Here is a 71213-nt window from a genome sequence, read left to right as displayed (position 1 = left end):
TGTATTTTGAAAAAAGTTTTTCAAATTTATCATTGAGGCATTCATATTCATCCTGTAAATCATCATAAGAATTAATGCAGGGGGATAAGGGTACCTCTGTTTCATCATCTTGTGCCATTAGACAGATGTTTACTTTTTCTTCTAATTTTTCATCATCAGTTTCAGAGCTTGATTTGTCACTGTCCGACCATGCAGCAGCCACCATTGCTTTCTTGGATCTCTTATTTTTCTTGGGGGTTTCATCTTTCAGCAATGGACACTCGGACTTGAAGTGACCAAGTTTCTTACATTCGCAGCAGATCATCTCTTCCTTTTTATTGGAGTCATTTTTGTCCCTAATTTTCCATGAAGCACCCTAGTCTTTCTTGAAACCTCTTCTAGTTAGCCTTCGATTTCTTCTACTCATTAGTTTTCTGAATTTTCTTGCAACTAAAGCTAAATCTTCATCATCATCACAGGAAAGCTCTTCCAGCTATTCTTCAAGAATGCTAGCTTTAAGTGCAATTCTCTTTTTTTTTTCCTTCGCTTCCCTTCGGTCTTCTTTTTCTTCTTCCTTGAGCTCCAACTCCTGAGTGAGAAAAGAACCATATATCTCATCGAGAGTGATGATGTTCAAGTCTTTAGCTTCTCTAATGGTAGTGACTTTTGGTTTCCAGGATTTTGGTAGGCATCTAAGTAGTCTCTTAACTAATTCATGTTCAGGGATATGCTTGCCTAGCTGACTTAACTTATTTGCAATATTTGTAAACCTATCAAACATGCTGGTGATGTCTTCACCAGGCTCCATTTTGAACATTTCATAGCTATGTGTTAAGAGAACAATTTTGGACTCCTTTACTTGAGAAGTCATTTCATGGATTATTCTAAGTTTTTTCCACACTTGTTTAGCTGTTGTACAGCTTGAGACTTTGCTAAATTCAGTGGGGGTCAAGGCACAATGTAATGTGTTGATGGCCTTAAAGTTTACTTGAACCTTCTTAGTTTTTGCCTTAGTCCATTCTGACCTTGGCTTAGGCATCAACTCATTTGTAACTACATTTATGGTTGAGGGCATAAAGGGTCCATCAGTTATGACGTCCCACAATTCATAATCAATAGCCCTAATATAGATTGACATTCTAGTGCTCCAATAGGGATAATTAAAGCCATCAAATAGAGGTGGTCTGTTTGTTAATTGCCCCTCAGCAACTACGATTTTTTGTTGAGCCATTTGGATCCTCCCAAAGGATGTTAAGCCTTAAAAACAGGGAACTAACTCTGATACTAATTGTTGGTCCCGTTAATATGTGCTAGAGGGGGGTGAATAGCATAATTTGGCTCTTGACAATATGAGGAATTAATTTCCAAAACAAGAAAAGTAAAAACAAAGTAGACAATGGATAGCAATTTATAGTGGTTCGGTCTAAGACTTACATCCATTACCTTAATTATCCAACTAAGGATTTTCTCAACAATTCACTAAGAATCTGGTGAAATTCACAAGCTTCCACCAAGCTTTTACAATGGCTTTTCGCAGGCTCAGCCACAACCTTTACATTAGCTTCTCTCGGGCTCAACTAAAACCCAACGTGGTTTTTCAAGGCTCAACCACAACCTATAACATTCAAGCTTTCCCAAGCTTGAACAACCCCTTAGAGTGACTCCCTCACTCTAAGTATACAAGAAGAAATGGTAAAAGAAAGTACCTATGATCACTAGATGATCTGATTGGTACAGGATTGAGTGCTAATCACAAATGCAAAGAGTAGGCATTGAGGTGCAGACAAGTGCAGCGAAACTTTTCTGGTTTTTCAACTTTCTATAGCTCAAATCTCATTTAAAGCTTCAAAAAACTACTTTCTCATTGTTAAAATACCCTTTTATACTTGGAGATGCAACTCTGATGGCAGTTGGGCAGTTTATGCCCGTTCGAAATAGTTGAAGATGAGTTCTAGTCATTAATCTATCTTATAGTGCTCTGGTTCAAGTTGCAGACAGAAAGCTCTTAGTTGACTAACTTGGTTGACTAAGTTGATTATGTTTCTAGTTTACAGATTCTGGCAGAGGGTACTTAATCAACTGACTTGGTTGACTAAGTTGGTTCTATTTCTTAAACTCTTCAGCCCGTCATTTCTCTAATTTGAAATTTGGTCAACTAATGTTCTTCGTTGTTTAACCAACAAGCTTCCTCCTTGTTATTCAGTTACATCTTGTTGATTTTATCCCTCTTTTTCTTTCAAAAATACTCTTTAAAGATTTAAGAAATTAATTTCATATATTAATTTTATGCACACTTAAGTAAAGGAATTAGACACTAATAAATGGGAATGTTTTATTATCATCAAAAACTAATGGAGCCAACAAATCATTCTAAGTAATTTGACATTTGAACTCAATAATTGATGAGTTGTATAGATAGTACAATGATAAAATATCCCATCAGAAGTTGAGCTATGTTGATATAAGAAATTTTGAAGAAATAGTCAAAGAAATGATACTAAGGAAATGTAATCTATAATGTGGTTAAGCCATACAAGATGGATTAATACGATTAAGAAGATTGTAGTTCCAGAAATTGAAAGTAAACATGAGTATGTGGGAATAAATGAAGGCATTAACCTTCCTCAACGTTGAGACTATGTACAGAAATAAATATGGCATGTTTATAATGTTGTAGGCTACATAATAGCGTATGGGGATAAGATGAATGAATCAATGTTGAGAAGTTTGGCAAAGAGCGAAATAATAAAATGGTGATTAAGTAGATATAAGTAAGTATAATATGTGATCGAAATCGGTATGATTGAGATGGAGTTATGGTTCAAATTTAATGATAGTGATAGAGGTATGCTTAGAGTCTCAGTATAAGAGATCATGATTGTGAAAGGTACTACTAATCTAATTCTAAAGGATAATAATAGACATAAGTGAAGTATTCAAGTTGAACTGAAGGTGAACGAGGTGAATAAATTGAAATTCCCTACAAAAGGAGAAATGGAATAAGATCGTAATGTGAGATTGATAACTTAACATCGATGTGAATTCGAGGACGAATTCTGTTTAAGTGGGAGAAATTGTAATATTCTGTACTTTGATGTAGTGACAAATAAAGCTTATCGTGTGCCAATTAAGGCATAATAAGGTATTTTGGGTACCAAGTAGATGAGGAAATTTTTAGAATAAAATAATATTTTTATTAATAAAATAATATTAAAATATTAATATTTTATTCAGTGTCGAAATTTTCCATGAAGAAGGAGTATATGGTCAATATAAGTGGGAGAGAGGAAGAACAAGGAAATTTCGGAGAAAAGTGACGTTAATGGGGTCGCTTGTCTTTGTTAAATAAAGATAGCACGGGGTAAATAATATTTTAAATATTATGGGAACACCGCGTTGGGGTACAAACTTTATATTTCATTTGTATATATGAAAAAAAAGATAATAGAAGGAAATTGGAGATTTAAAGATTTTGGGAGAACTTAATTAAAAGGATGAGAACCTTAAAGGGTAAAATAGTCATTTTGTTATAAAGTTTGGTCAAAGCTTTCAAAGGAAGCTTTGACTTTTCTTTTTGTTCCTCATGGCTGGCCATCCATGTAAGACTTGTTGGAAATGTAAGGCTTATGTACAAAGAAAGGAAAAGACAAAGAAAATGATGAGAAAAGATGAGACAATAGTGAAATGGGGAGGAAAAGTCAAGTAAAGCAGTGGTAAAGGTTCCAAGCAATTGTTGACTTGCATTCTAACCACATGGCCGATCAAAGAAGACAATAAAGAAGAAGAAATGAACGGCAAAATGAGGATAAATGGGCATGTGATCGATACTTGAAGGAAAGTGCAAGAAAAGTCAACAAAGAAAAAAAATGGATGGATAAAGGATTAAGCCGCCAAAGTGGACAAAGAGAAGAAAAAGAAATGATGGTAGGGGCTAGCTTAATACAATCAATAAAGGTAGAAAAGAAACTAAAACATTTCACAAGTAGATTGACTTGTCAAAATGGGGATAAGGTCGGCTAAGTGAAGAAGAAAGAAAAAAGGAAAGAAAGAAGTCGATGTAAGAGATAGAGCAAAGGGGAAGCCGTCGGCCAAGGGAGATATAGAGGGCTGGAAGAGAGCAGAGAAAAAAATGGCAGCTGCCACCGCTTAGAGGAGTAAAAAGAGAAGCTTTGAGCTGCAAAATTTTGAGAGGAAAAAGACAAAGTTTTGCTACAAATTTTGAGAGGGAAATAGAGAGAGTTTTGCTGCAAAATTTTTGGAAAGAAATAGAAAGAGTTGTGCTGTAAATTTTGAGAGGGAAATAGAGAGAGTTTTGCTATAAATTTTAAGAGGGAAAAAAATAGAGTTTTGCTACAAATTTTGAGAGGAAAAAGAAAGAGTTTTGCTACAAATTTGAGATAGAAAACAAGAGCTGGTGCTCTTGGGTTTGTGAGGGAGAAAACAAAAGCTTAAGCTGCCAGTTTGTGAGTGAAAAGAGAGAGAAGAAAGTTGTTGTCGACTGGTGGGGAAGAGGAGCAAAAGAGAGAGAGAGAAAGAGATGGGGAAGAAAGAAAAAATATATATATAAATAATTATTTCTTTGGGCCTCCAACAATGCATTTGGCAAAGTTGGCCCGGTGGGCTGCAATGTTTTACTTGGGGTAGCATCTGAGCCCAATTGAGGTAAAAAGAATTAAAACCAAGCTTTTTTTTTTTTTATGGATCCATTATGAAGTATGTTGTTGGGTAGTCCAATTCATTGGATTGAATGTGTGATATAATGACATAAAATAAGTTGAATTATTTGGTATAAATGTCCTAGAATTGTTAGACAATATTTAAAACATGAAAATTTGTGTAAGTACAATATATAAAGGTAAATGTCCATAGTAAGAAAATCAATAATATATTTAGCTAGTTTTAAAATAATAATGATAATAGTAATAATAAGTGAATGGTGAATTAGAGTAAGGATTAATTGTTTGAAGTGCTACCCATATCCATATGTAATTAAATATATTGAGTTTGTATTATTACTAGGAAATGCAAAGATAGGGTTAGAGTATTGTGGTGGCATGTCGAAGTAAATAACGAGCGACCGGTCAGTGAAAATAATCATAGACACCTCCGATCAAATAGCAATGTACTATCTCGCTATCGTAAGGTGAGTGAACTTGCATTTCAAATTGCTTTGGGATTGTGAATGTGTTTGCACAAAACCTTTGAATGATTTTATCTAATATTTTCTTAAAATGGGTGCTTTGGGAACAAGACTTTCATAAATTGTTTCTATGTTGTGACATGTGGCTGTTATGGATTCTTGTACTACTACATTATGTTGATATATATATGTTGTGCATTGGTGGTGGATATTGTGTGATAATGATAACCGAGCATGTGCACAATGTAGGGGGATGCACATGCTGGTGATGACGGTGGTGAGGGAGTTGGATGATGAGAGTGCCCGTGTACAAGATGTGGGGGGATGCACACGATGACTCCGGCTATGTGCACGATGTGGGGGGATGCACATGAGTTGGATGAGACTATGGTGGTATTGGTGTTTATCTATAGATATATATGTGTGTGTCTATGTTATGAAATAAAAGTTCATGAATATGGTATATGATTGAAATGCATGTGAAATCTGAATGTTAAAACTTGAGAAACGGTTTCCACTTGATTTTCACCGCAGTAAAGACAGATTTCCATTGTGACAAGAAATTGAGTTAAATTGCATTGTCTTTAACATAAATGCATCATGATTTCTAAAACTTCCTGTATTGATGCTTGTTCCCTTCCTATGTTTACTCACTGAGTTTATACTCACGTTTTCAACTTCATGTTTTCAGATTCAGTAGCGGTTTATACGTAGATTGAGGAGTCCGCGTACCCTCATCCCTTGGGTAGGTGTCTTGACACTCAATAGTCATATCTCCCCATTCAGAATCACTCCGCTGACGTCAAAGTCTTTGTATATGTTTAATGCGAATTGCAAAGATATATTGACAAACTATCTATGTATGATTTGAATTATGATGTTAATGTGAGCATTCACTTGGGTTTTATAAGTTGCGTTGGAGAAGTCGACATTTGAACACTATTAAGCTTATTCTTAAAGAAATATGCTAGATAGATGGGTTAATATACAAGTGCATATTGAGAGGCTTGCTTGGGCCTAGTGGATTATGCCATTGGGTCCTTGTGCCAGTCATGGCCTAGGAACTGGGCTGTGACAGTAATATCCCATCCTCCAAATTTAGAAACAGAGCCCATGAAGATAGATACAGGAAATTAGAGAATGCCCCTATCACTTGTAGTAAATTCATTGACTATGACAATTTTAATGAAATTCCAAAAATTGAAACAAGCTTATCAGATTATTTTGAGGAATTAAAACTGAAGAAGTTCAGTACATTTAAGAATCGATCCTATAGTGCTAGTTTTGTTAAAGAATTTTATGCAAGTATAGCACTAGACAAGGATGAACTAAAGGAGTCTGATAAATTTTTTTAGGATAGTCTGAATGTCTTTTTGAATGGAAAGGAATTTACTATTACTATTGCTGATTTATTGAGTTTACTTAAAATCGAATGTGAGGAGGGTGAGTTTGAATTCCCTGAAAATTATGACCCCTCATCTCTGTGGGAAATAATCATAGGAAAAAAGGAAAAATACTCCTCCAAAAGTAATGTTGGTCTAATTACAAGTCCTCAAATCAGAATTTTACATTACTTTATAGCAGCAAACATTCATAGCAAAAGTGGTAGTTTTAGCTACATTAGCCTTCAAGACTTATGGTTAATGGAGCATGCATTTAATGGTACTCCCCTGAACCTAGGTCGATTTATGGTTAAAAGGATGAGAAGAGCCTGTATAAAAGACAAGATAAATCTGCCATATGGAAATATCATTGCTTCACTGGTACAGAAAAAAGGTATTTGGTGCTTTAAGTATGAAACAGACAAGGTAAAGAATAGAGACCAAGCCATTTATCTTGGGAGTTTGCCCAAAATGAGGTATAAACTGTATTGAGAAACCTATGTTAAAACCCCCAAGGCCACTTCTGGAAAAGAGTCTTCACTCCCAGCACAATCTGAACCAACCTCCTTTCAATTCTCAAATGAGATGTTCCTGAATTTGCTTATGAGGATAGATGGGAAGCTAACTGACCAAGCCGTGAGGATAGAGAAAATTGAAGGAAGATTAGTAGAGCTGGAAAAAGAGCTAAAGGCAAAAAAAAAAAATGCCTTCTAAACCTGCTACTGCAGACACCTCTACAACTCCAAGTCTTGCAAGAGGGCAAGGTGTTGAAGGTTCTGCTTTCCAAGGGGAGGGTCATGAACCTGAAGTGGATCAACCAAGAAAAACCCCCTCACTTGAGCCTTAAAAGGAAGTTGAGTCAAAACAAGAGATTGAGGTCATTGGTTCACTTGATAAAAATCCCCCATCCCTTCCAGAACCTGAGAAAGAGTAGCCTTGTCCTCCCAATTTAGAGGAAGTATCGATTGTGGATGTCTTCTATCAGATGGTCAGGGAAGAACAGGCAAAAAAGGAAGCAGCCAAAGCACAAGTTCAGAAGTTAGCATTTACTAAACCATCACACACAGCAGAGAAGTAGTTTGGCAAATAAAAAGAGAAAGCTACTGCAGCTCCACAGGCCAAATCAAAACCACCTAAAAAAGGTATCAAGAGAATCATAACCAAGACCAAATTCCTCAAAAGAAGAAAATCCTCCAGAATTGCTGAAAAGGCTAGACCAGTAACTATTTCCTCTCCTCAAGACCCCTTGGAAATTTTAGACAAATCATCCCCTGAACAATCACCACCAGAACCCTCTCCCGAGCCTCTAAATATTTTTTATGGCACTGATGAATCTACTCCTTCGTCTTCTTTAGAGGATTGAAGCCCCCTTTAGATTTGATGATGACAAAAAAAAGGGAGAATTAGGAGATAGAAAGAGGGTAGAAACGAACTAGGGGTAATTTAAGAATATTGACTGATTTTCTTTATCTTTCTGTTGTTTTTGTGTTGTTTTTGCTTTGACAATTGAACAATTAAATTTAACTTTGCTATTAAATGCTTTTGAATGCTGAAAGACATAGTATTGTGGTTTATTGTTGTTTATGTTTACAAGTTGATGGTTGAATATTTAAATATCTTATTGAAGAATCTGCCATTGAGTTTCTGCTGCTGCTTTCGTGATGATATTGAGTTGTTATGCTGACAATTAATTACTAAGATAATATTATGAGTAAAATTTGGATGAAAATAAATATGAATGCTGATATTTTTGACTGGATCATTTATGGCATTTAGCTTTAGAATGAATTAAGTCTAGAAACAATATGACAGACAGCAAACTAAAACAGTAATAATGTTCTGTCATCTTGTCACTTACTGCTCATTATTCCATAAGCCTGTATAAATATATTCTGTCAAAAATTTGAACCTTTACTTGTCATTTTCTGTATGACAAGAATAGAAACATGCAGAGATGAATAATAAAACTATGCACACACTAAAGGGGAGTAACACTTAGGGGGAGGAAAACCTCCATTTTTGTGCAAAACTAAAAAGAATAAAAGGACACTGTGCTGTTAACTAAGGAATGTTTTGTCATCATCAAAAAAGGGGAGATTGTTGGCTTCATTAGTTTTTCATGATAATAAAACATTCCCATTCATTTGTATCTAATATCTTTACTTGAGTGCGCAGGATAAAAATTGTATGCAAATAATTAATCAATCATTCAAATGCACATATCAAAGAACATAAGAATAAGGAAGTCACAATTGATCAACAAGACAGAAGCCCCTTAGTCGATTAATGAAAAGTTAGTCATCTAAAATTTAAACCAAAAGTTGACGGGCTGAAGAGTATTGAAGGACAGAAAAGACTTAGTCGACCAAGGAATGGATTAGTCGACTAAGAAGCTACTGTCAGAAATCTAGACTTCAAGACAGAACCAACTTAGTCGACCAAGAAATAAGTTAGTCGACTAAGTGCACACTACCAGAAACTGGGATCAGAAGACAAAGACGACTTAATTGACTAAGATATCGGTTAGTCGACTAAAAGCATTCTGCTAGAAAATTTGAATTGTGCACTAAAAGACAGATTAATGGCCAGAACTGCAACAAAATTGTTTCCAACGGTCAAATATTGTCTAACACATTTCAGAGCTGATTTTCCAAGTATAAAAGGGACTTCCAACGACTAAAAATGTAATCAAGCCTTTCAAGAACACAAAAGAGCTGAAAAACCTACAAATACTCTCTACTCATTTACTGCACTCAACTCCTATCTTTGTAATTGTGATCTGCACTTCACTTTATACCACTTAAATCAACCTTGTGATCATAGGTACACTCTTATCACTTCTCTCTTTGTATTCTTAAAGTGAGCGAGTCACTCTAAGAGATTGATTCAAGCTATGATTGCTTGATTGGGTATGGGTTCTAACTTAGCCTTGAAAAGTTAGTTGTTGGGTTTTAGTTGGTCTCGGTAAAAACTATTGTGAAAAGTTTTGGCTAAGCCTGGTAAAACCCATTGCAAAGCTTGGTAAAAGCTTGCAAATTTCACTGTTCATAGTAGATTAGTTTGAAAAATCATTGGTTGAATAATCAAGGTAGTGGATGTAGGTCTTAGACCGAACCACTCTAAATTCCTGCACATTGTTTACTCTATTTTTATTTTCATTACTTTTCAAATTAGTTCCTCATCTTACTAAGAGGCAAAAAGTGTTATTCACCCCACTCTAGCACATTTACTTGGGACCAACAATACTTAAAAGTAACTCTAACTCAATATTGTCGATTCATTTGTCTTAATCCACCTAATAAACTTCTCTAAAATAATAAATAAATAATTTAAAAATAAAAAATTGGTAGATTGGAGTGTAATGTTGGTGATGAACGTGTTTTTAATAATCATGTTGTTTGTGTTTGGTGAAAAAAATCACTTAATTAGCATTAAATTATAATTTTTTTCATTTTCTCTATGTCCAATTATTATATCTCTACTTTAATTTTAAGCATAATGTCGAAAAAAATTCTAGAATTATTTAAGAAAATTTAATATATCTTTATTTTTCTATTACGTTCAATTAATTTTTATATTTTTATTTTAGACCAAATACACTTTTATAACTAGTGGTTAATTAATTTTCATAACTCAAATGTCACTTGTTACTTTATGTCCACATAAAGTTAATGTAAAGGGTAAAAATACCACACATCCATGTCATCATATTACGTCATCATCTATTATGACGTGTCAGTATATGACGTCAATGTGCCACTACGAAGCAATACAAGAAGGACATTGCTCAAGAGCTCGTGAAAAAGAGGAGACGTGCCACTCAGAAACCTTACTCTAGATCCATTGTGGGTGCCACCCTAGAGGTGATCCAAAAGAGAAGTGAGAAGCCAAAAGTTCGTGATGTTGCTAGGGAAGCTACTCTCCCAAGGAAAGGATCAAGAAAACTAAGGATGAAAAGAAGGCTAAGAAAGCAGAAGTAGCATCAAAGCAACAAAAGAAAAATAACAAGGGTAACACTCTAAAGCGTTTTGCACCAAAGGTATAATTCATTTCATTAAGTATCCAGCAAAAGCTATATTGGACAAATCAGAAATAGCCGAAACCAGACTTCAAATCAAAACCCATAGTTGGATCTTAAATAGAAAAAGTGCTTAGCTTCTAATGAATTACTAGGTAGAACAAGCGATCTACTAATACCATATATCAAGTATCAATAGATGTTGCCGCATGGTATTACAATGATAACATTACGACATCACCACTAAAACAAAAACAATGCCAATAGTGATACAATGATAGACGTATCTACATGATAACTAACATAGAGCAACATCATAAACAAAGCGAAGTAGAATAAGAACAATCAACCATACTGTTAACAGGTATAGTAACGATGCCAAAACAACACTGTTAACAGTTATCAGTTGCTTGCATTAATACCAAGCACAATCAACTATATACTCGATTACTATATGAAGGTGGAACTAGAATAAGAATGCGAAAGAACATTGCAAGCAAACATCAAAATCACTAGTAAATCCCAATCAGTTGTAAACATTACATAAGAGGATTGCTACATGCCATTGCAAATATGTGACAATTTCAAGTGACAAATGACATTTTGACTAACAATAATTAATTAACCATTAGTTATTATAAAGACTTATTTGACTCAAAGTGACTTAAGTAAATCAATAAAAAATAAGAATTTATTTTAATTTATTTGAACAATTTAGAGATTTTTTAGGTATTTTAATTTTATTTTTACTAAATAGTAGAAAAAAATATAGAAACAATAAAAAAAAGAAAAGACAATATTTCTCACTGCTTTACATATTTATAACTATATATAGCACATCAAGTGAAGCTATTAAGAAAACAAAAATCTCAATAGATACTAGAGTAATGAATTAAGAAATACAAGCAATTCTGATTTATGCCAACCAATAAACTAAGATTTAAGTGTACTTAATGATATTGAAGCTAAAATGCAATTGATGTCTTTTAAGAGCCCTAAATGTATGTCACCTTTTTTTTCCTGTAACCTGTAAAGTATAAATGATCAATTTTGTTGTAAGTGAAATTTGTAGCAATATCAAAGTTTTCTACCCATCAAAATAAGAGAAACCATTGTTCATTTATTAAGGTTGCAATGGCAAGTTTAAATGGCTACATTATTTTAGGAATTTTTGTCATTTTGGCAAGTGGAACCATCATGGCTCTAGATATTGATCCAATCAAGGGGAAAATAATTGCGAAAGCAAGATCAAGATGAACTGACATTGTGTTACTGAATTTTCGCAAGCACGTTCAGAAAGAACTATCACCGATAATTGTTATAATGAACTTGTCAAGTTCAGTCAAGTAGCCATCAAGCACTAGTGAAAAATTCAAAATCCTTTACTTAAAGATAATGATATATTGGCACAAGTATGAGACAAGTGCTTTTTCATTGTTGATGTTTCATCAAGTCCTCTTTGCAAAGTTTCAATAATGTATGACAATAAAATTTATAATTTTTTTGTTAAGTCAATAAAATTTATAACGAAAAATGATAATATCTTATATCAGTCTAAAAAAATACTGCTTTTTCACTTTTTGATGGAAACTCTACACTTATAATCAGTTAAGTACGTGAAACATATTGTTCTCAAATTTCTTCATAATTACATTATTTTCAAAATGAAAGATCTATTGAATATTTCATGATTTCAATAACCTTGAGCATGTATCTCGACCTAGAAAATAATATTGGTGGCTACTGCATTCTTTGTTTTCTATAGAAATGAGAACTAACCAGAGTAAAATATTAAAAAATTCTCATCAAGTATTAGAAAAATTATCCTATATACAAATATATAGGGTATCTATAATTAATAAATTATAAAATTAAATTGCTATAATTTATAATATATATATATATATATAAAATCATAGATGTGAGTAAAACTTTTGATTGATGAAAATGGACATATTTATTGAGTATATTTCAAAATTACCATTTTAATTTTTTTTTTTTTTTGCTTTTATAATTTGAAAGTGTTGTTATTAAGGAATCATTGAAATTATCTTAAAAATTGAATCAATTCTAACAAGATTTATTTCATGTTCAACTCTTTTATCCATTGCATAAAAAAAATGAAGAGTAATCGACCTTTGAAATATTCTTTTCGCCAAACTTTGATATGTAAAAACATTAATTCATATCAAATACCTTTAATTTTGCTTCATTATAAAGGAGAAATAAGATATAGAATTCTAGTCAAATAAGATCTAGAATTTTGGTTAACCTAAAGGTATTTGATATGAATTCTAGTCAAATAAGTTTAAAACCATACAACTACTTAATGTTGATATGTAAAAACATTAAATCATCTCAAAAACCTAGTCAAATAAGATTTAGAATTCTAGTCAATCTAAAACTCAACACCTTGTTTAGCCAATCGACCGGTTGTGGACATAACAACTCTAATACAAACTATTAGAAGACTAAACACAAGTTTCTTACTATCAAAAGTAAATCAACTGCCAGCCCCTCCTCATCATAACATAACATTACAAGTATTACTATCTACTGAAAAATGGTATATTGGGTTGCTGCCAATTACTATTAGTGGAGCTGCTTAATGGTTTTTGAGTTCAAGTTCGAGCCTAGACTTGCATTGATGCTCGGTTACAAGATAAAGTAGTGAAAACAAAATAAAAAATAAAGATTCGTTATGCTTATTCATTCACCATGATGATTTGTAAATTGAATAATTTGAAGCAAAAATTTATCGATAAAATGAATTACATGTAAGTAATCTAAACCCAATTACAACTTTAAAAAAATTAAAAAACATTGATAAGAAAAAAACCTTCAGCCATTCTACAATTTAGAATTTTGTATACATTGGTATTTTTGACTCATTACCTAACTAATTTCAGAAATCATCTTCCCATCTTTAACCTTGATTATGGCAAAACCAAGCTGACTCGAAATGACCAAATTTGTACAACCGCATCTAGCTTAAGAGTATCAGCATTGTTCCTGATAACTTGATTTCATTGAGTCTTGAAAACATGGGCAAAGCACCCTTCAATGAGCCACTTGGTCAAGTGCACTTTAGATACATCAAGACATGGTTCTACCAATATAATATCCATCCCCCAATTATTCTTGAATTTTTCCTCCTCAGCTTCACCCACATACCTATTCCTAACTTGTTTCAATGCCATTAACAAACAATTGTGCCCCGGATTCAAATCAGTAAGCTTTATGAACTTCTATATAACCAGCTTTATGCCAGTCCCACCTAAGTTTTCAATGCGATTCTTGAACACTTTACACATATCTGGAGGCCGTTTTAAACCTAAGGCAGTAAGCTCGGTGAGTGGGTCGGAACTCTTTCTCTAGTTTTGCTTCTGCTCACTACCTATCTTCTGCTTCTTCTCACTACTTCGCTTTTGCTTTTTACTATTACTTGTCTTCTGTTTTTTTTTGCTTCTAAATCAAGAAGTCTTCTTTTTCTTCTTTAGTGGGACTTTTGCTTTCGGTTTCAAAGCAACGCTTTATACCTTTCTTCTCAAAGATCATCTTCTTCTTCATTGCAAAGCTGTTTGTAAATGAAGAAAAATTTACTGAAATTTCTCTGAAAAAAATTAAAATATGAAAATAGAGGAGTAGAGGAAGAAGTAGAGCGCAACTAAAGCCGTAGAGATTTTTCTTTTGATGGCAAAAAGCACCTCTTTATATTCAACTTTTAGTATTTAAACTTCTATACTTAACAATATTTCTTAACAAATCAAATCAAGCACTCAATTTCACATTTACCAAAGCACAGCTCAACGGTAAAGTGAACCAGACCAACCATGTTCGTTAGGCCTTGAAACAAAAAATGAAAAACAGATTAAAACAACACCATAAGGCACGTATAAGACTCAGCTGAATTTAAACTTAACTAAACGACATTACAAAGATGCGTATAAGACTAAGTAAAATAACAGCAAACTCAAACGACAAACATCACATTGTTTTGAGGACAACAATTTTAAACAAATATTAAAACGATACGTTTTGAAGCCTCTAGCCTATTTAGTTGAGAAACGCCATCCTTTATGCTCCAAGTGTATTCTTCAACCTTCAAAGTTGTTGCTTCTCGCCTAATCTTCAATCAGCCCTGCTTCCAGATTGAGAATTACTTTTCAAAATAACCCCATAATTCTCAATTTGAAGAACTTCAAGACACAATCTCAAATACTCAAATATCTCATTTCCCAAACTTTTGGTGAAAATATCAGCAACCTGATCAGCAGTTGCACAATGAACCAATTCAATTTCTCCTTCCTTCACGACATTTCTTAGGGCATGACACTTGACTCTAATATGCTTTGTTCTTCCCTGTTGAATTGGATTCTTTGTGATAACAATTGTTGACATGTTGTCAACATTGCTCAGAGTTCCCTTCACTTGCTTGAATCCTAGCTCAACTAGTAACTTCCTTAACCATAGAGCATGGTTAGTAGTAGTTGCACAAACAATGTACTCAGCATCAGTTGTTGACTGAGCAACCACTTGTTACTCCTTTGAATTCCAAGTAAACATTGCACTGCCAAAAGAGAAACAAAACCCTCTTATGCTTTTAGAATCATCTAAAGAACCAGCTTAATCACTATTTGAAAAACCTGTTAGTATAAGCCCTACAAGCCAATCTGTGGTTGTATGAAAATTACAATTTTGAGATATTCATGTATGACATTTGTTATTCATAATAACATTGAGGTAGTTCTTTATCCATAAGTTTGTGATTTAATTACTTTTTGTACTTATGTAAATAAAGCCCGTGGAACTATATATGCCTTGCAAAGGAATTGTATTGGGATACAATTATGAGATCCTTATGCATTAAAGCATTGTTCCTAAAAGTTCCTGATTATTGTATTATTGAGACAGGGCATCAATAATGCTCAAAGATTGGCACATGTTATGTTCCTTACTTGTGAAGTAAGCAATCATTCTCATAGGTTGAAGTATAGAGATACTTGGAACTAGCATGTGGGTGCTTGCCATGGGAGAGAGAGTTCACTGAACATGACCCGCCATGAGAAGTGCATTTGGTATTTCACTCAAGTGTCTAGGTAATACTTCTCATGTGTCAGTTGTGTAAATACTCCCTAGACTTGAGATACCAAGTTGTCTTATGTGTGGAGTGCTATGCTTTGATTTCATCCCTATGGGTGCCTAACCAAAGATGCCAAAACAAGATGCTTTTGAGTATAGCATGAACATGTGAAGGTAAATGAGTGGTCAAGATAGGAATCATCACCCCAAGTGATTCAAGGGGAAATATCTCATTTGTTCTTGGTTGATATTAGCTTAATTAAATCCTTAGCCAAGGTGATTAGGAGATTATGAAATGAGTTTCATAAATCTCCATAAAGCTAATGATCTAACTGCAAGAACAAATATAGAGATCAATAAGAGTAGGCACTGCAGCAAGCTCTTATCATCTTCGGGATATATAATGAGGGAATGAATTACATTGAAAAACTGTACACTGAAAGGTTGTCAAAATATCCTTTGACTCTCCTAACAATTGGGTGCCCATGATGCATTGCTAGATGCCAATCATGGTCTATGGAATTGAATTAATTAATTTAAAATTGAATATGATTCATTTAAATTAATTAATTAATAATATTATAATTCAATTCCATTGCCAACATGTTAAGAACCTAATGGATCACACACAAAGGTTGTAATTTGGATTAAATTGAGAGTGTGATGATTTAAGTTAGACTTAAATCAAATTCTAAGTTTTAACTACTAAGGACCTAATTAAAAGAGTTTAATTAGGTATTGGTTAAATATTATATTTGTTATAATATTAATAACTTATTTTGCAAATTTTAATAAGTTAAACCTAGATATAAATATTACGTTATAGCCACTCTTTTTTTCTAAGAAATGAGAAGGAAACAAAGAAAAAAAAGGGATTTTCTCTTGAGTGCTGCCACTCTTGAGAAGTTTATTTTCTTTTGAAAACTTCTCCTTTGATTCTTTGCTAGAAATCAAAGAAGAAAAGAGGACAAATCATTGTCCACTTGCTAGCACAAGCCTGTGGCATAAAGCTCTCTCCTTGAGAAGGATCCGTTGCAATCATGTGTGCATCATTAGAAGCCAAGCGATTGAGTGGCTGGGATTCTTTCACACCAAAGGTGTTCTTGTTTTGTCACCAAAAGGAATCCATTTGATTACGATATCACTTGAAAAGGTACATTCTTTTTCTGATTTTATGTGGTACATAACTTTGCATTAAACAACCAAGGTGATCCAAAGGTAGGAGGCATGGTTTTTTTTTATTTCAATTTTTTTTATTCCGCTGCGTTGACGCTCTAATCATGCCGTTCCTAGCAAAACCTACCAGCTGACTGCTCTCTTGCTTCATGTACACTAATCCATAATCCACAGTTCCCTTCACATACCTCAAGATCCTCTTAGTTGCTGTAAAGTGAGTCTCTATAGGATCTTGCATGAACCTTGACGGTAAACATGTAGCAAACATTATATCAAGCCTTGTAGCTACTAAATATAGTAAAGAACCAATGATGCTTCTATATAACTGCCCATTTGCCTTAGCAATACCATCATCCCTGCAAAACTTTGCACCAGTACTTAAAGGAGTACTTACAGCCTTGCACATACTCTTTTTGAACCTGATAAGTAAGTCCTTTGCATATTTCCCTTGATGTAAAACAACCTTACCAGTAGATTGTATAACCTCCATCCCAAGAAAATAAATCATTTCGCCCAAGTCTGTCATTTCGAACACCTTCTTTATTGGAGTTTTAAACTTAGCCAGATATTGACCTTCAAGTCCAGTAATCTAAACATGATCAACATAGAGTGCTACAATGAGTAAGATAGTGCCATTTTCACTTTTCAGATATAATGTTGACTCATTTATGCCCCTCTGAAACCCTGAATCTTTGAAATGATCATCAATTCTTATATACCAGGCTCTTGGAGCCTACTTCAGGCCATAGAGTGCCCTGATAAGCTTGCATACCTTCTTCTAATACAGTATACACCCCTTAAAAAACCAAAAAGCCCAGATTCATCTCCTGATACATACTTCATTGTCTGAACCAAAAACATATTCTTAGCACAGCCTTTATGGGATGCACATGAGCAGTAATCTGCCCCATCTTTCAAAATTCACTGTTCCACAAACCAATAACCATATTACCAACAGACAAAAAGGCATGCAACATACCGAGACATTCCCTTTCAGGTTCTGTAAAGAAAGACGCACCTACTCAAGCTGGATACTTCCTCTATTGATTGCTCCATGACTGGTCGACATCACCCCTAATTGTTACAACACCTGTTTTAGCTATTTTCAATGGGATTGCCAACATGGAATCAGATTTCCATTTCGGATGCCTTGTTAACCAATGAGATTTTGGTTATAAGAGATTGTGGAAAATGTTTCACCCAAACCAAATGTGATTGATCTCTATGATATCTATGAGGACGAAAGTGGGGTGTACTTAATTTTGTGATTGATCTCTCCGGGTATGCCCCCATTCAAGTTTTTATTTTCTTACTTATATTTATGCACATGACAACAGGATACGTAGTTGGAACTAGAGTGTTTGACAGTCAAAAATTAAATGTTTAGTAATTAGTATTACTAAGAAGTCAAACTATTCAATTGTCATATAAAATTAGCAATATCTGGACTAGTATTTGAGGAGGATGGGAGAGCAGGATTTTGAATGGAATAATCAATGCTCATGAATACTTTAAGAAGATGTCTTCTGTATGAGGGTGTAACTTTTGCTGACACCATATCTCCACAGTTCTTTTGGTCGGTAATTAGGAACTATGTTTTTGATATTCTTATACCCTTATTTACCTTAGGCAGTTTATCTAGTAGGTTTTCTCACTAATAGGAAAAATGTTAACATAAGAGTCCTTGTAAGTGATTATTCAGATCAAATTAGTTCTACACATTCAAATCTCTTGTGTGTATCTTATTTTGGTTCTAAGTTGTTATCAGCATTTGGAAATTCTAATCATTGATGTTTGAAAGCAAATGTTTCTTAGTTTGATTTGTTACAGTTAATTTCTAAATTCATGTTATTCTCTTTCTTACCATGTCACACTCATTTTTATGTGTTCTGAGTCAAACCCGTTGAAGGTTGACAGCATTCCTCTTTGAATATGGCCTTGTCCTGGATTTGAAGTTCTGAACCATTCCCCTTTTAACCTTGTTGGGAAGACATCGATGGCTAACATGCTGCAAAAAAAGAGGTAGCTAGCAAGGCAAAAACCTTGCTCCAATAATTGAAATTTCGTCACTCTTTTCCCATGAATGTAGCTTATTTGTTCTGTTCCATTATTTGTTTGCATGTGGATGTTGTTGAGGATATGGACTGAACGCTTTCATTCATTTTCCTTCAACTCAAGTTAGTACTAATATATGGTGATGAAAGTTTAAGTTTTTTCTTTCTTTCTTTCTTTCTTTCTTTGCTTTTCTAAGCTTTTCTGGGCAATGTTGCATCTTATAGCATGGCAGTTTCTGTTTGAATGTTGAAGAGCAGTTAATATATGGTGTCTGGTTTTGATTCAACAGATGGAAGGAATGCAGGGTTTGGACATTGAATGCCCAGATATTGCTTTAAGAGGGTGTGCTTCAGCCTGAGTTATCTATCCCACATGCTTGGCCATGGCTTGTCTGTGGATCTGTAAAACAATATAAGAGCATACTCTCCCGTAAAATAATATGATTAATCAAATTAAAATGCTTGCAGTTGTTGCAAATTGATAGGTTTTGTATGTTGTTAATTTAATTACTTATTCTCTTTATATATAATATATATATATATATATATTTACATATGAATACCATTTATTGATCAATTTCTTTAAAGTTATATACTTAATTATTTGTATCTCAAAGATAATAACTACATATATTTATGCATACTTTTGCTTACTTGATTATGGATATAGGTGCTCACTTCGAAACAAATTACCTTTTTTTTTAGGAAACAAATTACAAAATTTTAAAATTATTTTAATTCATTCTAAACGTTGTAGCATGTACTATTTATGTTTTTTATTTTTAAAAGGGAAACTTTGTATACTTTAATTTGGTAAATATAGAATATAAACACGCATGTGTCTGCGACAAGATAGTACTACTAGGCCTTGATATCGATTGAGGGTCCTTAAACCTCGTATTTCCCCCTTGAAATAGCCTCATCAAACCTGTATCTATGTAAACAGCATACATACATACATACATACACATATATGTATAATCATCGTATTAGCATTGCAGATAAGATGCTTCCTTGAATTATCATTCCTGTTTTCCTCGCTATTCATGCCACTAATATCTTGCACTACATCAAAGAGGCATCTGTTAAGCCTGGACAGGAGGCAGCAATCTTCTTCTTTTATGCCCAGTGAATGTATAATAACCTGTTAAGCAACAGCTAGCGCTGCTGTGTGATTTGGATGAAGCCCGTGGACTGATGTTCAACTGTTACATGTTGCTTACATAAAAATCATCCTGTCATCCTTTCTGTAATCATTGCCGGCCGCATGCTGTAACGCAAGCTATTCTAAGAGGAATGTATATCTATTATCTGGTATTTGCTAAACTTATTCATTCACTGTAACAATCATAACAATTAATTCATCATCATTAAATTGAATATCACTTGTAAGTAATCTAAACATATTTACAATTTGAAACATTAACTGTGAAAGAAAAAAATTAAAATAAGATTGGTAAGAAAAAAGCCTTGGGCTGTTCTACAATTTAGAATCTTGTATTCATGGAAATCTCCAACTCATTATCTAATGAATTTCAGAGACCATCTTCCCTTCTTTAACCTTGATAATGGCAAAACCAAGCTGTGATTCAGGTCCCACTCGAAACGACCAAATTTGAACGACCGCGTCTGGCTTGAGAGTATCAGCATTGTTCTTGACAATTTGATTCCACTGAGTCTTGAAAACATATGCAAAGCTCCCTCCGATGAGCCACTTGGTCAAGTGTACTTTAGATACCTCAAGACATGGTTCTATCAGTATAACATCCATCCCCCGATTATTCTTGAATTTTTCCTCCTCAGCTTCACTTAAAAACTTATTCCTAACTTGTTTCAATGTCATTGACAAACGGTTGTGTCCTCGGTTCAGATCAGTGGGCTTTATGAACTTCTGTATAACCAGCTTTATGTCAGTCCCACCCAAGTTCTCAATGCGATTCTTGAATACTTGAGGCATATCGGGAGGTGGTTCTAAGCCTAATGCACTCAGCTCTACGACTGGATTGAAACCCTTTCTCTGGTTCTGCTTCTTCTCAATGCCTGTCTTCTGCTTCTTGGCATCACTTGTCTTCTGCTTCTTTTGCTTCTTGATCAAGTAGTCTTCTTTTTCTTCTTCAACGGAAGGACTTTTGCTTCCAGTTCCAGTTCCAAAGTCATGCTTGATAGCTTTTTTCTCCATGATCATCATCTTCTTCGTATTCATTACAAAGCCATTTGTAAACCCTTCCAACGCCAAGACAGTTAGTTTGTTTAACCGCTGGCTTTCATTATTAGTCCCTACTTCACTCTCCTTCTTCAGTTCCTCCCACGAACCACCATCGTCAACACTGTCTAAATATTTTAACATCTTTGATTTTCTGAACGTCTCCAAGAACCCAAGATCAATGGTAGATTTGTTGATAAAAAAACCAACGAAAGAAATAGTTGCTGTTAATATATACAAGTCTTAATTCCTTATTCTAACTGGAATCAAAAGAAGGTTTTGATTCCTAATTCTAACTAGAATCAAAAGAAGGTTTTGATTCCTAATTCTAACTAGAATCAATAGCTTCGTAACCAAGCATCATAATCCTGACTGTTTGACGGTACAGATTTTTTGAAGTTAAGGGGGCTGAGACATGAAGTACAAGTACACCAATGCTCTACTCTTCGTTAAGTACACTTACTCAGTGCTTACTTCTGTTTCACTTCCAATTAACTGAGACTTTTCCCATAAAATACAAACTGTGAGATAGATAAGAATTAATGACAGCCGTCGATCAATAGGCGAATGTAAAATGGGTAAACCAATTATCTGAGAGTCTTGGAAGCTTAGCTGGCTTTCTTTCTTTCTTTCCAGATTTTACTGCCTTGGTTTCCATTTTTTATTTTTTGGTTTATTTAATTACTTATTCTTTTTATTTATATAAATACTATTTTCTTTAAAGTTATATAGTTAATTATTTATTCTCTCTTTCTCCACTGTACCTCCTCTCCTTCTCTTCCTTTCCCCCCTCGGCGGCGCATGCGGTGTCAGAATACCGGACAGAACGCCCCCTCCATCCCCCGTTTTCCGTCCTCTGTTCCTTCCTCCCCGTTTTCTTCAAGTTTTAAATTACTCTGTTCACAGATTCCCTTTTTTTCTTTCATTTTCGGGTTACGACTTACTACCGAAGTCCCCAAATTTGAGCGAGCATTAAAACCCATACTGCCGATGCCCTGATTGATTCCCATGGCGGCCGTTGACAAATACAACGTCGAGTCGGCTGAAATTCTCGCCAACAGTGCCTTGGTACGCAATTTTTTTTGGATTTTTTTGTTGAATTTTTTTTCCTGTTTAGCTTACTTTTTCGTTTTTTTGTTCTAGCATTTGCCAATTACACAGGCTGCCCCAATTTATGAGCAACTCTTGTCAATTTTTCCCACCGCTGTAAATTTCTTCTTCTTCTTCTTCTTTTTATTAATTTTAATGTCAAGTTTAATGTACTTATATTATTATATAATTATGATGTTAAACAAAATAAAAATATATATATTTTCAGGCAAAATATTGGAGGCAATATGTGGAGGCTCAGATGGCGGTGAGCAACGATGATGCTACCAAACAAATATTTAGTCGCTGTTTATTGAATTGTCTTCAAATTCCTCTTTGGTAAATACTTTCTTACTCAATTTTTCTTGATTATTTCTTCAGAAAAAGAGAATAATGTAAGGCTTTGTGTATTTTTTTTTTTTTGCTATTTGTTACTATTGGAATTTTAGAAATAACTAAAATGTAACACAAATTCAGATGTAATCGCTCCATTTAGAAGTAAAATCATGCCTTTTGTTATTCATAAAAAAATATATTGTTGATTTTTTATTATTCTGGAATATTATTTGCTTTTTTATTTTTTAAATTCAGATGCAGGTTTTGCATTGCTGCCGGAACTAAAAAGCAAGTAGTAAAAAATTAAATCCAAACGTTTGAATTGAGCTAAGATAAGTAGTTCTGGTAAAAAATATTCTGTATACCTTTTGCTTGTGCAAGTAGTTCCTTGTACCCTAATGTTTGTCTCTGTTTGTTTCACGGAAATGGGCTTCTGGAAAATGAGTTGTCCTGAAAGGCTCATATATTTTGTTGTTTGCATGGCACTATAGAAAATATTCTCTATTGTTTTGTCTGTCAACGGAAAATTTGCAAATTTTTAAAATTTTTAATCTTTACATAAGTATAAAAAAGATTTTAAAAAGACATAGAAGTTCTTTCATGGCGCTAACTCAACTATTAGTTTTGAGAAAGAAAAGATTAGTTTATGGCTAACAGACATCCAAATATACAGAAGCTATCAGAAGAATGGAACCCTGAAATTTCAATAAGCAATTTAATATTTATTCTTGCATTCAAAGCACAATTTATTGTAACAATGTTCTATGCATAAAGCAAACAGGCCGCCTCCACCTCCATCAAAAAAAGAAAAAACAAAAGCTAACAGCCAAATGTAGATAGTAAGTCCTCTTATGGTAACAAATAGGATGCTTCCTTCCACCATCAGCAAAGCATCAAGTAGGATTTACTGGCTTCCTTAACATGGTTATAGAATAGTGATTTGAAGGAACATCGAAGGGGAAGAGGGTGCTGGAGAAGGTCCTTGAAGAAGGAAAGAGAGATCGACAAGCAGTGCCACAGAGCTTGGGTTTTGAAGCCGTAATAAAAAGGTTGCAAGGTTGTCGGAGTTACTACTGCTGGTTGCCATTCATGGGTTTACTGGAGTTCTGTAGTGGGAAATTGAAGGCTTAGAAGGGGTGAGGGTTTGTTGTGTCGCTTGGAGGCAGGGTAGAGTTTGTGGAAATTGTCTTCCATTTTTCAAAAGTAGAAGACAATTTCCCTTTTGAGCTCCTTTTTCCTGTTGGCTTTCTCCTTATTTTCCTTTGATCACACAATTTTTTGGCTTCCAAACATTAGAAAATATGGAAATGGATTTCTGGAAGCTCATTTTTGTGAAACAAACAGAGCCATAGAGAGCAACAGTCTTTCAATGAGGTGTTCTGAAAATTATCATTTTAGAGGGTTGATAACATGCTTTAAAGTTGTTGAAAGTTAAACTGCTTCTTTACCACCTTCTATTTATGAATCTTATTTTTTAACTCCATTATCTTTGCTGCTAAAGGATATCATAATGTGTGCGTGTCTTTTTTTTTTTTTTAACCTTAGAAGACTCTGACTTCTGGGAAATAAAAGAATTTTGGGCCATAACATGGAATGAAAAATAACTGAACCGAAACAGTATTACTTTGTTAAGCTTAACAAAGCTCTTTGGTGAACAAGCGAATGTCATACTTGCTGCATTTTTGCTTTGATTGTTCACTGATTTTAATGTACTTTTTTCTGGTTAGTTTCTTTTCATGACACTATCATAAGCAAACACTTACTTTTGTAGGCTGCTGGCTTCTCTCTCTCTCTCATTGTTTTGACCTCCACATGGCAAATCTTGAATCACAATTAGCAAAATGAGTGGAATGAATGAGGGCATAGTTGTATGATTTGTTAGAGGATGTTCCATATCTAATTCCAATAAAAAGATTTCAATTATTTATGTTGTGTTTCAACATTAATGTGCCTTCTTTGGTGTTTGGTGCAGTGGAGTTGTTTAGAAAGAATGGCAACTTGACTTGATAACTTACGACTCATGCTTCTATTTGTTTTATAGGCGCTGTTATATTCGATTCATCCGGAAGGTCAACGACAAGAAAGGTGTAGAGGGTCAGGAAGAGACTAGAAAGGCATTTGATTTTATGCTTGGCTATGTTGGTTTGTTTTCTCTTGAACCTTAAGGCTCTGTGGTCTTTTGGAGTACTTATTACTTATCTTATTAGTTTAGAAATGACATGTAGTGCACACACTCAATCATATTTGAAAACAAAAGTTGAGGATTACAGGATTGTTAAGTAATCTTAGCAACAGAGCTACAATGCATGTAAGGTTTTTGTGGTCATTATTTTGTGATTGGGACATCATGATCACTTGAATAGACTTACTATAAATTATATTTAATGAAATATGAAGAACAAAGGAAGTTTTGTTTGTTTTAATAGAGACTGTGACTTGAAATGACTGTTTTAAAGACTTAATGTTCCTCTTGCCCCTTGTTGACTGTTCTGAAAGACTTAATGTTCCTCTTACAATGTAACTAATTGTAAGCAACACCTCAACCTCATTGCATCATATTCCATCTCTTCCATATATCTCCCTTTTCACTTTTAAGTCTCCTGCATGGATCAGAGCCACTTGAGGTCAACTCAAACGGCCAATTGACCCTTCCATTTACAGTGATAATCCATCTCTCTTCTATTGTAATTAATGTTTGTGGTAAATGGTAGTACTATTTGTCTCTTCATTTGCTGTATTCGCTTGTGTTTGTCTCATCCATCCCATGTATGAATTTATGAAATCATTTTTTTTTTGTTGAATCTGTTGGTATTCAAGATGTTTCAGGTCGTGTTTAATGCCTATACAATCTGTGCGAGATGTCTATCAGTATCTGATGCAGATACACATTGGATATGCGAAGGCCAGAGTGGTATTACTTCATGGTTAAAAAATGTCATAGGCAAGGGTCTAGTTTGGCATTGTGATAGGATTGGAAAAATGTTGTTAGAAAACTATGATTACTCAAATACTAGTTTGGGTTGAAAACTTTGAACCTATTTGGCAATAATTTTGTGAGCCAAAACAATCTTTTGGGAGTTAAACATAATGGCAAACTAAAATGAGAACAAACAGCCGAACTTTCAACAAAATTTGAATTAACTTGGCCACCCTTGACTCAAGTAACTTTAAGTTTAGAACTAACTCAGCTGCATGATAAATGGAGTAAGATTTAACTCTCAATTTCATTTAAACCAGCTGCACCAGTTTCCATGTGAACGGAATCATCATGCCCAAGCCACCCCTGGTGTGTAAAACCAGCTTCACCTTGCTTCTAGTAGACCATAGAAGGGCGCTGGATGTGACATGTACTTTATTTCCTGATGGCCTATAGTGAAAAAATCATTTTGTGTCTTGTAGAGATCCTTGTTTAGATGTTTGAACTTTTTTCTGAAATCCAAGTAGTATCTACAGAGGCTGATTCTACAAAGTTTTAGTATCTACCACCATGTTTAGATACTGTTTGATCATCAAGTACTTGTTCAATTTCTTATATCAATCTGCTAAACTAAAAATCCAGTATTAATCAGAGCAATAGATGAAATGGTTAAAGTCGGATCCTATAATTATTCCTGGATTGCTTTGAAATTTAAGGGAAGGCAACTACGATGGCATGTATATTATTTGCTTTATATCGTTAATAAACATGTAAACTATTAGAATGGATTAATCTAGTTAATTAAACTGTTTAACATGCATTTGAAAAAACATATATTACTGGAAATAGGACTTTCTGTTCAATAGACTAGATGGGATTACCTGTTTAGAAAATTAATTTTCCAAATTTCTGATGCTTATGTTATCAGGTGCTGACATAGGATCTGGACCTGTGTGGATGGAGTACATTGCATTTTTGAAATCACTGCCGGTTGGTTAAATTCTTCTAGATTTTCCATTATCATTAAATTGCTATTCACCTTTTATACCCACACGTGTGTATATGTATGTGTATGTGTGTGTATGTTACTATTCTCCTTAGCACAAGATGGTTTTGCAGGCTGCAAACACTCAGGAAGAGTCACAACGGATGACTGCAGTGCGGAAAGCTTACCAGAAAGCTATTGTTACTCCAACTCATCACGTTGAACAGCTATGGAAGGATTATGAAAATTTTGAAAATTCTGTCAGCCGCCAACTGGTAAAATTTTGCATGATCTGAATTTTTTTATTTTAGTTTCATATTTGCTAGTTTGGTGCAGTTGCATGCATTCTGTGTAAATATATACGATTGCTGAGCTAATGATCTTATTGAGCAGGCTAAAGGACTTCTCTCTGAATATCAACCAAAATATAACAGTGCAAGGGCTGTGTATAGGGAACGGAAGAAATATGTGGATGAAATTGATTGGAATATGCTTGCTGTACCACCAACCGACTCTTGCAAGGTAATTTCCTGCAAATTGTTTTTGTTTTTTGTTTTTTTTGCTTTATTGGCTCATTGAAGTTCATTCTTTAGTATACACACACATATTTGGGTTGAATATATAGGGACAATACTTAGCACTATAGACCTGCTGTAAAACTAGTGTTTGTGATGCCTACATCAAGAGTTGCAAAAGGATAGAGATGGCTTGAGAAGTGGTATTGTACTGGGTTAAGATAAAGTAAACCGGGATTTGTTGGAAGTATGATGCTTAAGTGGGATTTTGATTATTAGTCTGTGTGATTTAGGTTAGAGTTTGCTAGAAGTCTCGTACTAAGGAGTTTAGGATCGAGTACTAATTTTAAATCCAACACAATACTCTCTCAGTCTCTCTTCTATGGATCTTAAAAGGCAACGAATGTCAATAAAAAGTTAATTATTTCTAGAGTTCTTGAGTAGTAACTAAAGCTGATTGTTGATCTGAATTTATGTTTTTACAGTACTGACTGAAATTGAAGAAGAGATGAAAAAAAAGATAAATTCTAGGCTTAATAGATAACACCTGGGGTTGATTGCTTCATGCAATCTTTAGCATAACTTGCTATAAGGTCTCTGATTTGTAGACTCCTAGTCTGATAATGGACTCTATGTAAGGGATGAACGATTAAGTATATGAAACCTCTTGGAATAAATTTAGTCCAGACAACATCGAATATAAAAAAATAAGGCCTTAACGCTAGTGCTCTATGCTCCAGCTAACACTCAGCAAACTTCTAAATTGAACTAAATCTTGGTAGAATGAGATCTTTTACTTTCTATCATAAACAAACATAAGATTGTTACTCAAATTAAAATAGTAGAAAGTATGCAAGCTCCAGAAAATTTCTCATCAGTGTCCATCTGCAAAATTAAGGCTCGGGCATTATAGCTGGCCTTTGCACCTGTTTTTAAGACTTTGGGAGGCAGTTTCCTGCATAAAACGAGGCACCTAGCAACTGAAGCCGTTGTTCACACAGTTAGACAAAGCAAGCGCTAAACTAGGCTTTGAAAAGTTCTAAATTATAATGCAAATATGAGCAAATATAACAACATATAGCAAAACATCAAAGTCTGCGTTGCAATGTCCATCTTGCTTTCTTTGTGGTGTGATTTATGATAGAGCAGAGGCCCATATAACTTACAAAGCTGCTTATATTAAAATGTCTGAATAGTTCTCTTTCATTGAAAGCATTACATTCTTAGTTTCTGCATTTCTAACATGTCATTGTGATCTTACAGGAAGAAATGCAATGGATGACATGGAAGAGGCTTTTAGCCTTTGAGAAGTAAGAAGCAAAGCATTCCTTCCACCTTCTTTTCATGCTTTTCTATGGTTGAATTTCAGCTGTGGTAAAGATATATTGACTTGAGCATTCCCACTATAGATATTTATTATTTTTTCCTTAAAAAAAATTATCTTTACGATTTATGATATGAGATATGGGTTGTTATTTTAATACATTGTTTTTGGGGATTGACTTTATTTAGTTCTACTGAGCATAAATATCATGTAAACTGGAAACAAGTCAGCAGTTACATGGACTGCCATCAATTTCCATGTTTTGAATTTGGAACACCTATAAGAGCGAAGCAAATATTGTGCTGACTATAGCTAGAACACCTATAGCTGTATCATTGTTGTGTTTCAAATTATCTTATCCTGAAGGTTTAGTTTCCCTTATTCTCTGGTGCCTGAATAATTAAATAAATTTAGAAAGGACAAATTCTGAATCAGATTAAACATCCTTAACCTTTGATTTAACTGTGTTTCAGAGGAAATCCTCAAAGGATAGATAGTGCCTCCTCCAACAAGCGAATTATATTCACTTATGAACAGGTAGCTGAATATTCAGTACTTCATTAAATAATTGATATATTTTCTTTCTGCTTTGACTTATGCGGTCCTCATTTCCATGCTCTTTTGTCTAAACTCGCCAACTTTTTCTGGATAGTGTCTTCTGCATTAATCGGTTTCAGCCTTATTTGGGAATTTAATGGAGCTCAACTCAGACCTCTAGTATCCGTTTGCTCTAGTTTTGGTACTTAATTTTTGCTAATTGCTTTTTACTTTCATGGACGTTACTATAAAGCAAAAGCAACTAGTAAAGAGCAAAATCATGTCAGATTCAAAAAAAAAAAAAAGGCAAATGACTAAAATATTAAACCACATTAAGTATAATTGATTTATGTAGAATTAAAAATTTGCCTCACCTTAAGCGGTGCTAGGTGATCTTGTTGAATAGCATTGTGCCTTAGTGTCTAGGCACTTGCTTTGACTGCCTTAAAATGGTAAGTTAAAAGAGTGGGCCATCAACCAAACCAGCAGAGTGGTAATTGGGGGTATAATTATAAGCTTTTCCATTTTTTTTACGAAGTCTTCCTGATGTATTCTATGCTGAAAGTTGACAAAGTAGTGTTTTTGACAAGACATTTGTTGTCATTTCATGGTTTGCTCCCTTGAGATAGTGTTACTGAAAATATTCTCTTGAAAAGCAATTCTGCGACTGCAATGAGTAAGGGGTGCCAATTACATGAAGCAATAGTTAGAGGTGTGGAAATATTTTCAAATGTTTCTAACTTTTAATCTACATTGTAATAAAAAGGTTTTTTTAGTTTCCCTTTCTTAATTTTGTTAGTACTTATATCCCCCAGGGAGCCATTGACTTTGGTTAGTATGTTCCAATATCTATAGATGCATGGATTTATTAGTCCTCTTTTGTCTAAATTCTTTTCTTGCTAAATGTTTTGCATTTCTTCATCCTTTGCATTTATTAATGTACTGTTGTTTGCTGCATTCTTCATGTCCCCAGTGTCTAATGTATTTATACCATTATCCTGATATATGGTATGATTATGCTACATGGCACGCAAAAAGTGGCTCCATGGATGCTGCGACCAAGGTGTTTCAGCGAGCCTTGAAGGCTCTTCCTGGTAATTGGTTCTTCTTCTTTCTTTAACTGGAGAAACTTGTTTAGAATATTTCTGTTGACTTATTCCCATCTTGCCATTTTTATCTTTGTATGTTGCTTTGCCTGGAGTAAGCCTCGTGCCCCTTTTCTTCTGTCACCTTTCTAACTTTCCATCTGCTTTCTGGTTACTTGATCTTCAGATTCAGAAATGCTAAATTATGCATATGCAGAGCTAGAGGAATCCCGTGGAGCAATCCAAGTATGAAAACTGTTAATATTTCCACTTAAAGTTTTGAATTTTTGACTCTTTGCCTTCTGATTTTGCTTACCTGTTGATGCAGTCTGCAAAGAAATTATATGAAAGCCTTTTGGGGAATGGTGCTGACACTACAGCACTAGCACATATACAAGTAAGGAAGTTGTAGGTTGTTAAATATAATGCTTTTATCAATACAGTAATGCTTGGAATAATATTCGACATTCAGTGCAAGCGTTAAAACAAATAGTGCTTAATTGCCTCCTTGTGATTAAACATGCATATGGTGTATTACATGGTTAAAACTAGAGGACCGAGCCTTCCCCAATAGCAAACTTCCTAAAGATCATGTACTTGGGTTATTCTCTCTAAACTAAGTTTACATTTTTCCCAAATTGTATGTCTGAAGTGTTTGTCTGTAATGGCCTGTAAAAGCGACTTGTGAAAATTATGTTACCTGGAATTCTAATTATTTTTAAGTCTAATGATTGATTCCATATGTTTCCTGGCTGCAGTTTATCCGCTTTATAAGAAGGACTGAAGGTGTTGAAGCAGCTCGCAAGTATTTCTTAGATGCTCGTAAAACCCCTACTTGCACGTATCATGTTTATGTTGCTTATGCTTTGATGGCTTTTTGTCTTGACAAGGACCCAAAGGTGCTATTCCTTTCATTTTCTGTAAAATATAACTAGCTTCACTTTTAATGTGGCAGCTTATATGTGTTGGAAGTGAATGGCATAAAGGAACACTGCCAGTTAAGATGATGATTATTAGAACCATTCATTTTCTTGTACCTTATGTCTCCTCTCCCTCCACAACCATTGTGGAGGTTTAATGTTATTAACAATAATTCAACATAGAATTGGCTATTTGCCAACCAAAAAATGCCATGTTACTAATTTTATTTATGAAAATACTCGCTGATTAACTTTTACTGTTGCCATTCTTCATGCAGGTTGCTCACAATGTTTTTGAAGCAGGATTGAAACATTTTATGCATGAGCCTGCATACATCCTAGAGTAAGTTTATTGTTCTGTTAACTATACTCATGTAATAGTGCTTGGATATTATTGTAGGTATTTGTTTCTCTTTGATGTTTTCTTCTTGAAAATTCCCATTGTTACTTAGTAATAAGCATACTATACATTAGGTTTCAGATGAAATCAGAAGTTCAAGATTTCATGGCAGTAAATTTTAAGCTGAGTCAAGTATTAACTCCTTTCCCTTGATCATAATTACTTTTGTTGTTTCAATGGCTAACCAAAGAAGAATTTTTACTTTCAATCTAGATCATTTCAAATTCATGGTTAGTCTAACACTGTTTAGTTTCTTTTAATTGGGGTTGGTTGGAGAGAACTTGACATGTTCAGTCATCAAACTTTTTTGAAAAGGTTTAGACAATAGTTGGTCCTTGAATCTTATGAAGATATGACAATACCATGCGAATCGTCTAAATAGAAAGACTAAAATACATGACCCTGTCTTCTAGAAATTCTCAATTTTAAGTTTTTTAGTCCTAGAGATAGTGAAATGAAGTTTTTAGTTTTACAAGAGAAGATTGTTGAGAGGAACAAGAGTTCAATCATAAATTCTGTTCTCTAGCTTGTGGTATAATTTTTAAAATTAAAATATATCTGTCTTCTGTTAAAGAAAGTCATCTGCTGCATCACCAATTTTTCTGCGTTCCTATGTACATTAATGCATTTTGTAGTGATGCTGATTGGTGTGCCTAAGTTGGTTTGAGGTGTTGTTAACTTATGTCCAAAGTGTTCTTTGATGTGTCAACTGTTGTTCCAAAGTGTGCTAAATGCCTTAATATTTTTGGATAATGAATTAAATTTGCGATATGATTCGTTGTTTTCATTGCAATTAATGCTGTACAATGTGGATAAAGACAGTGTTATATTCTGATATGTGCAGATATGCAGATTTTTTGTCTTGTTTGAATGATGACAGAAACATCCGGGCATTATTTGAGCGAGCATTAAGCTCACTACCACAAGAAGAATCTATTGAGGTACTATATTTAACTTAATATTGAATGTAAAACTGATGAAGAGTTAAAATTTTTCCTCCTACATAGAAATTATGGTGGAATTATGCTGGAAAGTGATTAAATCTTTGCCTTCTTCTCTTTTTTTTTTTTTTAGTTTTGAATGATTAGGAGCATCCAAGTACAAGGAAACTCTCTTTTTTCTTGGACAAGTTGAATTAAGTTTGTATATAGATAGTGTTACTGAAAATCTTCTCTTTAAAAGCAACTTTGCTAATTGTTTGTTAACAATGTAGTAAATGCACATGACACTGCCCTACTTTGCAGGTCTGGAAACAATTCACCCAGTTTGAGCAAACTTATGGTGATCTAGCTAGCATGTTGAAGGTAGCAATTTTCTAGTGGATCATACTTGGTACTTTTTGTTTTCGAGCTTAATTTTGAAGCTGCTCTAGATTTCTTAGAACCCTTGTTTCTGTTATAAATGGAAGTGTTCTGGATATTATTTTGAAGCTGCTGTAGATTTCCAGTTTGATTTTGAAACTGGAACTATGGTGGCTCTTAAATTCACAGGAAAACATAGAGTCAGAGCATTTTATTCTAAATGCTACTGACATTGTTTGGCAAAGACTTGGTAGATCAGCTTTATTGAACATTATCTTGAATTTGTGATTTAAACATTAACCCTGAAATCTTTATCTTTGGTAATTGTGTTTCTTTGCCCGTTATAAGAGCTACTATATTTGTCTTCATATAGGTTGAGCAAAGACGGAAGGAAGCTCTTTCTGGCAAAAGTGAAGAGGCTGCTTCTGTGTTGGAGAGTTCTCTACAAGATGTTGTAGCACGCTACAGTTTCAAGGATCTCTGGCCCTGTACTTCCAAGGATCTTGACCATTTGTCCCGACAAGAGGTTACTCCTATCTGAATATACCATTTTGTGTCTGAGACGGTTTATTCTATATTGCATCCTTCATTCATTTGTTTGATCTGTGTGTAAATAATCATGTCTTGTTGCCAAAATAATAAATTACTGATGTTCTCAGTGATGCCTTGACTTCATGCGCTTTTGGCTTTTGCATTTAGTTTTTGTATTTAGAGTTGGTAGTTTCTGATAGTCATGACTGTAAATTGTTGGATGGAAGTGACACTTCAGAAACAAACTTTTCAATCAGAAAATTAGGAAAAAAGAAATATTTGCATGAGAAAGACAGTTTTAAAGGTTATTAATTTGTATACTTGGTTAATGCTACAAATCTTGAGAGAGAAAAAAAAGTGATGGTATGATGCATTACTGTTAGAACAGAAATTATGTTTGGCGAGACATAAAAAAAAGTGATTTCTGGTGATTATAATGGAAAGGATGGTTAAGCAGAAGGACAAGTTATGAGAATGAATGCGGGAGATGTGACTAGGATGTTTAGTGAACAGTGGCTTAGGGGCTAATATCTATTTTTACTTGTATATGAGAAGGTCGAGAAATTTGTGAGATTAAGTCTTCCAAAGAGTTTGGATATAGGATTAATACTGGTAACAAAACTTTGGTTGTTGGATTTTTAGTGCTGCCTTGATTTGTGAATAGTAATTTACTCTTTAGGTGGAAATTTGATGAGTACCTGATTCTCGTTTAGGTTAGTGTTTCGCGAGCACAGGGGTTTTGGCATCTAAATGGAACTAGCCAAAATAAGGGAAGATTTTATGCTTGGTTGCATTTCTGAGTGTTGAAGGCCTATAAGGGAAAAAGATAAAATGCACACAGATTGCTCAGGTGTCATGTCTAAGAAGATTCACATTGCCCTTATATGTATGGCCTGGATCACACACTTTTAAAAATTTACCTGTTGTTGGATGCTGTCATATACTTGTCCTCCCACAGTAATTCAAGAAGAACTGACGCATATACATAGGTTACTTAAGTTTGAAATGTTGCACTAGCAAATATTACTTCCAGTCACTCTTGAACCACAGATAAAGGCCCAGTAATACTGGAAGACACAAAAACGACTTAAGCAGTTCTCCTATCCTTTCCCCAGCAACTGAAAAATGCTCGTAAACACTGTCAAAGCATATGCATTAAAATTTTGAGGGTGGGAGGAGAGTGTTTAAAAAGTGATGAGTGTTTAGATTGTTGTGATGGATTTGAGAAGTAGGTCATAAATACGCCTAAATTTTAACTCAGAGATATATGCTAATGAATGATGGGCAATTTGGAAGTTCATTGATGTAATGAGGTTGGAAATTTCCATATAAGAAAAATGTGTATTTGATAATAGAAATGGCGGTATGCAAGTTCATAGATGTTTTACATATTGTAAGTAGCATTATCTTTATTTTAATCATAACCTTTGTACTTTATATGGTTAACGTAATGGCATTGTAAAGGTAGAACCATACTTGGGCTCCTTTTAAACTTCTCACTAAGCCAAATGCAATCCAACCATTGGACACCTCTAGTCAAATGCAAATACTCTGATTTGTTCTTGCCCCAGATTATTGAAGTCTGTCTCAATAACATCTACCTGCTAGGTGCCTGGATCTTGAACAGCATTTATCTAGTATGGTTTAGGGTGTTGAGACAGCGGAAGTGTAGACATACAGTGAATTACTGATTTTTCATTTTTTATTTTATAAGTATCACATAAAGATGCTACCATTCTTAAATTGATAAAAAATCAAACAATCTTCAGGTAGGTGTTGAAAGTCTAACTCTTGGGCTTTCTTGTGTAGAAGCTCAATCTTGGTGCCTGTGTCTCTGCAATAAATATGATGAAATTTGGAACTTCTTTATGTGTGATTTTTTTTTTGTTTGACAACTGTATTTGTGATGGTATTTGTAAGATGTAAGAATTATAGAAACAAAATACTAAAAGAGACAGGAAAGGGCAGCACTGATGACCTTCTTCTTTTGGTGTCATTATGTTGAAATTATTGACTTCGTATTGCTAATTTTTGAACTCCACTGATATTCTCTTCAGTGGCTCGCTAAAAACATTGGTAAGAAAGTGGAAAAGTCAGCTTTCTCTAATGGATCTGCGACAATAGGTAAATCTTTGCTATTTGTTCTTGTTCCAGGTAAATCTTCTTTAGCTACCATTAGTACCCATTGGACTAATTTTGGTTTTCATTTGTGCAGATAAGAATCCATCCGCACCAACAAGCAATTCAACTGCTTCTGTTAAAGTCCTTTATCCAGATATATCTCAGATGGTGGTTTATGATCCAAGGCAACATTCTGGTATTAATTCTGGAATCATTATTTTTCAGTAACATGCTTTAATTTTGGTAAAAAATATAGGCCTCAATAATCATGTGATTGCTTTCAATAGTATATATTTTCCTTATCAACTTTGGGGATTGTGGATGGATGGAGGATCTTTCTTGTTGTCTTTAGGTTTATATTATAGTCTTGACATATGTTATGCATTGGTCCTTAGTGGGATTGAAATAGAAACTTATAAGAAGTCCTTTATAAAGACTCATGTAATCATCCATGCATGAATAGTTATTGTTTAATGTAATAAATTTTTTTTTTGGATAATTATGATAAACAATTTTATGTATAGACCTCAACAATCTTGTGATTCTTTCCTGTGGGATTCTGTTTCCCTTGGCAACTTTAAGGGAACTGCCATAAACATTTTTTATTGATTCAAGTGCCATGGAAAATGAGAGCAATGGAAATTAGTAGTAGGTTTTATTTATTTATATATTTTTGGCCTGGAAATTAGACTAGGTAGGAACTCCAATATTTTGTATGTTTTCCATAGTACAAACTTAATTATGAAAATCTTGACAGCAAATAATAAACTAATTTTGACCATGATGTGTAGAATAGTTACAATAGAATAACCTCCATAACTCTGCTCAGGACTGAAAAGAAATTGGTCGTACATATCAGTTTAACTCAAGAGGAAAGCAAGAAGAAAGCTATAAAAAAAATATAGTTAATGCTACTACTGAGCTATATAATTTTTTTGGTTCTTTTTTATAGAAGAGCTATGTAATCCTTTAGTAATAAGGGTTTTATGTCTCTTAGGGAAATTTTTATTTTTATTTTTTAAAATTTTGGATTGCTTGGAGTGAATTTGTTTTAAGCTGTAGGTTTAACTTTCATTTAGGGTTAATATGGAAGCATGCTTATGATAAGAGGAGCAATTTGTCATTTATTGATACATACATAAGTTGAGAATAAAAGCTGTCCCCCCATACTTATGACTTACAAATATAAAACTTTGGATGCTTGAGTTGATTGCTAACTGATCATTACTGTTATAATTGGTGCAAAACCTTGGTCCATGTCTTGGTATGTGGCACACTGGTCTGTCACAGATGGCACATCAAATGGAGAAGCACATGCTCGACCCTCATAGTTAACAAGTCTTGAATTATTTCACCATTAAATATAAGAATAAAGTGCAGTTTTTCAATGTTCGACACAGATGTCCACAACAACAGTTATAGATGTGCCATTTAAAGTAATGTATTTATAGTCGGCTGTCAGGTGATCAAGGAATATAAAACTAAAGAGACCTTTTGCAACTCTAAGGAGTCTATCACCTGTAGTAGTAATAATCAAATGCTATAAACCAGGACAAAAACAAAGAAAAGAATATTGGCTTGCAACAGAAGAATAAATATGCAAAAGGGAAAATACATTAAATAAAGGGAATGCTGAAGGACAAGAGTTTACAACTTTCAATGTTTGGTTTGTTACTTTAGTCTAAATTCCTTCTCTGCAGATCATTGCAAATTTCTTTCTGGAGTTTACATTTTTATTATTGACACTGCACTCTCCCTTATTTACTCTCTCTCTCTCTCTCTTTTGGTTGGGATGAGGGAAAGGGGATACCACTCTATGCAGTAGTACTTTAGGGTTGTTTCTAAGTTGATATAGAGTTCCTTCAAAGAGAACTAGAATCTGAGTCAGGGTTTACTCATTTTTCCTTTGCCTTAGTGTCAAGTTCTGTTCAGACTAGAATCTGAACAAAAAGTGCTCATTGCCACTACTTGCTGGTTGAGGTGAGGTTTGTCACAATCGTTTAGGTATGGCCATAAAATTATTGTCAATCTCTTGAGAACATAAAGCAAGTGTAGATCACTAAATTGCTATAGTTGAGGGTAAGAAGCTGCTTGTATCTTATGCAAGATTATGCCATAGTTTTGTCCCTGGTGTAGTTTCTTCTCTGTGTAAATCATCAAGTTCAGTTTTTGTTAGGATTTTGGTTTGGTAATCTTTAGAATGTAAAGATAGAAGTTGTGTTATTTGTCTGGTTGAGTTGCTGAAGATTGAGGTTATATCAGGCACATTTACAGGCTAAAGAGGCATCATTAATGCAGTTAATAAAGTGTTGACAACTCACTCACTCTAAAATAAAGAGGGGTAAGGACTGTCATGTGGTGACAAAACGATTTCATTTGACCTTGTCACTGATGGTGCTGGATTGTTCCATGTGCCAATAATGACCTTTGGAATTATTTATGGCTATCTCAATATTGTAGCTAACCAAGCTAGAACTTTTCTACAAACTTCTCAGTTTTGTGAGTTTAATCTAAGATCCTTTTACCAAATCTGGTATGTATCCTGTCACATGATCAATCTTTGACATACTCTGATGATTTGAACAATTAATGATGTAAAACTGGCAAGTAACAGTTACAAGACATGCATGGGTAACTAATAAATCAAGCCAAAATCATTTGTCTATAGATAGCAAAACAGTTTTATTAAAAGTGTCCTAGTTCTCGTAGAATTTGGAATGTTATACCTAGGATTATGGCTATCCATCTTTCTATAAATACTATGACGTGAATCCTGGCAAAGCAAATCTGAGAATAAAAGAGAAAAAAATAAAAAAGATTTGAGAATGCTAAATGATAAGAGAACAATAAAATACTGCCAAAGGACCTAGTGTTCTGGTGTTTTAGTCACAGGAAAAGAAAGTATAGAAAATGTTCTTTTTTCAGTAATTGTCAAAAGATGTCAGAGCCAAGTTTGGCTCCAGGTATCGGTTCTTTTGATTATTGTAAAATTGTAAATAATACAGTAATAACTAAGCCCTGATTTGGTAATTGTTAGAAGATGTATTAATCAAGTTTGGCTCTAGGTATTGGAATCCTTTTGATGGTCCTCAAACTCTAACATAATAGAAAGCCATAAGAGACCTTTCCTTAAGTTCAATTTTGGCCAACTGAATAGGCAGAAGGAAAATAATCAAGGAAGATCTGAGATTCTAAATTTTTGAAGTTGCTGGAATAATGAGTTAAATAGGTTAAATAAAATCATGTAACTTTTTACTATTATTATTCTTTTTGAAGTCTTTCCCTCTAAACAGGTATAACTCTGTGCTCTTTTCAATTGTTGAAAACAGTTTTTAGAGTAACTGCAATGGTAATGAAGCTGGTTGATCATGTGATGAAGTTATACTCCTAGGTGTAATTCGTAGGAATTATAGTCATTAAGATTTTGGGTGTTTCCATTTTCGTTCCCTTTTTTATGTCATCACCCCCTTTTGAGCAATAGAAGAGGGAAGGTTTTGAGAGAGGGTGGGGGTTGGATGTTTAAAATCTAACAAGGTTAAGATGTATACCGCACATGATATTTGTTTTCCAATCATTCTTTAGGCTTGAAAAGGTTAACAGCTTCTTTTTTAGCATTTCTGCTTATTTACCTCAGGAAACTGACATGACCAGAATGTTAAAATATCGTGTTTTTAACTTTGACATCATTGAATTATATGCTTGTTGAATCATATTGAATTAGTACATACTTATTAAACTGAACTTGTTCATACGCAGGAACTGCAGCTCCTCCAAACACAACAGCTCCTGCAATTCTTGCTGCTTCCAACCCCTTGTCAAATCCCACAATTTCTGCAGTAGACAGTGGATCTGCCAATGCATTTGATGAAGTACTGAAAGCAACACCACCTGCTTTGGTGGCATTTCTGACAAACTTGCCTGCTCTTGAAGGTAACTTTTCAAACTTTTACTGCAGTTCTGCATCCTGTAATACCAATTGTCTATCATATAAAGTTATAATCTGAATGCAACATATTGAGGATGAAATAGGAGCAATGCGTCTGCTTGAATTTGTCCGTTTGATTTGGTGTTTTTCATTGTCCCTGCAAATAGAATGATATCTTTGGAAAGTTGTGTGTGTTTGACTGATATTCTCATTTTCTTGTTTAGTCAAATGAGACATCAGGCTCAGTAGAAAGCAACAGAAACTGTACTTCACAACTCAAATTGAAATTACTACTAGAAAAACTAGAGTTTAGATTTAGGAAACCTTTTATATCTGAATGATATCAACCTATGATTTAAATGGTGTTTCTAAGACATGCCTCATGGCATGCTTCAAAGCATAGAATGCCTTGGTGGCTTTGATGCGTTAAATTTATCAGTACAGAGCAAGAGAATAGCATCCAATTCATGCTTTTTGTGCTTTTCCATCATAAATGTGTGCTAAAACGAATCAACAATTGCATTTAAAAATAAAGAAAGAAAGGAAAGAAAAAAGGCAACAAAATCACAATAAATTAAGGCCTGTTGTTAGGATTTAGCTGTTCAGATTTTCAAGAGAAAAAGGAGATGATGGAAAGATGCAAATTATTTCGCCAAAAGATAGTTGTTGAAGCAGATGTTTAGTTGGTTTGATAGATCTTTAGAACAAAAAATAACAGTTGATACAAAGCTTTGCAAATTGGATAAATCTTTTGAAATCATTTGATGTGGTGCTTAAGTTGTTATCAGAGGCATATAGAGACACCAGATACAATAGATGGCAAAGTGGATTTAAGACTTAAGAGCGAGAAACAGATAAATAGATGGGAAAGAGAGGGAGAGTTAAAGCTCCTATTCTGCTTTTCAGTAATATCAATTTGATTTAGATTTTTATCACTGTCAATAGTACTCTGCTAAATCAAGATCACAAGTTTCTTTTGTTTATTTGAAATTCAAGGGGGCAAAACACTTCATTTTGGCCCTTTAACTCCCTGGTAATCTGGTATCCTTGCAAAAAATTATTTGTTTTGCCCTCTTTTGTCTTTTTTAATTGTCCTCAGAAAAGGACTAGCGCATTTTTTTTTTTTTTGGAAAGGTACAATTCATTGATTGAAGGAAAATCAGTCCTTCATCTGATTCAAAAAGAGTTTTGAGATCATTATACAATCACCAAAAGTATATTGATCTCAAAACTCCATCCCCTGTACAAATGTCCAAGCCAAAAGCCCCTGGATCCCATGATCAAACCCCGTACACCTATTCCCTATACAAAAAATAACTCAGCTTTGTATAGCTCAACCTGACATCAAAACCAAATCCTACCCCCAGCCTATAAACAATTGTAACCCAATCAGACAAAGCACCAGAATAACATACACCCAGCATGACAACACATTAGGGTTCGGATTAAAACAAAAAACAGGGCCATAACAAAAATAAATGATGCAGCTGCACATTAACAGAGCATTAAGGGAGAAGAGGAAGTACTTGCTATTATCCCCACAAAGCACCACTGTGAGCCTCATGTCCCTTCACCAATGGCCGTCAGTAACAATCCTCTTACCAGCACATACCTCCTTTCATTCCTCAATCCAACCATACGATTGCATAAAACCCCAATTTCCAAACTTTTTGGTCCCCCTGTTTCACTAAAGTGTTATTCCATAATCTCAAAAACATTCCCACATCATTAGGAGTGATCCATTTAACCCCCCATATATCACACCATCTTATCCACACTCTCCATGTTTCTTTGCAATGGAAAAATAAGTGTCTCAACAATTTAAATCTCATCATGACATAAAGTGCATCCAGCAAGATCCTCCGTAATCATACGTCTTTTGATCAGCTCATGCTTAACCGCAACCCGTTCATGCATCAACTGCCAAGGGAAGACCTCAACTCTAAACGGAGCAAGGCCGGCTCAAATTTCTTTCCACACTCCCTTGTCGGGGCTGTTGACCCATATTGCATCTTTGCAGAAAGATTTAATAGAGAACTTCCCCGCTGCCGAGCTTTTCCATACCAAGGTGTGCTCAAGGTCCTTACATAAATGATACTCCACTATGGTTTGAATTGTTCCCATTGGTTTTCCTCCCATCCAAAAGGATATCGTCTTAGATTGATATGCCACACCCAATTTTCATTGTTCGATTTGCCATACTCATTGACCAGCCCACCTTTGTCGGTTGCTAGTGCAAAAATCTTGGGGTAGCTTTCCTTGAGGATGCCCTTGGTCCACCTGTCTGTCCAAAACTGGATACGCCTTTCATTACCTATAACCATGTGAAAAATAAAACCTGGATGAAAATTTGGTTAATAGGTGAAAGAGGCTTAATAATGTTTTTCCAAGCAGAGGAACACTCCCTGTTTGTGTTTGTTTTGAGCAGAAGATTGGTGGGACCCCCTCTGGTCTTCTCCACTATCACCTCCCTCCATAAGCTATCCCTCTCTCTCCCATACCTCCATATCCATTTATTAAGAAGCGTTCTATTTTTAATTTCCAGATCAATGATACCCAACCCACCATCCTCGTATCTACAGACCTTATCGCATCCTATGTCATGAATTTTCCGTTTTTCCTGAACTCCACTCCATAGAAACCTTCTTTTTATTTTTTCCAGCTCATTTTTCACTTCTCTTAGAATTGGGAACAAAGACATGAAGAAGATTGGGAGGCTCACAAGCACCAGTTGAAGAAGGGTAACTCTACCCCTATTGAGAGAACCATTGTTTTCCATCCCGCATGGCATGTCTCAAACTATTCTACGATAGGTTTCCAAATTATTTTAGAGTTCAGCCTCGCCCCAAGTACACCGATGGAAGTTCCCCTATCCTACATGCAATCGTTCCTGCTCTTCTTCTAACCAGTTGATCATCCACACCAATACCTATTAGGCTGCTCTTGTGGAAATTGTTCTTAAGGCTGCACACAAGTTGAAAGCATCTCAAAACTCTCTTAGCATTGATAAGATTTTGATGCTGAGGTTTGTAGAAAATCATAGTGTCGTCGATAAACTGTAGATGAGAGATCACAAGCCCATTCCGACCAATAGGAACTCCTTGGTACAATTGTAGAACTTCAGCCTTACTCATCATCTAGCTAAAAGCCTCTGCCACAATATTAAACAAGAATGGTGAAAGCAGACAGCCCTATCATAAGCCTTTTTCCATCCTTCGGTTGTGACGCCATTAACAAGAACAGAAATATTATCAGTCGTTAGGCAACCCATTATCCATTTCCTCCACTTCCTCGCAAACCCTAACTTCCCCATTATAAACTGAAGGAAACCCCAGTCCACACTATCGTAGGCCTTCTCAAAGTCAACTTTGAATAGGAATCCTCCTTTTTGCCCTTTCTCTAAAATGTCAATTACCTCGTTGGCTATTAAGGCACAATCCATCAACTGTCTCCCCTTCACAAAAGCAAACTGTTTGCCTCTAATAACCTTCCCAATAACCATTTGGAGTCAATTCGCTAGGAGCTTCGCCAAAATTTTATATAAACTCCTCACAAGGCTAATCGGCCTATTCTCAAAAATATTGGAAGGGTTTTGGACTTTGGGAATCAAAGTGAAAAAAGAATTGTTAGCTCCATGTTCCAATTTTCCTGTTTTGAAGAATACCTCCAAGCTCCTCATTACATCATCCTTCACCACATCCCACGGATTCTCAAAGAAGCTGAAATTAAACCCATTGGGTCCCGAGGCCTTGTTCCCATCACAATTGCATAGGGTATCTCATACCTCTTTTTCCGAGAAGCATTTTTCCAAAATATCAGCCGCCTTTGTACTCAACACCCTAAATGGACAATGAAACTCCCTCAACATGAACACCCTCTTGCTTTTGTAGAATTCAGCAAAGTATTGAGCCATTGCATTTTTATTTCTTCCGATTGACCGTACCTTACATCAATTTTCAGCTGCTGAATCAAGTTAGTTCTTTATCTTGCTAAGGCCCTGATATGGAAGAAACAAGTGTTGTGAACCCCCCTCAATTATCCACTTTACTCTAGATTTTTGTTGCCATTCCCTTTCCTCAATTCTATACAAATCTCACAACTTATCTCTCTTAGCCATTACCACCTATTTGATATCCAGACCAGCTGTCCCTTCCTGCCATATCTCATTAAGACTCTGAAGCTCAGCCTCCAACTTGGTAATTTTTTCTTGAATGTTCTCAGAGATTTGCTTGTGCCATTCCTTCAATATTGGTTTAAGGCCTTTAAGTTTCCTCCCAAGGCTGTTCCCTCCCCTATTTCCTTCATCCATGCTGTCTCAATAATCCTTAAGAATGGTTTTGAAGCTTTTCTCATCCATCTAGTAGTTGAGAAACTTGAAAGGCTTGGGTCTCCAATCCACCACTCCCAATCCTAGTACAATTGGGTTGTGGTCCAAGATCGAGATTGGCAAGCATTTTTGGACCAAGCTTTCCTCCCTATCCAATAAATCAGCCGCCACCAGGAAACGATCAAGTCTAATAAATGCTAGCTCCTCTCTGATGTTACACCATGTGAATTTACTCCCAATCAGAGATAGATCTACTAAGTCCACTTCATTTATAAACTCATCAAACCTCATTACCAAGCACCCCACTTCACCTCTTCCAATTCTCTCCTTGTCTCTTCTTACTACATTAAAGTCTCCCCCGAGAACCTACATAATTCCAGATCTTTCCACAACCAATTTCAACTCATTCCACACCCCATTTTGCTTTCCTTCATCATTTGGTGCATAAAGTTACTAAATCAACATCTGATATTCAATGTGCTCACCATTCTAATCAACAACAAATAGTTCTTGTGCTCAAATGACCTCCAATTGAAGAAGTCCTGCCACATATTAATAAGGCCACCTGCTTTACCTTCTGACTTCATTGGCCTCCCTACCACTCGGTCTCTTTGCCATAACTTTTTAAAAATCCCATCATATGGTCTCTGCATATTTGTTTTTTGTACAAACACCATGTTCTGCTTGCATTTGGTAATCGCTCGTCATAGTGCTCGCCTTTTTTCCACCCCTGCACCTCTCAAATTCCAAGATAGTATAATCATTAATAAAAAGCATACATAGTCGTACCTGAACAGTGTCTCAGGATAAGTTCAAAAGCCAATTGCCTCCCATTCTGTCATTTCTTGGAGTACTTCCTTTTTCGCTTGAAACTCCAAACCCACACTACTACATATGTCCATCATTGCTAATGCCTCCTTCCAGATCATTATATTTCTAAGCTCCTTATCTTATTTGGGCACTAGCAATGTTTTCACTGTCTTCCCTTTTCCCATTTCTCGCACCTTGCATCCCTTTCCCCCAATTCATTGTTCACCATCCCCAAATTCCCATCACTACATATGTCCATCATTGCTGATGCCTCCTCCCAGATCATGATATTTCTAAGCTCTTTTTTTGATTTGGGCACTAGCAATTTTTCACTGTCTTCCCTTTTCGCATTTTTCGCACCTTGCGTCCCTTTCCCCCAATTCATTGTTCTCCATCCCAAAATTCCCATCACTTAATCGCAAACTATCCCTCCATCAGCTCTTTTCTGAGGAAAAATTAGAATCCTCGGCCTCCTTTCGGTCATTTGCTTGTTGGTCCACTGCTTGTACCCAACTCTTTAATTGCCTTTAAGCCAATTTTCTACCTGCCCTACCATCCTTGCTCTTTGGGGCTTTTCTTCCTTTTACCTTGATCTTTGCTCTTTCCTTTGTTCATCCTACCCATCAATCTCATCCAATCAATTAACACAACATCATCAGCATGTGATAATCCCGGATCTCTATGTCTTCGCTCAAGCTCTCCTATATCTGAACAATCGTTGACTCGTCTCCCTTGAGATCTCATTCACCACTGAATCCTCTGATCAAACTTCATCCTAAGTCATCCCATTTTCGTTAGACTCCGCCTACTCTCATTTGGAATTGAGCCTTCATCTTCCTATCACTTACCCCCAAACTCATTGTTTTTTATCTCATGGTCCTGACATGGGCATTTTCCACTCCCTTGACTGGATATAATTATTCATTGATGTTTTAGACTACTAGGACTGGCCCCATTATCCACGTAAAGCCTTTTAAGGCCCCAAAGGCCATACTTTGCGTGAAGGACTGGATCCCCTTCTGAACTTTAAGATCCATCATCCCTTCTCGACCCAATATCCTCACAAGGCTCATATGAACATCTCTCCTTACCTTTTTTCTTTCTTTGGGCCCATTCTCTTTTGTCACCTGGCCCCCTGCATTTGGCATTCTCGATGGAAGGGCAGTCACACTTCTCAAGCCCATAATTACTTGGCCTTCAGCCCGTGTGGCTAATTCCTCATTCGGGTTTCCCTCCAATCCAGAAGATTTGAAGCACCTTGGTTGGTCAACCATGCCAGCTTTACCCATCAGCTTTCCCCGATAATTGAGGACTCCCAATACCCATCTGTATTGGCTTTTCCGATTGCCCATCCCTAGACATCATCACCACTGTTCCTTTGAAACCCAACTCCACCTCATCTACATTAACGGTTGAGGTTTTATCTCCTTCTTCTCCCTAGGACCAACCTTACTGTTTGATTGGTGATAACCTGACCTGGTTGTTCTAGCCCCTCCAGGCACCAAACAGTCCAAATCACACGATTCCACTCCAACCACTGTTGCTCTCATTGTGTATAGCTTGCCACTGACGATGATCTGGGGGCACGCGGGAATATTCCTGCTTAGCACTTCAACCTTGATACTCACCACATCCAACCTGGTCCTGCCTATGGTTGCTAAGTGTGTTTGAATGAACTTTCCCCAAACATTTCCCATTGTTTCAAAAATTCTCGCATGCCAGAGATGCAAGGTAGTTCTTCAATTCAGACCCAAACCATATATATCCTCTCATCGTTCGCTAAGCAATATGATTTGATCTCTTTGAACGAGACATTAAAAATTTCAGTATACTGATCAAGAAGAAGTTCTATATCATTAACTTAATAAGGACATTCAAACCCCCAGCAGAGACTTCTTCCCTGAATAATGCACTCTGAATCGCCTTGCAGTTTGTTTTGGTCCTAAGTTTCCCCATTGCACTCAGCCTGAGCCATTCAACCTCTTCCTCATTGATGTCCACTTTGACACTATCCACCTTTAGCCCCTGTTAGGTTTTGGTTAGTGTCGCACGAACCCCACTCCTATTGCCCTCACTACCTCCTCAGGTTACCACATCTCTATATGAGCTTTTCTGATCTCCACCATAGAGCTCCTTCTTGTTTTGGTGCATCACAGGTCCTTCCTCATCATTCCTTTCCTTAGGCTTATCAGCCTCTTCGATGACTAGAAACCTTCCATCCAACCGGATATGCTGCCCGTCTTATGGCTCTGTTCAATTCCTCTGCTGTTCGGTATCAGATGAACGCGAATCTGGCAGCCCTTCTCATCGATTGTTTGGGCATGAAGCAGTCAATCACTACCCCAATTTGATCAAAGAACATCTTAAGTTCTTTCCATCCTATTTTTCTGCTCACATTATCTACAAAAGCTGTGAACACTCCTCTTCTCCAGCTGCTGGATGTCAGACTTTCCAAATCTTCCCTCCCCTTCCATAGCCCTTCTGTGAAATTCCTCATTCCCACCACTCACCTTCGACCCTTGGGAGTCCCACCAATCTACTGCTCTCACTCTCCTAGATCCTATCCTATGGTTTCTCACAAGGTTTCTGTCACGGTTCCTCTCTTGGTTTTCCTCTCGGCTTCTCTCAAAGACGCCCTTTCGATCTCTCATTTTGGACTGTGTCTTGGTACTTTTTGACTAGTGTATTTAACTTTGGGATAATGTTTTATTATTATTTTACCCATTTAAGTATATTTTATTTAATATATTAATTTCTTGAGGCTCATGCCTAGGGGCAGAAGCTAGAATAAGAATAATAATGAGAACCTTTTTGAGAAATAATATGTACAAAACTGAATTCAAATGAAATAGTAATGTAATTTAGTAATTGTAAAAAAAAATAGATTTTGATAAGTATAAAATATACAAATTCCAAGCTTTGAAGTTCATATTGCATATGTAAAGAATTGAATAAAAATTAAATAGAAGTTATAAAACTTGAAAAATTACAAGGATGATTGGAAATAGAAGAAGAAAATAAAGTTATATGCACAATTCATTTTGTGCGCAAACTATAACAACCGAATATAAAAGGAGATTGCTTGACACAGCCTTTAGTGTCAAATGCTTGTTGATTAGCTGAAAAGGTAAATCCTTAATTTAAGGTGTTAAAAATCAACTAGTACCATTAAGAGAATCTTAGAAAATCAAATGAGTTGTTGGTTGTAGAACTAAAAGTATTAGCAAATTAGAGAATTTACCATATTAATACAAAGTTTTGTGAAGGAGGGGCCAAAGACAAAGACAAACTTATCCTTTTTTGTTCGAGAAAGGTATATATAGAGAAAGAGTCCAAAAGGTCAGGGCCCCTGCTAGCCATGCCTCCCCTGACCCCAAGACTTTACCCCTACTTGTGCCTTACACTATAATGTATGAAATGCCTTGCTGTAAAGTTTAGTCTTTTAAACATGGTGTGTACAATCACTTACATAGAACCTTAGAAACTAATAGAGTGATGGTAGCCCTAAAGTCCCAATTCTTTAGCTAGTTGCTCCTGCATCAGTTCATATTTACCAATTTGTTTGTTCATGCATGATCCTGTGCAAGACGCTAAATTTAGTCTTCTACAATGCATTAGCGTGATGTTAGTCACTTGTAGCGAGGTTATGTAAATACTCCATAAGTTCTAATTTCTTGTTTTGTCATCAAGTGCAATTATGTCTATCCTAGTTTATGACTTTCTTATGGGTTTTTTCTTTTTTTTTTGTTTCACAGGTCCGATACCAAATGTAGACATTGTATTGTCCATATGTTTGCAGAGTAACTTACCAACTGGTCAAACTAAGAAGTTAACTGCCCTCCCATCTCAAAGGACTACAGGTCCTGCTCCTAGCACAAGTGATCTTTCTGGTTCAAGCAAGTCCCATCCCATCCCTAGTAGCTCATCTTTCAGACCAAGGGACAGGCATCTTGGAAAAAGAAAGGATCTAGACAGTAAGTTTCCTGCCGTATTCATGGGTATGAATTTTGCTAATCCATATCTTATGTGTTGAGGGTTAACTGCATATTTTTATCATTTCTTCTTGGGATAAGGGACCAGCCATGGTGGGTTGAAATCAATATAAGTGGGATGTGCTATCGCACTTATAGATGTAATTTTCTGTTATTCTGTTGTTGGCCAGAGGTACATACTTTGTGTTAGTGTTGAAGATTCACAGATAGTCAGTGTGTTACTTTTATGAGAGTTCATTGCATCTGGCACTTTTGGCAAGGCATTTGATTGCTGATTTCAACTGGTTGTAGCTCTACAATTAATTGGGGAGTTAAACTGCCTTACTTAGTACGGCATCATTCAGAAAAAGAATTACTATTCTTTCAATTGAGATTCACAAGCTCACTCAAAGAGATATGATTGTATGAAATAATGCTGTTTTAGTATAATCTACAATCACAATCACTTTCAAAATGGCCCAACTTTTGAAATAGTTGCTAGCTAAAATACATCTCTAAGCTTATCTCTCTTCAGGGAGAGATTTGGCTTATCATTGTTTTCTTATTTTACCAGGGCAAGAGGAGGATGAAACTACAACAGTTCAAAGCCAACCACTGCCAAGAGACGTTTTCAGGATACGGCAAATTCAGAAGGCTCGAGGAGGTTCTGCTTCACAGACTGGATCAGTATCTTATGGAAGTGCTCTTTCTGGGGATCTCTCCGGCAGTACTTACTAATGTGTTCTTGGCTTTTTTGAGAAATGTCTGGTTAGTTCAACAAATGCATCTTCTCCCTACAATTTTGGTTTTCTAATCTTTCCCCATCTCCCTTTTTGTTGTCCATATTCTTTTCTTTATATTAATTCTAAAGTTGCCCCAGAAGTAAGAAAGAATTTGATTAAAATACTACTGTATGGTAATAATAACTTTATAAACTTAATTGGTCAGTTTATGATGCCTGGTTCTAACAATTAGAGGATAGTTGTACTATAGAATTTGGAAAATTAATCAATTAGATGCTGTCAAGTGTCAATGGAGGTGGCAAAAACTTTCCAAACTTAATGATTTGAGTTGAACTTAGGTCTCAAACCTGACTCAACAATGGTAGAGGGAGGGCACAACCTGATGCAGATCCCAAAGATTACAGCACAGTAATTGTCATTGCAGATTGCTAACAAGATTGATCTTGATGAAGCTAAGTCAGTCAGCAACCATCAAACACAAACAAGAGTTCAGATAGCAATGGCAGCAGATCCGATTAAAGAATATTATATCTTCAGCTAAATTCAGAAGCTTATCCTAGCTGTGCCAAGTTGAATTTTAAATTTGTAAGCTTGTATTATCATAATTGTTCTTGTTATTATAAATTCATTACAAAGGCAATGCAATACTCACGGCATTTTTCAGCCTTGTTTAAAGGTTTTTAGGGTATAGATAGATAGAGCAGTAACGGTCTCATGAGCAAAGCAGCGTATCCCTATGGCATCGTTCAATTCTGATGTTATTACCCGTTCTCCAACGTTGCCATCCAATCCCACCTTTGGAATATCAGCCTCATTAAGTTATTTCAAATTAAATACCTTAATGTTTCAACCTATTCAAAATCAGCATCTTATTGCTAAAATGATCTTTTCATATGTGCACAAGGTAGATTTATACATGTCATAATGTTAAAAAAAAGTTTAGAACTATTTAAGAAAATTCAAATAAGTTGATATTATTCTATCAAGTTCAATTAAGTTTTTTTAGTTTTTATTGTGGATTATATAAACTCTTACAATCAATAGTTGAGTGGTTAGAATACTTGTTATTTTACATTTACGTGACAACGTTCATGTGAAAAGTAAAAATGTCACATCAATATATTACATTATCATCTATTATAACGTGTCAATATATGATATAGTATTTTCACTAATTCAATTATTAGTAATAAGGGTTTACTTAGATCAAAACAAAAATATAAAAGTTTGTTTAGTTAATAATTAAAATTCAAGAACTTAATTGAACGCAATCAAGGAATAGATGATTATTTGAATTTTTTTTTATAATTTAGAAGTGTATATATATATATTCTGCTTTTATACATCCTTTTCATATATAAATAAAAGCTTGAACTTTAAAGTTACAAGAATTATTCCAAAATAGCAAGAAAAAATCTTTTTTAAATTTAATATTATTTTCTTGTAAACCCTGATCGAACGCTCAAACTTACATTCAAATCAATTTTAAGCATAATTTAAAAAAAAATTAGTGAGCCACAAAACTATCAAGTAGACTAATCATAATAAAGGAAATGACATCAAATACCACGAGTAAAAGAAAAGAGATCAAATTGTGGTAATTTTCAAGGAATCTGAAATATGGTATTTTAAAAGATTTAATATGAGAAATAGAATTCTAAACTTATGAAATTAGAAATTTAAATTAGATATTGGATGCAAAATATATATATATATATAAATATGTCAAAAATCAAACAATTTTCACAACAAATGCTAATATATAAATACATTCTTATATGAATAAATCTCAATATAATAGTATTCACACATAATTTCTATAGTAAGAAAGAGTTATTTTAACATATTTGACATAATACAAAAATTATTCATATAAAAAATAAGTTCACATTCCTTCTCGATCATACAATGAAGTTTAGACTCTCATTAATGTATTCCAAGACGGTTAAATATTTTTAAAGATTTAAAGTAAATATTCAAATGAAGTATTTTTTATTAAAATTAAGAAAATGAGTTTTGTTTTATTGAAGTTAAAATAAGAAAGAGCAAATTAGAAAAGAAAAATTCAATGTTATAAATTGAAAAAAAATAGTTTTATATATAGGAAAAAAATAACTGTTAGATATAATTAAATACATATTATTTTTATTTGATTGAAAAGAGGAGAAATAATTGAGAATTAATAAAATAAAAAATTATTTAAATTTTTTTAAATAATTTAAAAGATTTTTCAAGCATTACGTGGAAATAAATTTATAAATTCTTTTATAAAATAAAAAACTGCGGAATGTATCTAGATTAATAGGAGTTGTTAACTTCTTGGGCAGTTCAAATTAAATTAATTTAGGTTTGGGACTAAAAGAAATTAATAAAAGGGCTAAATTGAATAATAAAAGAAACATGCAGGCGCCATTTGCTATTTTGGCCACTCAAATATTTAAACACTTTTCCACTCTTTCTAAGACAACATTTCCTCGTTCCTGTTATTTCCCCATTCTTAAAACTTTTTTTTTTTAATTTTCTTTTATTATGAAAACTACGAGTTTAATCAGTTCAAACCCAGATGCTTCTCAAAGTTTGATCAACAAAATCTATGGGGTCTTCTCCGACAATGACGTCCAATTTTCGTCCCCGATTTCCTCTGCCAGGACCACGGAAATGGAGTTGGTTCGAGGAGTTGTTCGGATGTTGCAAGGCTTTTCGGGTTCCTTGTTTTCCTGGGACCAAAAGGGGCGGCGGTTTTGTGTGAAAAATGGGATTTATGTGACGCATTTGTCGCAGTTGAGCCTCGGCGCGATCCTCAACCAATTCATGAATGCCGCTACGTGTTTGGAACTTGTACAAATTGCGGTTTCTAAAGTGGAGACGCAGCTTAGATCTCCTCCTCCCACTTTGAGAGCTTTTGCTTCCTCCGTTTCTTCATGGCTCAAGGTCAAAATATAATTTCTTTTTCTTTTATTTAAAGGGTGTTTTTGTTTTTTTGGCTTTTTACTGTTGAAAGTAAAGGGTGAGTAGTAAAAGTGAATCAAATGGTACCTTAGTTGGTAAAGATTTTTTTTTTTCCATTGCATGAGAAGGTTAGTTGTCTTGTGTTTGGTATGAATGCTTTGAAAACTTAGTCACATTGTTGTGTCTAGTGCAGAGGTTGCGTGATATTGCTTTGAAGGAAGAAACAAAGATCAGCAATTCAAATGGGGAAACGAGGCTGACCCTGTTGGGATTAACAAGTTCTTTATCGAGGTTGGTATATGTTGTTTTACAGACTTTCACCTTAAAAAACTTACAGGCGTTTAGTTTTATTTTAAGTGGCATGGTGTTTTTAGTTTCTGAAATTTCAAGGTGTATAATTTGTTATTGTTAACTTTTGAGTTGGTTTTGCCTTTTGAATTGGTGTCATTGTTTGATTTGTACCAGAGGGAACCTGTAATGCATCATTCTTTCGGTGTTAGATGTACGTGTGCATATAGTTCGAATTCACATGTTTCTTTTTTTTTCATTTTGTTCTAAGTCATGACATTAGGTTTCTTATTCTAGTGAACTTTTCTGATCATTTTTCATTAATATTAGCCTTTGCTCAGGTGCTGAATATCTATTGCAAATAGTTCACGAAGCCATTCCCCAAGCATGCTTTGAGCCTACTTCATGTATACCATCTGCTGAAATTGCTATTCATATCCTTGACCATCTCTATCTAAAGCTTGGTGAAGCATGTCTTGTGCAAGGTGGTGAGGTTGTATCTACTTTCTCATTAGTGATCAGTGTTCATGTGTCGCTTCTTATTTGTGTGACTTTCTTGGTGTATGCAATTCAAAACTAGAGCTTGTGCTAATTTCAGGGGGATGTATACCAGATGCTAGTTCATATATTTGTTGGAACCTTACTGCCATACATTGAGGGTCTTGACTCCTGGCTTTTTGAAGGGACACTGGATGATCCTTTTGAGGAGGTAATTTTGATTCAAGCTGAATTTATTCTAAAGCCTGAAACAATTTCTTCACTTCAATATATCCAGAAATTCCATCTTGGTGGAATGGTAAAGCACCATCATTAACTACCTTTTTTTAAATCTCTCTTGATGCAATTATGAAGACTGGGGTTGTGCATATCAATTCATTAATATTTTGGGAATGCTTATGATAGTTTGCAATTAGGATTCCATTCTTCATATATTTGCTGAATTTTAGTATGCCTCTTGTCTCTGATTTTTGTACCTTTGACACTATACTTCCAATTTGCAATATCTTTACACAGTGGAGATGAGGTGATTTTCTGTTATAGGTTCTATTTTCAGGTTTTAATGCATTGTTATAGACTCCTTCCTAAATTCCCAATCATTGTCTTTGGTCTTTTTGGCAGATGTTCTTTTATGCTAACAGAGCAATCTCAGTTGATGAGGCTGAGTTCTGGGAAAAGAGCTATTTACTAAGGGTTGTCCAAAATTGCAAGTTAAAAGTTGACCCCTCTGCCCCAACTGATACCAATGATTATGTACCTGGGACTAGTAACAAGAAGGAAACAGCTGAAAAGGAGTTTGTTTCTACATCTAGTTCTATGAAAGGAAAAGAGCAAAACAATAGAGACCTTCTAGTGTGTCCTTTATTTATTAAGGACATAGCAAAGTCAATTGTTTCTGCTGGGAAATCATTGCAGCTGATCCGCCATGTTCCCATGACATCAACACTGCCTTCTAGCAAAAATAATGATAAATGCAATGATGGTTTTGAGAGTTATCATGATGACTGCGATATAAACAAGATGAATCATTGGCAATGCATGACAGGGTTAGCGTTGGCTGAAATATTTTGTGTTTCATTGGCGGGTCTTTTAGGCCATGGTGATCACATCTCTCAATACTTTTGCCAAGGTGACCAGAGCAAAGCTGGGATTATATCTTCCTTGTTCTCATATGTGAAAGAACAGATCATGGAGTATGGGACTGCTGAACCCTTGCCACCTTCAACATACTCAGAGAAGATCTGGTATAACTTCTTGGTTGATTCATTGTTAAAGAAAAAGTCTATAGATGTAGAGCCTGCAGATAAGGATTCATGTTGTTTTCCAGATACAAAAGCAAAAAATATGGTTATAGGTGTTGAAAATAAATTTTCGCTCCAACAATCTTTCTGTCCAGAAAATCTAGTCCTTACTGTGTGTCAAACTTTCCTTGATAAGAACAGGAATTCCTGGAAGGCACTAAACTTATCAGAAAAGTTTTACTTACCTCCTTTAAATGATGAATACTTAAGAAAAGCTGTTTTCGGAGAGAAAAGTGAGCTAGTTTCTGGACCTCATGGAACAAACTATACTCTTGGTTTCCAGTTTGGTGAATCTGATCATCTTCGTGCTCAGCATGACACTAAGTTGTTGGAAGTGTTGTTTCCCTTTCCTACTCTTCTTCCTTCTTTACAGGTATTGCTAGATTGATATTTTTTAAACTCAATTTCTACCGCAAACCCTGCAAGCATTTTTGATACATAAGTGAATCTGGAAACAGGATGACATCCACATGTCAGAGCTCTTGCCTTTCCAGAAGAATAGCACCCTTTTATCAAGAGTACTTAGCTGGATTCAAACTTTTCAGCCAAGGACTACCCCACTTCCTATGGTTATTATGCAGGAATGTCTCACTGTCTACATCAAGAAGCAGGTAAATTGCTGAATTCTTTAAACCTTTAGTTTTTACTTATTTGTTTAGTTGTGACAAGCTTTTTATATATCTATAATGTTTGGGTTTAATGTCCTAGGTGGATTATATTGGCAGCCTTATCCTGTCAAAGTTAATGAATGGTTGGAGATTGATGGATGAGCTTGCGGTATTGCGTGCCATATACTTGTTAGGTTCAGGTACTATATGTGTTGATTCTGATGTATGGCGGTTGGTTATTAGATCTTAGTTCTCTGACATTTTCTTTATACATTCCTATGTTCAGGTGATTTGTTGCAACACTTTTTGACAGTGATATTCAATAAGCTGGATAAAGGAGAAACTTGGGATGATGATTTTGAGTTGAACACAATATTGCAGGTGAATAGTTGAGCAAAGGTTTAATTGGTCTAGCATCTTTTGTATTTAATGGGATGATGATTTGTTGCTTTTGCCCACATTGCAAAGTTGAAAGTTGCCAATCTCTCAGTTTGATGCGATGTACAATCATCTGATTTGCACTTTTTTAATTCCTATTGGGATAATGTTTTAAGCTTATGCACTACAGGAATCCATTAGAAACTCAGCTGATGGCTTGCTACTCAGTGCACCAGATTCTTTGGTGGTATCCATTTCCAAGACTCATGGTATTGATGGTGATGAGCAAACTAATACAGCTAATGTTGCTTCAGCTCTGCATAAAAGTCGTCCACACAGCTATGGAATTGATGGCCTTGACTCTGTGAAATTCATCTATAAGGTTAATTCCATAGTCAATCTTAGTTATTCTTGCCCCCACTTATGAGTCATGTCCTTAAAATTCATGCATTGAACATGGCAGGTCTCTTGGCCCCTTGAACTGATAGCTAATTCAGAGGCAATTAAGAAGTATAATCAGGTACTACTCTCACTTTGGTTGTAAGGTGCTGTCATCTAAAAATATGCATGTTCCTCAATTGTTTTATGTTCAATGTAGGTCATGGCATTCTTGCTGAAGGTCAAGCGGGCTAAGTTTGCACTTGATAAAGCTCGGAGATGGATGTGGAAGGTTATTTTTTTCATTTTTTTTTTCACAGTGCTCTTCTATCAAATAATCATTGATTTCTCCATAATAGTGCACAGTCACCAAGAAGACATGGGTGGTCAATTGTGAGACCAAATCATGCTGATGTCAGTATTTCTTTGATGCATGAGTTTATTCTTTGAGTAATCACTTTCCAGGATAAAGGCACTGTAAGAAACAATCGCAAGCGCCACTGGTTAGTGGAGCAAAAACTCCTTCATTTTGTGGATGCTTTTCACCAATACGTAATGGATAGAGTAAGATTTTTCTTGATGCTAATATTACCTTATTTTTAGAAGTTATGTTTCTGTTTTTTCTTTTGCAACTTTACATTAACCATCTTCTACAACTTATGTCTGCAGCTTTTTTTTTTTATAATTTCATTGTCCTTTTAACATTATACTTGTTAATCCTTTTTTTCTTCTTCCTATTTGTGTCTAATGACCTCTTGTACTGTCAGATTGTCTGAGAAACATGATGTGAAATGGAAGCCAAATCAACTTCTTAGCTTTATTATACAAACTTTTTGAGTCATTTACTTGTAAATAAGAATGCTCTATCTCATAATTCTCTGAACATACTAACTTTTTGTGGCTTTTCTCTCGACATCACTTTTGTTTTTAATTATATATACATATATGTATAGAGATCCTTTCAAGTATTATTAAGATTGCTTATGTTGCTGCTGTTAACTAGTTTTCAATAAGGGGCTCATGGTTCCAAAAACATGTATTTGGTGGTTTTCTGACAATTAACATTATTAGGTCTTCAGGCCATTTAATTAAAATGCATTTATGTATATTTAATGCATTTTAGTGGTAAGGCAGACTTTGATAGCTGCTTCTGTGTATAAAAGTACTAAGCCTTTCAAATCTCTGACTAGCTTTTGGTGATCAGGTGTATCATAGCGCATGGCGTGAACTTTGTGAAGGAATGGCAGCTGCTGGGTCTCTGGATGAAGTTATAGAAGTACATGAGGCCTACTTGTTATCAATTCATCGGCAATGCTTTGTGGCTCCAGATAAGCTGGTAGAATCTCCAGATATTTTGATATTTAATCTTGTGTACTCTTTGTAGGTTGAAAGTTTTCAGGAATTATCATTTGATTATTGCTTGATGATCTCATTGATTCTCAGTGGGCTCTGATTGCAAGCCGAATCAACAGCATTCTTGGACTAGCTCTGGACTTCTATTCCATACAGCAGACTTTAAGCAGTGGTGGAACAGTTTCTGCAATTAAGGCCAGATGTGAAATGGAAGTGGACCGGATTGAGAAGCAGTTTGATGATTGCATTGCTTTCCTCCTTAGAGTACTCTCCAACCCTTCCTGATTGCATTAGCCTTTTATTTGGATTTGGGGTTGCTATCAGTTTGCATCTCATTCAGTGTTTGCTGAGAATGTGAAATATGCATGCATAGAGACAAATATCCATCCTTACATGCATATAATATGTTTGTTTATTTTTTTGGGGGGTGGGAGCAACAAGAATTTTCATTTAAAGTGGCAGATACATAATGTGCTAAGTTGGATTCTCTAATTGAAAGGCTTTTGTCTTGACAATGCAGGTCCTCTCTTTCAAGCTCAATGTGGGGCACTTTCCTCATTTGGCTGATCTGGTTGCCAGAATTAATTACAACAATTTCTACATGTCTGATGGTGGAAACTTGATGACCACCCCTAGCTCTGAAAGTGCTACTGCAAGACTGGGGAAGGCCTTTGCGAATTGAACAGAATTAATGCAGTTGCTTTCTGTTACTTACGATGCCTTATCACCATACAAGGTGTGATCAGGGCAGTTTGAATGATAGTCTCTAAAAATGCTCATATCTATAATCTGCGAGTTTGTGACAGACAAGGTGAGTTTGAAGATATCAGTTGGTTTGGCAGTGGGTTTAATCTTTTCATCAAGATTATGGAGTTGATCAACCATCTGCCTGTGGAGCCCAATTGTACCATTGGTAATCGAAATCCTGGTGTAGAAAGTACACATTTCAATTAGATTTTAGGTTCTTGATGGTGTGGAAATCATATCACTCTATCAGTATTGTGTGGTGCGGTTGATTTAGGCAGTTAGCAGCAGGTTGATATTAGTTCCTGATTTACATTTTGTTACATGTTCATGATAAGCAATGCTTACAAAAGTCAATCATGGATATTCTATCTTGAAGTTCACTGGAAGTTATCTTGTGACTGAAAATTTTGTATATATATCATGTTAGGAATTACAGTAAGAATATTGCTTTGTATCAAAAAAAAAAAAAAGGGTGGGGAACATATGTGAGAACATTGCTTTATGACAAGACCCTAGCTTCTTGTCAAATATTCATCGTTTCAAGATAATCCAGTTGCATGTTGGTCTGCTACAGATAGTTCTTTCTGCAAATATTCTTGGTGCTGGCTGACTCAGGTGAGGCTAAGTGCCAAAAGAAAATGGTTTGCCAAATGCATTTATATTTGCTCCGTGGCCTTCTGTATGTTGGGTCAGCCACCTGTAATATTTACTAGACAAAATCAGGTGAGGCTAAGAGGAATGTATATCTATTATCTGGTATTTGCTAAACGTATTCATTTCACTGTAACAATCATAACAATTCATCATCATTAAATTGAATATCACTTGTAAGTAATCTAAACACATTTACAATTTGAAACATTATCTGTAAAAGAAAAAAATAAAATAAGATTGATAAGAAAAAAGCCTTGGGCTGTTCTACAATTTAGAATCTTGTATTCACGGAAATCTTCAACTCCTTATCTAATGAATTTCAGAGACTGCCTTCCCTTCTTTAACCTTGATAATGGCAAAACCAAGCTGTGATTCAGGTCCCACTCGAAACGACCAAATTTGTACGACCGCGTCTGGCTTGAGAGTATCAGCATTGTTCCTGACAATTTGATTCCACTGAGTCTTGAAAACATATGCGAAGCTCCCTCCGATGAGCCACTTGGTCAAGTGTACTTTAGATACCTCAAGACATGGTTCTATCAATATAACATCCATCCCCCAATTATTCTTGAATTTTTCCTCCTCAGCTTCAGTTAAAAACTTATTCCTAACTTGTTTCAATGTCATTGACAAACGGTTGTGTCCTGGGTTCAAATCAGTGGGCTTTATGAACTTCTGTATAACCAACTTTATGTCAGTCCCACCCAAGTTCTCGATGCGATCCTTGAATACTTGATGCATATCGGGAGGTGGTTCTAAGCCTAATGCACTAAGCTCTTCGACTGGATTGAAACCCTTTCTCTGTTTCTGCTTCTTCTCGATGCGTGTCTTCTGCTTCTTGGCATCACTTGTCTTCTGCTTCTTTTGCTTCTTGATCAAGTAATCCTCCTTTTCTTCAACGGAAGGACTTTTGCTTCCAGTTCCAGTTCCAAAGCCACGCTTGATACCCTTTTTCTCAATGATCATCATCTTCTTATTCTTCTTCATTACAAAGCCATTCGTAAACCCTTCCAAAGCCAAGAGAGTTAGTTTGCTTAACCGCTGGCTTTCATTATCAGTCCCTACTTCACTCTCCTTCTTCAGTTTCTCCCACGAACCACCATCGTCGACATTGTCTAAATCTTTTAACATCTTTGATTTTCTCAACCTCTCCAAGAACCCAAAATCAATGGTAGATTTGTCCATAAAAAAACCAACGAAAGAAATAGTTGCTGTTGATATGAATATATACAAGTTTTATTTCCTTATTCTAACTGGAATACTAGCTTTGTAACCAAGCGTCGTAATCCTGACTGTTTAACGGTACAGATTGTTTTGAAGATAAGTGGCCTGAAGACATGAAGTACAAGTACACCAATGCGTTAAGTACACCTACTCAGTGCTTACTTCCGTTTCTCTTCCACTTAACCGGGACAAACCGTGAATGGATAAGAATTAATGACAGCCGTCGATCAATAGCCAAATGTAAAATGGGTAAACCAATTATCTGAGAGTCTTGGAAGCTTAGCTGGCTTCCTTTCTTTCTTTCCAGATTTTACTGAATTTTTTTTTTTATTTTTTGGTTTATTTAATTACTTTTTTTTTATTTATATAAATACTATTTTCTTTAATTATTTATTCTCTCTTTCTCCACCGTACCTCCTCTCCTTCTCTTCCTTTCCCTCCTCGGCGGCGCAAGCGGCGTCAGAATACCGGACAGAACGCCCCCTCCATCCCCCGTTTTCCGTCCTCTGTTCCTTCCTCCCCGTTTTCTTTAAGTTTTGAATAACTCTGTTCACAGATACCCCTTTTTTTCTTTCATTTTCGGGTTACTATTTACTACCGAAGCCCTCGAATTTGAGCGAGCATTAAAACCCATACTGCCGATGCTCTGATTGATTCCCATGGCGGCCGTTGATAAATACAACGTATGTATGGAGCCTTCTGTGTGTTGGGTCAGCCACCTGTAATATTTACCAGACAAAATCATGGTTCCGACTTCAGATTAATTGTTATTTAAGTTAATTTTTAATATCAGCAATGTAACTTGTATCGATACAAGAATTTGAAATTCCATTTCCATCTGTTTTTCGTTTTATCAGAAGAACGTATGATATGTTTATAGATATTATAGTTTCTTTTTCTTTTGATGGAATGCATGATACAAATTTCTTGACTGTCACATATACAAAAGCTTTATTGGTTTTATTTTTATATGAACTGTATCCAATGTTGAGGGAACAGTTGATAGAGAACAATGTATCTTAGTTGTGGGGTCGTGTCTTTTGTTTTTTGAGGAAGATGAATGGGTCAATTAGCTTGACCATTGGGAATTCGAATGGCAATATAATGGAGATGGCAAAGGTAGTAGAGAACCTCTTTGAAAACCAGTCCAGGTGGGGAAATGTGAATAGATGGATGGAAAGGGTACTTGGGGTAGATTCAGATTGGCTAGATGACCATATTTATATATTCTCTTCTGATGATGGATTTATATTTCAAAACCATGTCTCATGCTTTGGATTTTGGGGTTAAATTTTGTGGCAATAAGTTCTTGGACCTGAAGGGGTAATGTGTAAATTGGTGGTGAAAAGGAAGAGCAGGATAATCTCATCCTAGACATGCTTTCCAGACGATTAAACTACCAGCTCTTACCTTTCTTTTTAAGTCTTTCTACCTTTACCGTGCAGGCATAAAATTGCACCTTATGTTACATTATAGAAATGGATCTAACTAGATTTCAGCTGTATTTGTATCTTAGTACAGGTGAAGCACCCAAGTCTGGACATATGGAAATGGTTTTGCATATCAGATAATAGATATAAAAAAAAGCTCTCAACTTAATGAGATGAAAGATATGACAGCAAAACAAGTTGAGATGATACAACATAAGTTGCCATGAGGAATGGGATTAGTTTCAAGTAGGTTATGGATCAATCTATCTATTCTCAAAAAAGTGAGCTTACTGAGTTTGATAATTTGGCAAAGCAATGAACATTGCACAGTTAAGTAGGATACAAGAAAACAACAGTGAACTATCTCCTATACGGCTTCAAATGATAGTCTTGAAACTCAGAACCAAAAATTAAGGACTCTTCATCAAGTTTCTTCTTCAATCTTCTCCAAGTCCTCAACATATTAGACTGTATCAAACCCTTATATAGTCTCTCAAAAGTTACTTTTTGAGGAAGTAAACCCTTCTCTATCATCTCCACAAAAAGCTGGCATGCCTCTCTCCATTTCTGCTTCCCACATAACCCATTAATCAACAATGTGTAAGAATCCAAATCAGGCCCTGCTGTACTCCCTTTAAGATCATTCCAGATTTCCTCTGCCAGCTCGATTCGATCCAACTTCATGCACATACCCAGCAAGATGTTGTATGTATGCAAACTCAACTCACATAGTCTATCCTCCTTCATCTTCCTATACAAATTCAAAGCACCATTCACATCCTTCCTCCCTCTATACTCCTTAAAGAAACAGTTATAGGTTGCAGCTGAAGGAGAAACCCCATTACTCACCATCTCACCGAGCAACTTCTCTGCCTCCTCGAGCCTCCCACATGAGCAAAGACACTTGATAACTGAAGTATATGTAGCCACACTCGGGCAAATACCTTTCTCCTTCATTATTTTCAACTTATCAAGTGTTAACTCAGGCTTATGAGCCCTGCTGTATACATGTAGAACGATTGAAAAGCTGGTTACATCAGGCTCAATCCCTCGTTGGCGCATTTCGTCGAACAACTTTTCGGCATTCCTTATTGCTCTGTCAAACCTGTCATCGGGATGCAAACTGACTCTTCTACATATCCCGTTTAACATCACGTTGTAAGTGACAACATTGGGTTCCATTCCTTTTTCTATCATCTCCTTTAAAAACCTCTCTGCCATATCGATTCTACCAATCTTGCACCACCCGCTTATTAAGATTGTATACATTTTTGAATCAACCCGAAACCCAGATTTCCTCTTGTTAAAAATCTCAACAGCCACCTTCACGTAGCCGTATTTGCAGAGTGTGTCGAGCAAGAAACAAAAGCAAAACGAACTGTTTTGACAAGAACTGTCAGTATCAGTTTCATTGTCAGCAGTAACAAAACATCCCATATCATCGAAGGAGCGAATTGCTTGACGGGTAAGGCCGGCGGCGATCAAGCGGCGGATCAAGATCATGAAAGTGGAGGAATCGGGGGGGATGTTTGTTTGGTCCATTTCGAGAATGAGCTGCCAAACGACGTCGAATTGGCGGACTTTCGCGAGAACGTCGATGATGAGGTTGTAGGAGGTGGTGGAGAGGAGGGAAGATGGGGAAGGAGGGAGGGATTTGGAATAGAGAAAGAAGGAGAGGGCAATCTTGGAAGAGTGTTGAAGGCGGAGGAGAATCTGGTCGAGAAGGAAAGGGGAGAGGGAGATGCCGTGGAGTTGGATGGAGGATTCCATGGAGTGGAAAGGGTTGTGGTGGGCGAGGAGGAGTTGGGAGAGGGAATCAGCTTCCTCCGAGGGTTGGAGTTTGGGGAGGTTGAGGGAAGGAGAGGAGAGGAAACAGAGGGAGGAGAGAGGGAGGAAGCGGAGGGAAATGGCGGTGGGGAGAGTGCGTGTTCCGCATAATCTAAACGCCATCTTCGATCCAACTTCAAGCCAACATCCTTTCAACTTTCAAGTCAGTCAAAGAGAAGAAAGGGGCTTCAAGCTTTAACGGTAGAAGAAAAAAAACCCGAAGGAAAAAAATGGGTCAGTCAGGAGCTGACCTGGCATGTGAAGAGGCGCAGCATCATGCCACGTGGATAATAACGAAGCCATAAACTATAGCCACAGCGGCTAACAGTCTGTGCAGTTTGGAGTTTGGAAGCTGCTTCAATGGCGACTGCTGCTTCTTCTACTTGTTGCCAATTCTTGACTCCAGTTTGGTCTCCAGGAGCCCATCCAGTTATCTTCCCTCCCATCTCCAAACCAACCCATTTTCAACCTTTCCTTGCTAATGCTTCTCTCCAAAACTCTGCCTTCTCTCCAACTCCAACCACCTCCTTCTATTCTCCATTATCAGTAAAAGCCCAAGCTGCCACGCCAGGAGAGACACAACCCATGCTTCCTCCTTACAACGTTCTTATAACTGGCTCAAGCAAAGGTTGTTCCTTTTGCCTGAAAGCTTACTAGTGACATTTTTGTGGATAGGGCCTGAATTTCTTGATAAGAAGAAACTTGGGGTGAAGATTTTAAGATTTAAGTCCATTTTTAATGTAGGAAAAACTGTTGAGACAGCTTAAACAAGCCACAAGTACACATATTTTAGTGATTTTTCTTTGATTTTTAGAAAAGCTAAAAAGGCGAATTTGTTGGTTTTAGGAATAGGGTATGCATTGGCGAAAGAATTTCTGAAAGCAGGTGACAATGTCGTAATTTGTTCAAGATCTGGTAAGACTACTACTGCTTCTCTCAACTCTTATCAGCAAATTCGTATGCTCTATTGCAATTTGTCTATTATATAACTTGCTAAAGTTGTCTGCCATTTGCATAATGTGATAAAAATATTAGAGTATTTTAGTCTCGTTAAAAATATGTAATGAGAAAGAAAGTAGAAGTTAGTTACCTTGAAGATATCAATCTAAAGGGTATCTTAAAAACTTGAATTCTTTTTGTGTCTTAATTTTCCATGAGCATATTGTGGAGGGAAATTCATAAATCTAGCTTCATCTTCTGGTGGTCAACTGCTGATATAATTGATCCTTTCTCCCTTTTGTACTTTGTCTTTCCCTGTCAATCTTTCAGCCCTTAGTTTTGTAATTGGAAATTCTTAATTAAGAACGAGTGTTCAGTATAAAGTTCAATTAGAGTATTAATTTTGAAATTTTTGTTTAATGATATTGAGTTTGATACGCAGTGTACTATCTTGCTATTCTTGGATAATATTTTATATTATCATTCCATGATATGATTACCATTGTAATACTGCTTGCATTTTTCTGGTGACTTTGCATCATTTTGTGTTTGATGTTCATCACTTATTGCTCTAAGATGATGAATCATCGGAGATTAGAGTTTTCCATCTGAAAGGTAATTGGAAATTGGAACTGCTTGAAATTTTCTGTTGACTTTGCATCACTTTGTGTTTGATGTTCATTCATCACCCTATGATGATGAACCATCAGATTAGAGCTTTCATCTGAAAGGTAATTAGAAATTGGAATTGACTGACTAGTGTTGCACTTGCTCAACTGATATTTGGACAGCTGAACGGGTGGAATCTGCTGTTAAGAGCCTCAGAGAAGAATATGAGGAGCAGCGTGTGTGGGTACCTCCTCTATGACTTGTTTTTATGATTGTATTCCACATTCTTCTTACATTCTTTCTGCTTTTTTTTCCACTCATAAAATTTTTTCTGGCTTAATGCTGCTTTGAATAATCTTATTCACAGGGTACTCAATGTGACATTAGAGAGGCACAGGATGTGAAGAATTTGGTTTTATTTGCACAAAAGAACCTGGGAGACATTGATATTTGGGTATTTTGTCTTATCTTTGTCCCTTTACTTATCTCTTTCATGTTTCATATCATTTTGGTGGAAAATTTCTTTCTGGGGAATAATTCTGATATCTCTAGATGCTCAAAATTCTAGCTACTTACATGGTCATTTACAAGATCGATGGTCTTGATGAGTAAGATTCAACAAACTGCTATATAGGAAAATGATGTTGAAGCTAAGTCCTTATTTTGGTCTTTTATTTATTTATTTAGTTATGTATGGAGCTTAATTTTCAGAATAGATCACATGATCTGCGAAAGATAATAAAGTCTGTAATGTAGTATTTTTGCAATGAATGCCATATGACTATGAGTTGATGATGGCTTCTTTCAGTTCCAGCCATTGTAACCAGACTTGAAAGTGAATTTCTACAATGTCATAAACATGTAAATATGTGGTTGATTTAATCTATAGAGCCGTTCATCATAATTTGATGCAATCAAACATGACGTTTTTTAGTTTACAAAGTAGGCTGTGAGCATGTTTTCTGTTTGAAGTTGCTCTAAAACGTTGATCTGCGGTACTGCATATGTTTATCATTACCTCCACTGTAGTTCCATATCTTGGAACATGCTTTTCTGACAAATCTCTTAATCAATCCCCAAAATGATTTCTCTCTCTTTTACATTTATTGTCATTTTAATTCATGATGTCTTGTATTCTTTCCCGCACAAACCTTTACCTATAACTTCAGCAATGTTTCTCTTCTCCTTTTAAAGTCTTACCTTTTGTTGAGAATGATGCAGATTAATAATGCAGGATCAAATGCATATAGTTATAAACCACTGGCAGAAGCATCAGATGAAGATCTTATGTGGGCTTCAATATACCATTCATTTCTTTCTTTTTTAGGCTTGGTTTTGTTTTTTTTTCAAAGATTTATATTTTGGATTATCTGTATGCAGTGAAGTTGTTTCTACAAACACCCTTGGGCTGATGATTTGTTGCCGAGAGGTAAAGACTATTTTCATTTTTCTTGCTGGGCCCTGTTTAGTTCCATTCTGATATATTGTTGTATCTCAGGCCATTAAGATGATGTTGCAGCAGCCTCGAGGTGGTCATATTTTCAATATTGATGGAGCTGGTTCAGATGGAAGGCCAACTCCTAGGTATTTTAATTCCTATTCTTGTTAGCTAGAAAGTTTGGGTGCTATTTTTTTGAACCGCTTCTTGCACAAGTTGTAAAACAATCTGCTGGAGGTTGTTGTACATGACATAATCAGCTTTATGTGTCGAATATAGTTACATTTTACTTCTTAAAGGGTGCTGTGTGTATAGGAAATTTCTATCATGCATAGATGATTTCCCTATTGCTTGTTCTTGTTCACAATACATTCAGCTGGTAACAATTTCATGGTGAATCACATAAGGGGCAGTGATATGAAAAGAACTTTTGTGAGTCTGTGTTGGTTGTTTCCTAGAATTTTTGACCCAGCATCCTTGCTGCCTAAAATGAGTCAAATTTTTTCTTTTGTTAATAGTAGGTTCGTAAGTACCTTGATAATTCTCACAATTATGTGAAGCTTCATTTGTGTATTCATATTGTTCTTTAAGTGCTTGATTTGCTGAAAACAAGTGAATGCCGTTAAAAAGGTTTTTTTTCTTAATTGTTTATATTTTGATAGTGAACTCAATTTTGGATCTCTCCTTGATGTTTTAAATGGATTGTTCAGTTCAGTTTCTGTTGGGGCATCTTGCTTTACAAATATCTCTCTATCTTGCATTTGCACAAAGTTGTCTCAGCATCATCCTCACTGGCAATCCCAGCCACTTATGGCGGCAATATCAATTACCTGCTCCCACTGCCACATATAATGCCTTTCATTTGTATATCTTGCTTCATTACTACTTCACAGCAGGATTATGTTGAATGTTTTATGCTTTATTTAAGTGATACTCTCTGTTAGTCTGGCATTTGCATGTTTCACGTAGGACAATATGGGTCTTGCTTAGCTTGTATCTTATAGGATAATTGCAATATTATAGTCAACTATTCTGATATGATTCTAGTCATGCTAATGAAGTGCTCTCCTAGGTATTGCAGCTTAAGAACCTATCAAGGGTTGTGTTAAATATTTTAATTTCCATCCTTCCAAGCAATGCATCACATTGTGTATTTCAAATCCTTCAATCATATTATTAGTTGTTTTTTTTTTTCTTTGATTATCAGTCTTCCTTTTTAATAGATTTGCTGCATATGGAGCAACCAAACGTAGTGTAGTGCATTTGACAAAATCACTGCAGGTACTTGCTCAACTTCTCTCGCATAGTGCCTTGCAGTAAATTTCATTCAAAAGAATTCAGTCTGCCATGGCAGTTTTTTTCCCAATCTGACATGTTAATATGTTGTTCAATTTCTTGTATTTTCCAGTTATTTAGTGATGCACCCTTTCAGTAGCACGCTTTTATTTCAGTACCTTATGGGGAAACTGACTGAATTGTTTCCTTTCTTTCACATTGACAATTGAGAATTATTCTAAGCGATCTGGTATATTTTTTTTAATTTTCCTTTCTGAAAGAACATCTAGAGGTTCTTTTTATATGGCATATCTTCTAATTGGGTGCTGAAAGCTTACTGTCAAAAATCAGGTTTATTTGTGTGTTAGTTTACAAAATAAGTGCAGCAATGCCTTTAATCACAATATTAAGTTTTTTCAGGATATTTGCTTCTGTTTGACATACAACTATAACCATTCAAGTTTAAGAAGAGGGTCTTTCTTTTTGTTTTTCCTTTTTTTTTTTTACAAGTTAGTATAATGAGGCTCACAATTCATCTTCGTCAAAGTGATTTTGATAGCTAACTGCATTTGCATGCACTCTTTACGCATGCATGTAGGATCCAGGTGTTATCTAATGCTTTATTTTCCCCTTCAAAACTCTGATATGTGAATGACAAATCATATACCATCTGTATTTGGTGTGCACTGGCTGTCAGAGATTTTTTCCCTTGCATCTTTCCCCCCAAAATGATCCTAATATATAGAGTGTGGTTTGGAGTCCCTCTAGAGTTTCTCTCTTCTGATGATTTGAAATAGGAATTGTTTAGTTTTTGACAAAACAAGTATGATAGGTATCATAGGTGCTCCTAAAAAGATATATAATGGGAAAATTCAATAGATCATAACACGTTCTTGTCAAAAATTTCTACTTTCTCTTTCGTTTTCTCCTTTGAACTTTTTTGATACGGTCAATAAGACCAACTAATACAATATTCTCAATGTACTATTGTTTTTATAAATTTTCTTTGGTAAGCACTTTCCTTCTGGAAGTTCATTTGTAATACTGGGTCTTTTGACTTATTCACAGGCTGAACTGCAGATGCAAGATGTTAAGAATGTAGTAGTACATAATCTATCGGTATGTTTTGCATTAAAGAATCATCTAATTTCCAATTCTTAAAGTTAAGCCTGTCATGTTGAATGATGTTTCTTGATTTCTGTGCTTTTCTTATCTAGTTTTTATTTCAAATCTGCCTGATATGTTTGTGCAGTAAGCTAAATTTGTTGCTTTCATATTAGTTCTTCACAGGTTCCCCTCAAAATTAATGATGCAGAACCAACGGTACAAAAAATAGAATACCAAGGAACATAAACAGTATCAGAAGATTTTTTTTTTTTTTGTGCAAATCGAATCTGAAATCTAAAATCCTATTGCCAAACCTCAAAATTCATGTTTCTATATCAATATTCAGAATCTCCATGTCTTAATCATCAAATGGTTTCCTCAATAATCTGGTACTGACCTATTTAAATATGAACAAATCCTCGTAAATAAAGTCTATATAACATAAAATGAACTCAAAAAAGAACAAGAGCCTTATTTTCTAAATTTTCTTTCAAAATATGTATATGCCTCAAAAACTTTGATGTGGTCATTTATCACTCTCTTTCAGTTGGAAGGAGTATAAAGACCAATGCTTTGTTTTTTAGCTTACACAAAGCTAGCAAGTATGACCCTAAGACACTATTTTTATTATATGCAAGGAGGTACAATAGTACCTACTACGTACGCTCCACTAAAGTAATAGTCTTATCCCTTCCAAAATGACCACTAACGACCTGCATGCAGTTTGCAAGCTAAAAACTTTCTATCCAAATTACCGCTGTTCATGGTACTTCAATAGGGTTTTTACTTCAGTTGTCAGAAGGTCAATGTTCTACTGTGGACTCATTCTATAACCAAAATATTCTCCATGAGCCCAAATGTGCTTTGGTGGTTAGTTTAAATGATACCACTGATGTGGATCATGCAGATTAAGTCTTGAAACCCTTTAAGAGGAACTATAGTTCAAACGGTATGCAAAGTTCTATTTGGATTTGTAATGCTTGTGGAAATCAATGGCAACCTAGTGAATGCAGAGAGGTGAATCAACCTTTTTTGGTTTTAAAGACCAATCTTAATTTATTCAATCCTCATTTTGGGGTCTCAACTTTGACCAAGCAGAGAAGAGATAATGATTTGAGTTTCGAAATGCTTTTGTCAAAGGCTGATTGTACTGTTTTCTTGCAAGTCTGTAAAGGTGATAATACATGCATTTCTTATGAGACCATGCACCCACGCATCATAAAATTATTAAGTTGAGCAATTTATTGCCAATTCAATATGTCTACTGAAGAGGGAGGTGAGAACTTTCACCTCTCGTTGCTGTGCCTTTGGTGGGTGGTGCACCTGGAGTAAAAAGGTGCTCAGGTGAAAAGGAATGCACAGAATAGTTTTAACCATTGTTGCATAATTTGGCTTTCAATGCTATCCTGAAAGTAGCATATTCATACTCACTCGTTGTCCTTTGTAATTGTATTCCCCTCTGTTTGTTTAATCCATGTGTTGTAGCTACTTGCCATTTGACCTTTCGATTTACTTTTCTTTTTCCTTTCTTGTGTGTGATGCAAGTTTCAGAAAAGAAAAACTTCTGGACCTCATTTTTGGGTCTCCAGAGTTGATGTTATCTGAAGTTCCTTGTTGTAATTGATCATGACAAATGCTTCACCCCGCCAAAAGATTAAAGAAAAAAGAAAATGCTATTTATTTCTATTTTTCCTTTTCCCTATGGTCATTTGCTTTCTCTTCTTTGTTTCAGCCAGGAATGGTTACAACTGATCTTCTCATGTCTGGTGCAACCACAAAGCAGGTCAACTATGCATCATATACTTCTTAGGTTACTTGCTCTGATTTTGGTTCCTTTTTTTCTTTTTTGAAACAACTAATATTTGGTTTTCCAGGCCAAGTTTTTCATCAATGTTTTGGCAGAACCAGCTGAAGTGGTAAGACTCAGAGTAGCAATATAAAAGCTTCATCTATGGTTCTTTATTTATTTTAGTGTTGACATGTCGAAGGTCATGCTTGATCAAATAAAAAAAAAAGATGAATTTATCCAAAAAAAGGTAAATAAAGAAAGGAAAAAGATGGATTTGAAGTGTCTATTTAAAAATGGCAAAGACGAAGACACGAGCTGAGATAAGACTGCAAGTATCTTAATGAATTTGTTAAAATTTGGTTAGTTTTGCATAGATAGTGTATTGGTTGGTTTACTTTATTGTCATCCAAGGTCTGTTGCTTTTCTCGATAAAACATTCCTTGGTTTCTACTTTGACAAGAAGGTCACCCTTTCTTTATTCATTTTCAACAATTTCTTTCATTTTTTTATATCATTTTCTGTTCTTTTTTGGGGGATGGGGTTCTTGGGGTTCAAAGGTTGCAGAATACCTGGTCCCAAATATCAGGTCCATCCCAGCAAATGGATCATGGAAGCCAACTTATATTCGGTTCCTCACTGGATTGAAAGCTTACTCTCAGATCTTTTCAGTTAAGAAGTGGAAGCAATTTCTGTTAGTTTATCATTTTTGAACTACTTGGCCTCAAATATTTTAACCTATGTTGCATTAAAGTGGAGCATTTCCACTAACTTTCTCTACCTTGTGCCTGCCCTTTTGATGCAGAGACTAGCATTTGGTGCAAGAAGAAACAGATACATGCTTGAAGATTGAACTTCCATATTTCAACACCCCCACCCCTTTTTTGCCAAATCCATAGTTAAATACTGTGTTATCCCGGATGCTTTTACCATTTCTATCTGCTTCATTAGTTCTGATCCACTGTTTGCACTGTTTCTACTTTATCTTCAACCATTGTGCAATCAGTTAATGCAAAATGTGGAAATTCATGCTGTCTTTACTCGCATGTAGCGTTGTAAAATAAGAATGTCAATGGATAAGGTATCTGTTATTTTTAAAATATCTTAATTTAAATTTGTATTTGAATATTTTAGTTAATATTTATTAAATATACGTATTTATTAAATATTTTATTAAAATAAATATAATCACTTTACATTAAATTATGGAATTTAAGGTGGACTTGATTCCAAAGTGTTGGATATTCGCAAAAGCATATTTAGAGAATTGAAAGCCTTAAGCAAAATCACATGCATCCGAAGCATTGTACTGGAAGAATTCCCAAGTCGCCAACAGCAGCATCAATCCTTTTTGCACACCAATGCTAGCAATGAACAACAAGCTTTTTAGCTCTGATATTCTAACCACTAGAACAGCACAGTTACCACCCATTTATAAAAGATGAAATTGGATACCCTTAAATAATATTCAGTGGCGAATTCAAGATTTTGTAAGAGAAGTGGCTAAAAAATAAACATACAAAGTCATGGATCGAGTCAATAATTCGATTCGG

The 71213-nt window shown here is 35.4% G+C and overlaps 5 protein-coding genes across 13 annotated transcripts; 3 read left to right on the top strand and 2 right to left on the bottom strand.

Annotated features, from left to right (window-relative positions):
• LOC18586939 (cleavage stimulation factor subunit 77) lies at positions 21779-49546 on the top strand. 7 transcript variants are annotated; one of them, XM_007010546.2, is made up of 23 exons: positions 21779-22102; positions 22178-22240; positions 22353-22462; positions 24501-24601; positions 26305-26366; positions 26496-26636; positions 26755-26883; positions 28140-28186; positions 28674-28737; positions 29711-29831; positions 30010-30068; positions 30151-30219; positions 30581-30721; positions 31021-31085; positions 31987-32083; positions 32387-32446; positions 32817-32969; positions 35032-35098; positions 35190-35291; positions 38852-39025; positions 47913-48131; positions 48703-48896; positions 49210-49546. In XM_007010546.2, the coding sequence occupies exons 1-22, from the start codon at positions 22043-22045 to the stop codon at positions 48864-48866; spliced, it is 2268 nt and encodes a 755-aa protein (XP_007010608.2). In that variant the 5' UTR covers positions 21779-22042; the 3' UTR covers positions 48867-48896; positions 49210-49546. The 7 variants fall into 7 exon arrangements, with proteins under 7 accessions (XP_007010608.2, XP_007010609.2, XP_017984818.1 ...); XM_007010547.2 differs by having other exon boundaries at positions 47913-48155; XM_018129329.1 differs by having other exon boundaries at positions 26478-26636.
• Positions 51362-57919, top strand: LOC18586938 (gamma-tubulin complex component 5). 2 transcript variants are annotated; one of them, XR_001929915.1, is made up of 15 exons: positions 51362-51802; positions 52014-52111; positions 52439-52601; positions 52707-52817; positions 53228-54280; positions 54366-54518; positions 54616-54715; positions 54802-54896; positions 55084-55275; positions 55357-55413; positions 55492-55563; positions 55737-55835; positions 56462-56607; positions 56715-56888; positions 57145-57337. XR_001929915.1 is itself a non-coding variant. In XM_018129472.1 (15 exons), exons 1-15 carry the CDS (start codon positions 51401-51403, stop codon positions 57304-57306), a joined length of 3063 nt encoding a protein of 1020 aa, XP_017984961.1. In that variant the 5' UTR covers positions 51365-51400; the 3' UTR covers positions 57307-57919. The 2 variants fall into 2 exon arrangements, 1 of the variants encoding a protein (XP_017984961.1); XM_018129472.1 differs by having other exon boundaries at positions 51365-51802; positions 56476-56607; positions 57145-57919.
• On the bottom strand, positions 57699-59344 carry LOC108663815 (B3 domain-containing protein At3g25182-like). Its single transcript, XM_018129473.1, has one exon. The coding sequence runs from the start codon at positions 59208-59210 to the stop codon at positions 58335-58337; it is 876 nt and encodes a 291-aa protein (XP_017984962.1). The 5' UTR covers positions 59211-59344; the 3' UTR covers positions 57699-58334.
• LOC18586937 (pentatricopeptide repeat-containing protein At2g13420, mitochondrial) lies at positions 60793-62651 on the bottom strand. Its single transcript, XM_018129399.1, has one exon. It carries the CDS (start codon positions 62627-62629, stop codon positions 61040-61042), a length of 1590 nt encoding a protein of 529 aa, XP_017984888.1. The 5' UTR covers positions 62630-62651; the 3' UTR covers positions 60793-61039.
• Positions 62846-70700, top strand: LOC18586936 (chlorophyll(ide) b reductase NOL, chloroplastic). Of its 2 annotated transcripts, XM_007010538.2 has the most exons (13): positions 62846-63134; positions 63353-63421; positions 64237-64298; positions 64422-64508; positions 65276-65343; positions 65435-65483; positions 65553-65638; positions 66716-66773; positions 67836-67886; positions 69607-69657; positions 69749-69790; positions 70221-70331; positions 70466-70700. In XM_007010538.2, the coding sequence occupies exons 1-13, from the start codon at positions 62867-62869 to the stop codon at positions 70511-70513; spliced, it is 1050 nt and encodes a 349-aa protein (XP_007010600.2). In that variant the 5' UTR covers positions 62846-62866; the 3' UTR covers positions 70514-70700. The 2 variants fall into 2 exon arrangements, with proteins under 2 accessions (XP_007010600.2, XP_017984889.1); XM_018129400.1 differs by lacking the exons at positions 66716-66773; positions 67836-67886 and having other exon boundaries at positions 70466-70692.

The sequence above is a fragment of the Theobroma cacao genome, chromosome 10 (genome assembly GCF_000208745.1).
Source record: "Theobroma cacao cultivar B97-61/B2 chromosome 10, Criollo_cocoa_genome_V2, whole genome shotgun sequence".
In the NCBI taxonomy this organism is placed as follows: Eukaryota; Viridiplantae; Streptophyta; class Magnoliopsida; order Malvales; family Malvaceae; genus Theobroma; species Theobroma cacao.
This window is presented reverse-complemented; position numbering and strand designations above follow the sequence as displayed.

Excerpts from the sequence above, each read along its gene's own strand:
- LOC108663815 (XM_018129473.1), bottom strand. The coding sequence starts at position 59,210 with ATGGACAAATCTACCATTGATTTTGGGTTCTTGGAGAGGTTGAGAAAA.
- LOC18586937 (XM_018129399.1), bottom strand. The coding sequence starts at position 62,629 with ATGGCGTTTAGATTATGCGGAACACGCACTCTCCCCACCGCCATTTCC.
- LOC18586936 (XM_007010538.2), top strand. The coding sequence starts at position 62,867 with ATGGCGACTGCTGCTTCTTCTACTTGTTGCCAATTCTTGACTCCAGTT. Across the intron at positions 63,422-64,236 it reads CGTAATTTGTTCAAGATCTG|CTGAACGGGTGGAATCTGCT; the intron begins GTAAGACTACTA and ends ATATTTGGACAG. Across the intron at positions 64,299-64,421 it reads ATGAGGAGCAGCGTGTGTGG|GGTACTCAATGTGACATTAG; the intron begins GTACCTCCTCTA and ends TCTTATTCACAG.
- LOC18586938 (XM_018129472.1), top strand. The coding sequence starts at position 51,401 with ATGAAAACTACGAGTTTAATCAGTTCAAACCCAGATGCTTCTCAAAGT. Across the intron at positions 54,716-54,801 it reads CATATACTTGTTAGGTTCAG|GTGATTTGTTGCAACACTTT; the intron begins GTACTATATGTG and ends TCCTATGTTCAG. Across the intron at positions 55,836-56,475 it reads ACCAATACGTAATGGATAGA|GTGTATCATAGCGCATGGCG; the intron begins GTAAGATTTTTC and ends TTTGGTGATCAG.
- LOC18586939 (XM_018129328.1), top strand. The coding sequence starts at position 22,043 with ATGGCGGCCGTTGACAAATACAACGTCGAGTCGGCTGAAATTCTCGCC. Across the intron at positions 29,832-30,009 it reads AGCCTTGAAGGCTCTTCCTG|ATTCAGAAATGCTAAATTAT; the intron begins GTAATTGGTTCT and ends CTTGATCTTCAG. Across the intron at positions 32,970-35,031 it reads ACCATTTGTCCCGACAAGAG|TGGCTCGCTAAAAACATTGG; the intron begins GTTACTCCTATC and ends TATTCTCTTCAG.